This window comes from Zonotrichia leucophrys, chromosome 3, assembly GCF_028769735.1.
Source record: "Zonotrichia leucophrys gambelii isolate GWCS_2022_RI chromosome 3, RI_Zleu_2.0, whole genome shotgun sequence".
NCBI lineage: Eukaryota > Metazoa > Chordata > Aves > Passeriformes > Passerellidae > Zonotrichia > Zonotrichia leucophrys.
The window spans coordinates 32,684,921-32,757,009 of NC_088172.1; the positions used below are offsets into that span (position 1 = coordinate 32,684,921).

Here is a 72,089-nt window from a genome sequence, read left to right on the forward strand (position 1 = left end):
AAAACTGTGCTCACAATTTAACAGTATGCCCTGGCCGTGTTTCACTCACCAGTACCGACACTGCCACAGGGAACTCGTTTGAGGAGGAGTGTTGGAGAAAGGCTTGTGCAGAGAAGAGCAATGCTGTATGGGGAGCTTTGCCTGTGAGTTTTTGTTATTCAGCTGAAAGGCCAACTTCCAGGGCAAAGCTGAACACATTTCAATAGAAGATCAAGTCTCACAAAGGGTTGCCCAAGTTCTTACTGTCTAATAAAGAGTCAGCAAATTTATGTTGTAGTAAAAACAATTGGGAGTAAAATTCCTTTAAAAAAATACTCCATTCATCTGACTACAAAGTGAGTTGCAATAAATACAGTATTGAGAAACAGAGCAGCTTAGCAGGGTTTTAAGTAGTCTCTGCATTCTCGCTGCTGCTCCCACACATGCACACACACACAGGCTGCCACACTCTCCTCTCGTGCTGCTAAAAGCAAACAGTGGATATGACAGACAAACATTGCAAGCACAGATGTGTCCATTATAACCAGCGTGAGCCATGCTCAAGAGGAGTGCTGTCACTTCTGAAAATCCAAGTGTGTCCGGCTGCGAAAAAGCAGTGGGGTGTGAGAACAAAAGAAAGAGATGTTGTGATTAAGACAGGGCTAATGGTTCATTAACAATATCCAAGGCCTGGCTCTACAGCTTAGAAGTTAAGGATATATTTCAAAATTACCTTTTTCCTTTTTTTCCTTCTTGTTGTTGCTGTTCATTTCTTTTCTCTGCCTTTTGAAAAGGATTTGTAGCTTCCTTCCTTGCCCTTTTGTCTGACGGCTCCTAAAATATGAAGCAAATGAAAACATAGATGCAGTGAAAACAATATTTTTTTTCTTTCTGATCTCTTTTCAACTCTCTCTATGATGTGTGAATCTAAGGCCAGGATGAGGGGAGAGGCTGCATTCCCTGGTTCAGTGATGGTCCTACCCCAGCTGTTAGGGGTCCCACTTGGCAATCTGAGGGCTTGTGTCTATGCTGATAAATGAAGAAGGCCAATGAGTGTCTTTGGTGCAGTAGGGCTTCTGTCAGATGTTCAGGGACAGTTCACTAATTAACGTGTGCCAAAAACCTTAGGTCAGCTGGGTTTTGGAACAGGTTACCAAGACAAGTTGTGCAATATCCATGCTTGGAGGTTTCTGATCCTATCACGGAATCATAGGATGGTTTGTCTTGAAAGGGACCTTAGAGACCTTCTCATTCCAACTTCCTGACATAGGTAGGGAGACCTTTGACTGGACCAGGTTTCTCAGAACTTCATCCAACCTGGCCTTGAGCATTTCCACAGATGGGGCATTCACAATGCCTCTGGGTAACATGTCCACATGCCTCATTACCCTCACAGAAAAGAACTTTTCCTAAAATCTAAACTAAACCTGTCCTCTGTGAGGTGGAGATCTGAGGTGGCTTTCCTTTGAAACTTCTTGTTTCAATCCATAAATAGAAAAAGTAATTCAATTAACTACATATAAATCACTAAAGTTTGGTGAGGAGTATTCCACTCTTGTATTTTGTCCTTTCTTTTGCCTACTGAGATTCAAACTTTCCAGTAACCATGTCCTAGGATGCTCCTGGAGGCCAAGGGACATCCAGAGGTTACCTTGTGCAGAGAGCTGTTATAAGATACATGGATAATGCTTGTATAACCAAATAAAATGAGAAGAAGGTGCTAGCTAAAGCAGTGAACAGCAATTGCCTGTACTCTTCAGCTGTTAGCACCCTCTCTATCATGGCTGTAGCTCCTGCCAGATGCCACTCTCAGACACAAATCTTGGCAACATTTGGGGACTACCTTTTTTGGGCAAAGACAGAAAGCCAAACTGTGTGATTGCAAGCTGTGCTCTCCTGCAGATTGGAGACAATCTGTAACAGGCTGTCCTGCTGCCCTAACCATAGCCAGTGGACAGTCCTGAGCAAAACTGGTGGGAGTGTAATCCTTTCATGACCACCACACTTCAGTTTATAAAACCGGTTTTATTTTCCTAATAACTAAATGACCTTCCTTTGTTAGCTTCATGACTGGAGATTAATACACTCTGGGATCACTGCCCAGTCACTTCTGCCAACACAGGAGCCATTCCAGGAGACATGTTCCTCTGACTCCCTGGTTAGATTTCAGTATATTGCAATTTTCCATTTGTAGATTATAATTTTTTCCAGCCCATGGTGCTTTGCTAACATGCTAGATCTATTGGAAAGTAGAATCAGCAGCACTTTCCCATGCTAATTTATCTGCCACTGTGGCAGTATCTAAATGTCCATTTGAAATCTCCCTGACTAAATAAATCTTCCCCTATTGTGGTGAACTGTGCAGTAATTTGTTCTTTACATCATCCTGCTTTAGATGCTTAGCAGTAAGGTTGATAATTAGAGAAAAAAAATCTGTCATGAAATGTACAGAACATATTCAGCATCAAAAAACTGATTACAAATGTGAACAATGCATCATTATGAATCTGATCCTGTCAATCCTTCATATATTTTCAACTTCAAGTTCCTGTGGGAATGCCTACAAGTTTATTTTAAGACACAAATTAATAACAGATACAGGCAGCAAATATACAGGCACTTCCCAGGCATGACTGGAGGCCACCACCACCCTCTCAGCTGAGCAGATCCCTTTCAACTGTGTAGATGACACGGCTCAGTTTAAAGCAAGAAAACCATGGAGTGGAAGAATGGGTTAGAATCTCTCTAGGCTTGCTTGGATAAGAGGTAAAGGCTACTTTAGTATACATCCCTACCCCTCTTCTACTCCAGATGCCTTTTTACCAAATATATGGGCAACCATATTAGTAGATAGACAATTTTGGAATGATTATGGCACGGAAATCATTCCTTATTATCCTAATTAGTATCCTAATCAACAGTTCAGAAATCATTCACTGCAATCGCAGTAATGATGCTAATTTTAACTAAAGTATTCATACAAGAGGTCATGATGTGTGGACCTTTAATTTTTTTGCCAAGGTTAGCATGCAGTTCTCCTTTCTCTTATATAAGTGCCTCGCTGAGAAAGTATTACCCTGCCAGAGTAAAGAGCTGTGGCTGACATTGCCCTGGCTTAGAAATAAAGCTGGCTGTGACTCTCTGGGCTGCTGGCACAGATGCACCATTCTTGCCTGCAAGAACTGCTCTTTTCACAGCAGCACTGGCACAGGTGTGCAGCAGGACAAAGCAAAGTACATGGGACAGGGACAGCCTGCACACCAGGAGAATGTCAGGGTCCTGGGGTGGTTTTTTCAGGATGGCTGCTTAGAGTTAAATAAAGGAATATATGTGGGGTAGAGGCTTAAATGGGCTTGACAGAAAGATCAGCCAGATGAGGGACACAGGACTTGGATCCTTTGGGGAGCATAAAGAAGACATGGAGGTCAGAAGTCATGTGACCAGGAACTGCTTCTCAAGGAGGGCAGTCCTCAAACAAACTCTGTTTAAAAAATACCTGGTTTATTTCAGAAACTTCCTCCCACCACTGGTAAGCAAACCAGGGCACCAATCCTGGGGATGCTCAGCTACAAATCAAGGACAGACCTTGCTGCCAGAAAGGGGACTGCCATGAGGGGCACTAAACATGTGGATACAGTTTGGGTGCTACTGTGATATGCATAATAAATAATAACGTGCATAAAAAGAGACCTACCTTTTAGCAGCCATATCCCATCTATATTTGCAGATCCACGGCCATAAAACATTATCAATATAGCTGAAATCACCCAATGTATATTGAATGCCGATATTCCAGGATGCCATAAAACACACAGAAAAATGTGAATTGATTACATAAGCAGCTTTTTTAATGAATAAGGTCTATAGATTTTATAGTATTCCTCACTCAAATCTTGTAAAATACGTGGAAGTCTTAATTATAGCTGAAGATATCTGAACTATGTTGGCCTTTGATTTTATATTACAATATGCAATTCCTGCTCGCATAATAAACCAATAAATTCAGTATTTGTTATAAATGAGTTTAAATTTATAAGACTATCAAAATACCTCCTGGCTCCTGTTAATGTTTAGGAAACATTTCAGAAATGTTTCAGGCTCCTGGCTGGTAGAATTGCTTCCCTTTCTGCTGAGCTTCTATTGATCCAAAGTCTTGAAGTAGTCAAGAGTTATATGTACTACAGGAGTAACAGACATGCAAAAGTTGTGTGTGCAGATGAGAGAGGTATAGAAAGAATGGAAGGAAAGCAGAAGTAGCAGTTTCTGTGTAAGTACTTCCTCCAGTAAGAGGTTTGAATCCAAGAGGCCCAGCCTGAGCCAGCCATAAATCACACTTTGCTTCAGAAGGTACGAAGTAGATGGGCTGCATTTCAGTAGTACCCTCAGATGCCTGCAGGTCCTGGCCATGGACATTGAGTTTTCTGCTGTACAGCCAGCCGGTGAAATTCATGCAGAACTAGTCACGTGCTTGGCTCTGCAGCCTCATGTTGGGACTTCAGTTCTTGGGCTTTGGTCAAATTCAATCAGCACTCATGTGAAATGAGTTCCACTTCTCAACATGGAGATAATTAATGTCTGGCTCACATCAAAAGGAACCAGGAATCAAGTGCTGTAGCTGAATATGGTTTAAAAATGTTGCTTCTTGTTCTATGAGTTGGTGCCCCTTGACGTGGCTCCTGCAGCTGCAAAGAAGCAAACCCATAGTTGGAAGAAAAGAGAGGAAAAGGAGACGCGGCTTGTTTGCTGGCCCTACCAGGTGAAATACATAAAAGGAAGAGACAACTGATTCTGCTATTAAAATTAAAATTTAGAGCATATACTAACATAGTTGGGTAATGTTTTGTGACAGAAAATTAGTAAAATTTTCATGTCAAAATACTAATTACCCCATAAAGGAGTTACAGATGCTGTATTTAGGTAGATTAGCTAAATCATAGCATAAATTGTAATTTCTTGAAATTCTATCCCCAAGGCAAAACAAAAATGCTCAGTGGTTGGGGTTTTTTGTTGTTGTCATTTTCCTCAGAAACTTTAAAATATCTTGCTTATAAAGTTTCTACCTTCTAAATTATGCTGACTTTTGGCTAGGTATGTGCTTTCTGCTGAAGTTCACACCATAACCTGGGACACCTTAGTTTAGGGTAAGTGTCTACTCAGTCAGCTGTTGAGAAGAACAATATAGAAATATCCATTCAAGGCCTTTCATTCCCTGGAAGCCTGAGGAACACTTTGGATATTGCCTTTCAGCACTAAAGCTGGTCAGCTTATGGTAGCATTTTCTCATTTCAGTTTTTTCAGGTCCAAACCACAACGATCCACAAGGGGATTAAAGCATATATTAATGAGCTTTTTAGCCCCTGTAGATTTTTCCTTCAAATTTGCCAGAATTTTATGTACCCCTTTCCTGACCCTAGAAGTGATATTTTCCTCCATCTGGAATGATTGTTTCATGTTAATATGTTGGTTTGAATATAAAATGTAAGAATGTTGGTTAGCACAAAAACTAATGAAGGCTCTGGGGTTTTTAGCTTTTTGGCTTTATTTATTTTTTCCTTAAAGAAACATTACTCATTTGTTCAGGGCAAGAATGTAAGGTTTCAGATGTTATTCATGCAAATCTAATGTAAAACATAAACATAAGGCAATAAATCCATATTTAGGCACCTAAATAAGCAGCCTGATTTGACACATTAGCGTTCTGGTAAAAGCCTATGTTTTATTTCCTGACCCCTGTCATCTGAATTCAGTCAGACTTATTAAGAATTCAAACTCCATCTCATAGGAGGGACTGTGTAGTAACTGTTATAGCCACCATTATTACAATTAGACTGGAAGAAGATTCCTGAGAAGATTAGAATTTGACAAACAGACAACATTTTATTTAAGTCTCTCATCTTGTAAATGACCATTGTAAAATGGAACCACACCTTCCACTGGATGAAAATTCAGCTTGTACAGTTACCCATGCAATTTATCCCAAAGAGGGTCTGGTAGCCGAGTATATTTTTGAGGTCAGAATTTCCTTCTGATGTTCTCTTGCTGAGAATTTCAATTTGTTCCAAATATTTTTAGTATGTTGATTTTTTTATGGGGTTTTATGTTTTGTTTTCTTCCTTGTGTTCTACTTATTACAAACTAAAAGAGTGAGTCTTGAGTTAATGTAAATCAGTAATTGTTGGGCCCTCTGAATTTTTAACTAAGCAGTTCTGCAAGAACAAGAAGTAGAATAATACACAAATGGCAAACACAAAAGTGCTGAAGGGGATACCCATATATGGTAAAACATATGAGTTAAATATCAAAATATTTGGCAGAAACACATGACAAGAATCCCTGTCCAGAGCCAAAGCCTCATAGACAAAGGGCAGAATTTACCACAAGCTCCCCTATCTCAGCTGCACACAAAGCACGTTTCTTTTTTGGATGCATCTGGACCATCATCCATTATGCATTCCATATGACACACATCTCAATGGGGTTTACTTCACCTGCTTTCATGAAATGAACCTTATTCTTCTTGCTCTCATATAATAAGAACATTTGCTACTGAATATTAAAATGTGTGCAACATGTGGCAGACATCTGTGGTGTGCTGCCATTGCACTTGACTTGCACAACAAAGTGAGCCATCTCACCTTCCAAAATCAACCCTGCCCCCTTCAAAATACATCTTATTTCACAAACACAGGTGCAAGGCAACGCACCTCAGCAAACACTGAACAGTTAAGAGCTTCAAAGGTTTTTTTTTTCTGCCGAGTTTTGCTTAGATGTGTCATGAAACAGCACAGGAATCAGTTTTCACTTGGTCTATTCCAGGAGCTTTCAGTAACTTGGGCTTTGGTTTTTCTTTTGTTCTGCTTTCACTCATTCTTTTTTCACCAAAATTTAAAATGACCCCTAAATATGCAGGTGACTGTTAGTGGAAGGCAGTTTCATGGATCCACACCAGTGTGGTCCATTGGCCAAATCATGGCCATGAATGGATTTTTTCAACTCCAGTGGTGAGAGTGATGTGAAACACATGATCTTCTCTTACAGTAAAAGGGATTTGAATGAATACATCTTAATTCAGAGTTCCAATGTCTTAAGTGCATGCACAGGCCAATACTTTGTAGCATGTGTTCTTTTAGGAACCAAAGTAAGATAAATAGAATTGAGATCCTTTCCTATTCTATGGGTTCCTGAAATCTTTTCGTTATCATTACCTAATCCACTTTACCATCTGATTCTCACTGCTTCTCCTGAGCATCATTGTCTCATCAAGTTCTGGCTTGCAGATTTGGAAAGTGGAAAATCTGCCTCTGCTCTTAGGCTGCACCCACAGAAGATGTATATGCAAATGTCAAGCCTCTCGTGCCCAAATATCAGCATGTGCTGCCTCTGTTCACATAACTTGTAGTAATCACTTGCACCTGTGCCATATGAGTTCAAAACTCAAGGGTTTCACTCTTATTTATTATCTGGCAATGCATGGACTTGAAATTTTATTTTTTTAACATCATTCTAATCAACTTGAAATTTAATTTTTTTAACATCATTCTAATTGACAATAAGAGCATATTAAAATAAGTTCTCTCTCATCACCTCCTTCAGTGGTATATATATACACTTGCTTTGCACTTGCCTGGTCACCAGCTTGAGGCACAAGCCTGAAAAACTCAACCCATTTTGTGCAGAAGCTGAACTTTTGTCTTGTATCAGAAATTTTTCCCCTGATCAGATATTAGTATGTAAATGCAAAGGTATTCAAAATTTGTTCATCTTGCATTAGAATGAGAAAGATCATGAAATAAATTCAAAACAGACAGGATTTTTGGAATAAGTTCAAGTAATTCAAAAGGAAACGAATTTCCAACACATAAGGAACTTCTACAAGCAGGTTATGGGTCATTCCAATCTGGTGTCTGCAGTTCCAGGATAGACAGTTCCAAACTGTTCCAGAATAGCTGCATCTACCACCTGATTGTTACCCTCTGCAATCTCTGTTAGTGCAAGAGGAGGTGATGGGCTGGCTGTTCACAGACAGGATGTGGGTACCATGTGCCATGAGATCTGTGTCAGTGCCAAAGCCCAATGCCCACAGACACATATGCAGTAAAACACTTATCCTTTGGAAAACAACTGGAGCAATGTCTGACATACATCACTATACGGGCTCTACAAGGTTTAGCACAGTGAGCTCTGTCATGAGTGTCGCAGGCATGGAACTCTTGTAATGGATCATAATTACCATTATTAAATTAATGATTACAGAAATTGAAAGCAATTTTGACTGAAAAGACCTTATTTTAATTCACAATTGGAGCACTTCCACCACCCTTGCAGCACAAAAATACCTTAAAATGGATATAAGTGATCCAGTAATCCTAATCAATCCCTCTCCAAGGGACATTTATGCTGCTTTAGTGGAAAAATGAAAGTTTAGGCTGAGAACGATTCTGTGTGTAAGGCATTGGCTTTTTGGACCCATTGCTGTTGTTTCTTTGATGGCAGCACTTCAGGGCAAAGAACTTTTACGATTCTTCACAGCTTCACCATATCAAATTAAATATACAAATATGCATATATTTCCCAGAGGGATGATAATGCTCCATGGCTGTCAATGTTTAAGAGACCTTTGGAAAATGCCCTTAACACTAACTTTTGGTCATCTCTGTAGTTCTCAGGCAGTCGGAACATTGTAGGTGTCCTCCAACTGAAATATTCTATTCTACAGCATATAGGAAAATAATAAATCAATGGAAGCTATATACAGCCAGATCCAAACTCATGCTACAGTAAAATTTAAGATTGCCCTAAAAGCATGGTAGAAATCTGAACATACAGTGAAAAAATTACGCAGAAAAATTAGTCTGGTCTAAACAAACACCGTGTATTTACTTTAAGATACTCTGAGGCTTTTAATGATGTCTGATACCACAGTATTGTCATGAGAGAACCGTTTTCTAAAATCCCTTGCTTGCAATTTCAGGCATCTCCTCGCTGTGTTTTCAGGTGAATCCCAAGTTATTTGTTCCCTAAGGTGCTGTAAACATTTCCACACCTTATGCTTGTCACAGCATAAGCCTGAAAGAACAGTGCTTGACTCTTTTTCCCCTGTCACCCTGCGCTGCCTTTTGCAGTGGCCAGGCCAACTGTGTACTCACAGCCATAGGTTGTGTTGCCAAGAACTTGTTTTGGTGGCTGTGAGTGGTCACACTTAACCATAGAGCCACAGACCAGCCCCCACATCACTGTTAGATGTCTGTAGTTTGATGGACACAGGTGGGTACAGAAAAATGAATGTGTCCTGGCTTCCCTTGGTGTACTTGTGGAGGCTGACCTAGAAGAGAAACTAGACAGAGTTAAAGAACAAAGTAGGTATTTATGAGGAGGCCTCAGCAGATCCACCTTGGGCAGCACAAGAGCTCAGCCAGGGTTACACCCAAGATGAATCCAAAATGGTCACCAAAAGGGACAACTGGTCATGGGGTCTCACACTTTTATAAGTTCTGTCCATTTGGATATTGTCCAATTATAGTTAATATAATTAGTATAGTTAATTGTCCAATTATATATTTAGCTTATGAAGTCCCATCCTTCTTGTTTTACTCTCTTTAGTCCACCATTGTTTATGCTCTTGGATCTGAAACTTGAATCATTTGTCTTTGGTCCTCAGGTAGAGAAGGAATTGTTTTGTCTACCTACTCTGTGAAGAGAGCTAACTATCCCCAAATATGAAGCTCAGAACTACACACTAAAGCAGTACAGAATCTGAAATATTTAAAAGCTAAAACCTGAGGCATCAAGAGCACCTCTAAGCAGCAGCATCCCGTGATGCCTGGAATAAAACACAGTCTTTCGAAAACTGCTAAAACTCTTTAGGCATCACCAGAGGCATGGGGGAGCCGGTTCAGTGCAAATTGAAACCCCAGCACGCCAGACACCAATCTGCTGCTTTGCTAGGCAAACCCCTATTCCTCCTGCTCTATTAGAATGGTGAACTATTCAAGGCAAAGTCTTTTACTGGATGTCAATTTGCCACCTAAGTTCATTGAGCAGAATTACAGAATCATAGGATGGCTTGAGTTGGAAGAGACCATAAAGATCATCCCATTCCAGCTTCCCTGACATGGACAGGGACAGGGACACCTATTAGAATAGCTTGCTCAGAGCCTCATCCTGGTCTTGAACATGGGCCATTCACAGCTTCTCTTGGCAGCCTGTTCCAGTGCCTAACCAACATGAAATAAATTTTTCCTATTTAGAAATTTATTGATTTTTGTTAAATCCAATAAAGAAGTCTATATAAATGCAGATATGGTATCTAACAGGAGGCATCATGTAGACAGGGAATTTGTCTAAGTCCTTGTATCACCACACAGCAGAGCTGAGCAAGTCAGGGCAAGGCTTTGCAGGAAAAATTATGTGAATGTTGGAAGTAGCAGAGCCAAGTTAGCACATTGCTGCACCTGAACTAATAGTGCTGGCACCTGAACTAACAGTGCCATGCTGAGGTGATCACATCCTGATGTGGGCAAAGTTGGATCAGTAGTTCTGCATTATACTTTGTAATGTATCTGTGCCACAGGCTGTCCTTCCTCAGAAAAGTCATCATAACATGGCTGGCTCCAGGCTTTAAAGAGGGGCACTTTGTCTGCTCTTTGACTAAGCAAGGAAGATGCCATCAGTCTGTGCTGCAGGTACAGCTGTAGGTGGTGTTGTTCATGCCACACTAGGGAGGAATGGCTTCCCTGAGGACATCAGAGCCGGAGAAATAGGGAAAGTGAGATGTGAATTCAGTTGCATTCATTTTTCCCTGTCCCAGCTGATGTGTGCAGAGAGTGAATGATCCTTGGCAGCAGACCAGGATGAAGGATATTGAGATCAAAGGAGTAACCAGCACACTATTCTGTACTTCACAGGATAGTGTGTATTTGGCACAGAAACACCTCTGATAAGCATTAAAAATATCTTTTTAATGGATATTATATTCTCTTGACAGAGACTATTTAGGTTTGAAAGTGACACAAAAGTAATTTATCCTCACATGTAAAAATGCACTCTGGAGATAGAGATATCACATTAATTTTACTTATTCATGTAACACTCTGAAAACTAATCTTGGGTTCCTCCCTCAACACTGTAAAAAGAAAAAATTAATTAACTTGAGTACAAGACAAGGAATTAATCTCCACCTGCTTTACTTTGAGATTCTGCTTTCAAAGTAAAAAACCTAGGTCATCTGCAAACAATCATTTTTTTTCTACTACGAATAATGCTTCATAATATATTTAATATTTCATTTACTTATTAGCACATTTGTTCATTAATTTCTATTTCACAGCATGCTCCACAGTCCATCATGTTTTTAATATCTTCAGTCATCTGACATACTGTGCATAATGCAGCCATGGTTGCACTTTATATTTATGTACTACCTTTCAACGAGAAGAATCCCAAAGCAGGTTGATAAACTAGCTTCTATAAACCCAATGATTTAGGACAAATGTAATTGTGAATCCATTATACCTTCATATAAATTTTTCCTGTCCTTTTCTAACTGGACATGCATTGCAGATCTGTCATAATATTGGCCCTTTAGTACTTATTTTTCATGCTAATCAGGAAGCTTCTTCTCCTCTTCTTCATTCCAAACTTTCTCTTGGTTACTCCTGGTGTTCTTATCAAAATTATGAAGCATGGAAAAATTTAGCAAGATATTGCAAAGTTAGAAAAACTGACAGTGAAGGCTACAAGAGAGAACATTTTGTGCTTTCTTTGCAAGACTTCATTGCAACAAAACCAAAACAGAGGCCTGTGTTTGACAACAGAAGTCCAGAAGTCTTCTTTAAGGAAGCAAATTACACTTCAGAGGTAACAAAGGTAGGAAATTATTGAAGTTGCATATCTCCCACGAGGCAAATTTCAAGAGCTATTTACACAGCACTGTGAATTATTGAAGTCTGATGGAGCAGAATGAGAAAACTGCAGTGTAATGTGTTTCCTTGCTTCAAGACAAACAGACTCAAAGCACAAACCAGTACTTTTTGAAAGCTCCAGAAAGAACAGTTCTGTTATGTGGAGAACAGACAATTTTGCTTTGAAATGAGATTAACAAGTTGAAGTCAGTGTTACATTCATCTATATATAAAGTAACTGAAATAAGTATACCCCCCCCATATTTTTTGTACAGGTGTGTTTAAATATGGGACTGCATCGTTGGACAGTAGATCATACAAGATATGTTCCCTGAAATGAACATGAATATATTTTGGAGAGCATATTTCTCTTGGAGAATATTAAGGGCAACAAAACTTTTTCATCTATTTTTTCAAGGAAATCAAGCAGAATCATAGAACCATAGAATATACTGGGTTGAAAGGGACCCACAAAAATCATCAAGGTTCAACTCCTGGCCCTGCACAGGACATCCCAAGAATCACAAAATGTTTCTGAGTGAGTTGAACAAATGCTTCTTTAACTCCAGAAACAAAACAAAATTTTAGAAAACACAGCCTCTGAAATGTTTTGGGGAGCTTGAAAATGAGCAGTTCTGATGCAAACTGCCTTCCAGCTCTTTTTTAGGGAAAGCAAACACTTTCTCTTTCATGGCTACATTTAGAGCCTAAAGGCTTGAAAATTTTAGTCTGGGAGATTTTTGATGAGCCATGCAGGCTGGTGGAATTCAGAACTAACCAAAGTTTTCTCTACTTGATTTCTGGACCTTTTCTCTGAACCAATAAGAAGTCATCCAGCAGCTGGTGACACACCCTTCCTTTCCTTTATTAGTATCACCACCAGTAGATATGCTGGATAAAGCTCCTGACCATGAATTTTGACTGTATTCCTAATGAAACAGGACAAGGCACAGGATCAGCCAGGTACATTCCTGTGATTTTCCCTGACAGTGAATTCCTAAGGTGCTTCAAGGTACAGCCCTGCATACAATGACTCACAGTGCCTCAGCACAGCTTGGAAATAGCACAAACCAAGCAACTTCCCACCCTGGACAGAGCCACCCTTTTCAAGGGGTGTTGTGGACAGGAACCACCCTCTGTTACTTAGTCTCAGGACCAAACAGCAGCTCTGCCTTATTTAATTTTAGAGTATAGGTGTGATAGTGGTGGGATGAGTGATCCTACAGAATTATCCTCCCATACTGCTGTTCAGGTTCTGGGAGCACTCTTCAGCAAGCACAGTTGGAAGGTAGGATGAATTGACAGCCAAATGACTGATGGTATTTTATGGTTTCCCAAAAATGTTTCATGTTGCAGCTCATATCAATTACCCAGTGAGTCTGATAGATCTTTAGGTGGCAGGTTTTCTTCCTCCAAGTTGAGTTACATGTATCCATCAGACATATTTTATTGGTGAATTTGATTCTGTTATTAGAGTCTTCACTTCATATTTTTAGCTCTGATGGCCCTCAGTTTAATCCACAGAGCATTACAATGTCACTTTAGTATATTAATCTTCAACTGTTGATCTTACACCACTGTTGATTTCTGAGACAGAGTGTCCTGGATCTCTAATCTTACAAGGATCTGATTTATCAATAAGCAGATTATGAGAATTTCACATGAATGTTCTAAATAAAAGTATCACAAAACATTCTCTAATGACACTGTTACTTACATGAAGTTATTTGGCTATTTTAGTCACTCTTAAATTACTTCATTGTGTATGAAAATGTCCTTTCTACACCAAAAAGCCCTGAAATGCAGGAATGGCATATGTGCAGAGTAGGGTTAGATGAGATTCATCATTCATGCATTGAATTTCATAACATATATACAAGACTCACTGTCTTCTGTGGTATTTCAATAAGACTTGAACCGTTGCTTCTAGTCAAACTTGTTCTGTGTTGTTTTTCTGAGCAAAATGGGTTTACATACATCCCCCATTGGTCTGCTGAACCAGCAATTCTAAGAGCAATTAGTGTCAGCACAAAGACCCCCACCAAGACATGACACCGAAATTCAGCAAAGGCTGGATAAAATTGCAGCTTGCATTCTTTAAATATTTATACAGTACATCAAAACAAATGAAACTGGAGATTCCATTTCCAGCATGAGCTGCAACATTGCTTGAATGGGGTCTCCAGTGTCATGCCACTTATTTTCATTTCTTTGATGATTTTTTTTATGACACTTCTACTGAATTACTAATCAGGGACAAGGGACAGAGTCATACTGTTTAAAAAGTTCAGTATTCCTAAGAATAAACAGATATCCAGTGAAGCAAGTTAGTGCAAGCTTTAACTCTGAATTATTTTGAGAGCATGAAAATCACTTGCACAGATCAAATTTATCACAGCATGAAGAGATGTGTTTTTATTAAAATTTGTATACTCAAAAAAAACCCACCTAAGAAAAATATACCTTTTTAAAATAAATTCCTCATTTAATTGATCAGGCCTGAGATACATAGTTTCTCATGGAGGTTAATACCATCTCTGCAGGAAAAAAAATTGAAATAGATTTTAATAGCAAGAATAATTTATCCCCTACTTTATTTCTCTGTTTTGATGCAATGTGAATGCAGTAGCAGATCAGCTGTAATAGGATTGACTTCCATGTGAGTATGACATTTCCAAATATTTAATAAAGTATTTAAATAAAAATTAGAATAGTAAAGTGTACTCTGCCTTGTAAGAAGGACACAGCATCTTCTTACAAACTCTTGAACTTCGTGGTTACACAGAATTGTGGAATCCAATCCAAAGCAATAGTCTGTAAGGATAAAGTGCTGCACACACACAAGTTTCTGCTGTTATTACTTTAAATACAGATTTTTTTCATCGCTTGACATAAATTTCTTTTACTAAAGAGAGAATGGAGTACCCAGAGTAAGGTCATATCCGAAATGTGAACTCAGAGTACAAAATAAAACTCCAAAAGAAAGGCATAATAACATATAATAGACTGCATCCAGGAACATGGGAATAATACACTTTCTACTGAGGCTGAACAGACCAATAATAGTAGTTTGATAAAACTGAAATATGGAAGAGCCATTTTGGACCTTAGGCAATCACATTCAAACAGAAGTAAAATTTCTAGAGAAGTTGTAAACCCTTCATTATTGAGGGTCTCTAAAATAGGTTAGAAGGACTTCTGTCAGAAATTACAGAAGTACAACCCTTTAAGGCAGGAGAAATGCTGGCAGTTTCTTGAGGCCATTCCCAGCTCTGTGATTCTGTAAGCAGTTCTTCTGATGGTGCTTGGAGGAGGAGATGGGATGCTCGGAGTTTTCATCAGAATGGTGTCTGTAAAGTTCAGCCAGTTAAATATTGGAGGAAACGCCATTATCATTTTTCTCATTAAAAGAAAGCAACAATCCAAGATCTCTTGGGTTTTTTCTTCAGTTTCTTCATTCAGAAATGTAGTAGCAGAACACTGCCATCCAGCTTTTTCCAGTGATGATTTCTACAGGAGAGAAAACCACAGGACTAAGTCAATAAAACCTTCAACTGGTCCAGCCCATGGACTCCAGTAGTGACCAGTGGAAAGATGCCCACACAGGAGCAGAGAGCACATCTGAACCATCATTCCTTGTTTTCTTTTACCTTGTTTTACAAGATTCTACAGACTTTTCCAGTCCATTTAGTTTCTTTCACTGTAATGCACCATACTGCCCCATTTTGGAGAAGAAGGACAAGGCAGAAATGATAGCTTGATTCTTTTATTCTTTCTCTGGTAGGAATTCAGCATTTTCAATTACAATAATACCATTAATTGTAGTGAGTTAACATACTTTATTAAATGTCTGAAACCTTTGACCCTGATACTCTGCAGCCATGGATGTTATTATTTCCCTGCATGGGGAGAAGAGACTTAGATTCTGTCCAAATTCCACAGTTTATCTTCTAAATAGGAGTTTAGAATTCATTATATGCCAGGAGGATGACTACCTACCTTATAAATCTTACCTACCTTACAAATCCCATAGATGAAATGCCATGTTTTAAAGCCTGTATTAAAAATATTAAAATTTTATTCTCTTATGTCAGTGAAATCAACTTTTTTTTCTAGCAACTTTGTTGATAAAGTTACAGTCCACTCAAAACTATCCAGAACTGTTTTGAGCTAGAAATAAAATTTCAAAATAATCTTCCAAATTAAGTGTATTTTCCCAACAAGGGTGTCTCATGTAAACATGATATCAGAGCACCAAAACTAAAAGCTGTGAATCCCCTGGCTGAACTCAATTATAGAGTAATTCTCATCAATATGAATCTGTACTATCCCAGGGACTTATGATCTTGTGCAGAATTTCTTCAAGCCCAGGTTCATTCAGCCATTTAAGCCTGAGTTTCAGAGTTCCTACTTTCAGAAACCTCCCTCTGCAAATTCAGAGCAAAACCAAATCCACCAGCTGAATCTCATCTGTTTATGTATTTATGTATATGTATAATTTATTTATTTATTGGTCCTAGAATAGAAAGGGTATGAAATCCCCTGCCTGCTACTAGATTTTGTTAAACACCATCTGCTTGAGCCAGGTTTACTAAAGAATTGCTAAGATTTGTGTTCTATCCTTCCTCAGTTCATTACAGTAGTGGCCAAAGGCCAGTTCTTTCCTTTTTTTTCTCCATTTTCTCTCCCCAGCCTCATTGCAGAATACTACAGTGAATTTGCAGTGTTTCCCTCTGCCCATGATCTGAGCATGCTCATGAAGTTTTCAGCTGTCATGTTCCTGAAGAAAATTCTGATTTGGCGCAGCTTCAATTTCTACTTTTAAACACAAACACTATCTTCCTTGCCTTGGCACTCTCCTTGTTTTTTCTGTCAGCCTTTTCCCCTCCCTTCCTCCTTGCTATGTCTGCCTTCCCCCTATCTCTCACTCAGCTCCTCAGTGAATAAAGCTAACACTCTTAGAAAGATCCATGTTTATACAGTGATTGTCTTAGCTTAGAGCAGTGCTACTGGGCAACATCATAAATAAAACACTGTTACAGGGCACTGTTAGACAATCCATATCTTGCTCTTTCCTAAACTTGTATGTGTTTCTCTCATTTGGAAAGTTGTTCTACTCCTTGTCAATGTTTCCAACTGTTCTAATTTTGTAGGTTTGGGATGATGCTGCTTAAGGCTTGGCCTCACTATTGCACTGATTTTAGGGAAGCTTTAGAATTCGAGACTGAGCACTGCAATTTCCAGCAATGATAAAGTACTTCTGTGTGACCTAAAGTTTTCTGTGGTAACTAGGTGCTCAGAAGGAACATCTGTACCAACACCAGGAGCATCAGTGCAGACAGACCAGGAGCTGCTGAATGATCCTTGAGACAGCTCCACTCCGAACACAGAGCATTGTGCACTACGTGCCCAAGCTCCCAAGGAGCTCTGGATGCAGTCTTGCATCTGGGTACTAATGAAGAGGAGAAAATGATGTAACTGAATTTTGCCAACCTGTTACACAAAAGTCCTGATGGAAGGAGGCTGTTTTATACCTTCTCAGCCTTTCTTAAGTGTACATGAGCATGCATGGTTAGCTCTCACCTAGTGAAAGAGGAATACTGCTGTCCTTGTGGAAGGAATCCTGGTAAATGCCTACTAAAATTAAGGCTGGGAGAAACTGCTGCTGTGATGGTTTCTGTGGTAATTTTGCAATTGATCTCAACTGCATGGGGATTTTCTTCTTTGGTTAAGATAAATGAGGTCTGTGGAAAGTTCTCTGAAGGTGACAGACATTTTATGGACAAAACAGAACTTGCAGACCATATTTGGGCTTTTCAAACATTTTTCTGACATGAGTACTAATTTACTAGGTTAAACTGCATTAAAAATATATCTGCTTATATACAACTAATGTAACTTTTTTAATAGAATATTACCACGTATTAAATTACAAAGATAGCCTTTGGACTTTTTTTCCCTTAGGGACTACATCTACTATTTATGATGGTTTCTTTCATTTACATTTGTGTTTTGTGACTTTCACAGGATCAACTAGTTGCTGCATTCATTGTGATTTATGTGCAAAGGGAAGCATATTCATATTAAGCATATAATAAGAGCCCTGGAACATTAGTTTACATTTTGCTGGCAATCACAGTGGCTTTGGCAACAGATTTTAGATGACCTTGACATTCACATCTAAAACACATGCAATAGCCAGCCTCAGCTTTCACCCAGCCGTTGCTCTTCTAAAACAGTGAACATAAGATAAAGATCTGTTGTGGTTCTCTTCTCAGCTCTCCATAACATTTCATAAATAGGTCAGTTTTAGCATGTTTATATAAATTGACTCCCCTTCTGGGAATGCTCAGCTGTGATAAACAGTTTTTTCCAATTAGTTTGCTTTGGGTTTGGTGGTTTTTTTTTTTTTTTTAATAGTTAGGGATTACTATTACAGTGAAAAAATATTTTAAATGTAACTATCTGCTAAGTCAAGAAATTTATTTTCTGTCTTTAAGTGACAGATGAACTGCAAATGCCTGCTCCTGTTCAGTTTAAAATCAATATATCAGTCTTTATGCATGTGGACATCACTTTTTTTGACAACACAGAGCAAGATGAAGATCTAGTGGGCAGCACAGTGGCCACTACCATGAGCCATTTTAGCCATAAAGAATGAATGATTGAGGCCAATGAGGCTTCTTTGGTTTCTAACCCCTGAGTTTAACAGACACAGTTGGTCTTGTCATACTTGCTTTAGAAGTCATTCTGTTGGCTTACAGACTTGTGCATTCCTTCAGACGCCAGCCATCCTTTTAATTCTCATTAATAGCCTATTTTATTTGATTTTGTTAAGTCCATTTCTAGAAACAATTTGCATGGAAAGTCATGCAATTGGTGAATCAGTCATCCAATAACTTTCATCAGCAATGAAGATGTAAGAAATGGTAAGAAAGCATCACACAGCACACAGTGGATTTCTAAGTTTTCAGCCATTATTACTTATTTTGATGATCACATCTTTCTTCAGAATACTTAACAGAAAGATGGTGACAAATCTTGTGCCTTGACTCCTATTTTATCATATCATTGAACCTTGAGGGGAGAGACAGAGGCTCTGAGTCTAGCTCTGCTGCTCAGTTTGTGGTAGGTTAGATCTGACAGCAGATGGAATCCCTGAGACATGTCAATTTAATTTTAGGTTGTGTGTCAAATGCACATGTTGCCAATTACAACAGTGTATGATGTCTTTCTAGGGAGGAGGTCTTTCTCTCTCCCACTGGGTGAACATTCTAAGGATAAATTTTGCAGAAGTTTTTTTAAAACTGGGCTCAGTCATGTTTTAACAGCCCACATGAATAGAGGAATATCATTCAAAGATTATTTCTGACTCTCCAGAAAGAAGAGATGCCTCTCCCTCTACTCTCTTATCCAGTCTCTTAGCACCAAAACTCCCAGAAACAGAGCAAACCCTCCAGGTTTCAGATGGACTTCAGAGTTCATGTGGTTGCACAGTTTTGATCAAGACAGGAACTTCAAAATTCATTTGCCAGAGTCCCATGACCACACATAGGAGGAAGAAAAAATCCCTAAATGGGCTCTCAAATGAGTGTTCAGACCCAGATCGGTGCTCCCTATCTTCTTGGTGGAGAAAAATACAGAAGAGACAGGAAAATAATATTAGTGTCCAAGTCAATTTACTGTTAAATGCAGGAGAGCTTCTGACAGCACTTTTCCCTGGGAAGGAGGAGGAGGTGACATTTCCCTTATCCAAGTCTTCTAGCCCTTGAGAGCAGTGAAAGGAACGCTGCCTAGCAGAGTGAGGCAAATCCTTTGCCAGAGAAACTGTGGTGATTATTGAACTGCTGGGTAATTTTTTCTTTGAGAAAATATTGTACCTAATGCTGGTTCTCTCTTCTAAAAAGACCTTGCCTGTTTTCCTCTCTATCCCATCACTTCTGGAAGCCTCCATTCCCTCTCACTGCATTGGCCTGGCTCCACAGCCACACCAAACCATCACAGGACAGGACTCCAAATGAAGCTTTCAGCAGACTTCCTTTTATCAGGAGGTTTTAAAAAGCATTGCTCTTTTTCCTAACGAATACATTCATGATACAACAGCTATAATTCCCAATTTTAAACACTGTCCTCCAGACATCACAAAAGGTTGAAATTATGGCACCCCTAAGATTGGTAGTTTTTTAACAGCGTGTGAGATAAGATGTTTTTTAAGATGTTTTTGTTGTATAAACAAAGACTTTAAGTGTTCATTTTAACTGTGTATTCATGTCTCAGAGTCAAGAGACCCACTTCACAGGCTGGCACTTTTGTAGCTTCAGAAGCATGTTATCTAAAGAGCCAACACAGCCATGTGCAGTTTGGATGTTACCCTAAAGGCAATACAGGACACTGAAGCTGGGCTTTCTAGAGCTCAAACTCACCATTCAACCTTTGCAATAGCAAGAAATAATAAACTTATATGTGCGACATATAACTCATGCCAGCCTACTCAGACATCATGTCTACAGAACACCCGTAAAAAATTAAGTAGAACAATTTCTATTTGCATATAATGAAGATGAAAATGTCAAAATATTTAAGTAAAAGTATTTTATCCTCCTCTTCAAACTGATTTTTGCAACAAAAGCTCAAGTGTGGACATTGACTCAAAAATAGACTCTGAGACATTCCAACTTGACTGTAAACCCTTCAGCGTGATCATGAGTTTTGCTTCTGGAGACATGGATATTTGTTTGACCCTGGCAAGACACTACTCTGTGAATTAAAGAAAAAGAAAATAAGACATCTGGCTTCTGATTCACCGGCATGAGAAGAGTGACCAAGCGCCATTCAGCCACCACTGAGCACAGTGAGTTGTGGCTGACCATCCAGCCACCATTGAGTACAGTGAGTTGTGGCTGACCATCCAGCCACCACTGAGCACAGTGAATGTGCTGACCATCGCACCACTGAGCACAGTGATTGTGGTGACCATCCAGCCACCATGTGAGTGCAGTGAGTTGTGGCTGACCATTCAGCCACCACTGAGCACAGTGAGTTGTGGCTGACCATCCAGCCACCATTGAGTACAGTGAGTTGTGGCTGACCATCCAGCCACCACTGAGCACAGTGAATTGTGGCTGACCATTCAGCCACCACTGAGCACAGTGAGTTGTGGCTGACCATCCAGCCACCATGTGAGTGCAGTGAGTTATGGCTGACCATCCAGCCACCACTGAGCACAGTGAGTTGTGGCTGACCATCCAGCCACCATTTGAGCACAGTGAGTTGTGGCTGACCATCCAGCCACCATGTGAGTGCAGTGAGTTATGGCTGACCATCCAGCCACCACTGAGCACAGTGAGTTGTGGCTGACCATCCAGCCACCATGTGAGCGCAGTGAGTTGTGGCTGACCATCCAGCCACCATGTGAGTACAGTGAGCTTCACCTCTGCTGCAAAGTCTAACTCTAAACACTACTCCTTCTCCTGCCAGACGATGACCTCTTTCTGCAAGCTCCCAAGTTTCACAAGACAAAGGGCAAGATGCAAACTGTGTTCCAGTCCAAATTGAATCTGACCCAGTTGGAATAAGAGAAGAGAATAAGCTGCCACCCACACACAGTTTGCAAGCAGGAAATAAAATTCAATTGTTTTATTTATGTATATTTATTTCTTTATAAGTATCTGCATTGTGTATTACCAGAGGATGAGTGTTTGGGTGTTAGGCTCGGGAAAACACTACAATTCATTTTGTATAGAAATATCCTTTTGCTGGTTTTGTTAATTAATATCATCAAGCCACAACTTCCTTGAATTTTGCTGGCATAATGAATTCAGACCCCAGATTTAAAGGAGTCATATATGAGTATTCATGAAACCTAGAACTGCAAAAATATTAATTGGAAATATTACTCACACATCTAATCAGGAAAAAGGAATATTGCCAGGCAACCAGTCCGGCCAGTGACAGTTTGAAAAGCAAATATTGGCTGTCCACACACAATTTATGTAGCAAAGATTATTTGGACAACATAAACACTGAAATACTCTCATGTAGTAAATATTTGTTCATTAATTTGACTAATTTTCTATTATGCTTTAAACAAACATTCTGAATATATTTTTGTTTTCTCCAATTTTGCCAAATTTCTGTTACAGATTGCTGTATCTAAGTTACGGACTTAAACACAAAGCCACGTACTCTGTGGATTCATATGCTGCACACATACAAGCATTAGTGCTAAGTAAGAAGAGTGGCTGCTTTGATTAAAGTGTTTTGATTCATTTTCTATTTCATCCTAGATCACAAATGCTGTTGAATTTTGTCTCTTCAAGACATGCTATCTAAAACATTGGCATCACATGGTGAATATGGGATGGTTGAGTTGTCACTGTGAAATGTTTCCACAACAAAGAGATTAAAAGAATACAGGAAAAAGTTCTCAAATTGAAATATTACGAGGTGGTCTATACCATAAAGTGATCAGACAAACCTTTGGTACAACTAACTCACAACTTTAAAGCCAATGCCCATTTTGTAGCAAATTTCCTTTTGGCAGATCAATCCTCACTTCACATCAGCAGAAAAGGTGGAAGAGTTAAACTTAAGATTACCTTCCTCAATTAGCTTGTCAGCATTTTGAAGGACTAATCATTCCCAAGATACAAAAAGTCTTGAAACTTTTCCTGAAATAGCTGAGAAAAACTATAAGCTCTACCATCTACACAAGAAGTTCCCCACAGGTCAAAAAATGGTACATAAAAGCCAAGGAGCCATGCATATGCCTATTCATACATGCATGTTCAGATAGGAATTACTGCCCTCAGCAATGCCAAACTCAAGAGTAGTTCATATTCTCAACAGGATTTGGTAGCTCTTGCTTCTGAGAGCAACAACATAAAAAAACCCCAAAGATGAATAAATACTATTTTGGAAATAGAGAGCCAGACTCAGTATGTCTTAACCACCTTTCAGTGTCCAAATTATTATTTTTTCAATCAAAAGTACAAGTTATAAATTCAAGATGTGCTGTATTAAAAGTCCTTTTTATGCCTATAAAACTAGGCAGAAGAAGCACTACAGTATTCTAGATAGTGTTGAAATATCACCATAAAGTGAATCATTTCATCCTAAATATATTTAAGCTCTATTTCTACATGTTTTTACATTTCTGCAATGCATTTTTTGTTTATATAAATATGCCAATTTTTCTTGCAAAGAACATTTGAACTTTTTGTAAACTGTTCAATTTCAATATGTTATGTAAAACTTCTTACCTGTGTTCCAAAAAGTTATTCTGCAATAAATTTTTGAATCCAGATCAGGAAAACAGCTTTTTAAGGACTGAACTGTTTTATAGCTTTATTAATTCAAATGTGTTTATTTGCATTTTTTGTTTTATATCTTGACAGCAAAAAAAAAAAAAAAAAAAAAAAAAAAAAAAAGTAAGGGGGGACATGGAATTCCCCATGGAGATCTCCACCTACCACATGAGAAATAAAATACTATTACATTATCAGTTTTTGGTCCACCGAGATTTTTGATAACCAGTTTAACAGTTAATAAACTTTCCTTCCACAAAGAGACAGCACATGGAAAAAACAGCATCTCAGAACTTTCTTTAGATTTTACAATGTTTCACTATTGAAGTTTACTGAAGACTACAAGCAAATACATAAGTATTGTAATGAGAGCCTGATGCAAACTTTTCCACATCTCAGGCTGACCTCCCAGTCTTTTATCAGCACAAAACTCAAATGTTGGAACTTAAAATTCAGTTTACATGACTTCTCTTACCCTGGCTAGAAAAGGGCTAATTGATGTTCTGTGGTACTGCAGCTTGCTTTCTCCATAGCTGGGTTGCTACATTGACTCATAGGGCTCAGTATCTGAATTAGGGTTGGAGCCAAAGACAGAGCTGCTGTGCCACAGCTCCCTCTGCAAAGCAGCAAATGATGCTGAATGCTTGGACATTTTAGCATTAGTGAATCTATGGCATTCATTTATTAGCATAACAAGACTGTGCTGCTGACCTACTTTGCTCGTTAAATTAATGGAAGTTGGAGAAACTAAAAAAGAAAATCCTAGAGGGGTTTCATTTCTGTGCCTACTTGGTTGGATCAGTAATTCCTTTTATTTTCATTTCTTTTCTCCTGGCTGTATAACCAGATGAATTTGTTTTAGATTATTTTCCTATTAACAAAAATTTCCCAGAGGTTCCTGGTATTTGCGTTCAGCTATTTCAGTAGCAGATATAACATTGCACTGGATACACCATCTACTGAAACAATGAAATTGTAAGGAAATCAGACACATGTTCCCTACAGATGTTTGACCTAAAGCATATTGGAATTGCCAAATCCACCTTTGAGTCACACTCTTCTCCATCTGGACATCTACAAACACTGGTCCAAATGCAAGGAGTGATTTATAAACTGGGTACTCTACTGAAACCAACAATCATGAATTTAAGTTCCAAAATCAACTCTGTGAATGTTAAACACTTGCAGCCAACAAAGACTTTAGTTGGGACTTTCTGGCACTTTGTATCTCTGAAAACTGGGACACCATGAGTTGTGTCCCAATTTTGTTTGTTGTGTTTGGTGCTTGTATGTTAATTTTAGAAGTTTGGCTTTGGAATTCTGACTTCAAATCCCTGTTCACACCTCCAGGTTTAGTCAAGCCTCTCTTGATCTTTTTCTTCCATATTGTCCACAGTGGCAGGACATTTCTGCTTCTTTGTTGGGCCATGGAATTGCCCAGAAGAGGGACTTGTTCTCTCATTCACCATTCAGTCCCTTCTGATGCATCTCATTGCTCTCACAGGAATGCCAGTGGTAATAAGAGTTTTGTCCTTATGATCAGCTTTATCTGTGGTCATTCTACTTTTGCAAGATTGCTGTTGAAGGGAATTTGGTGAGTCTCCTACACCCCAGGAGAACAGGACAGTATGTTCCATCCACCCAGGGATAAAATGCCTGTCTTGCTAAAATCATGATAACTGTGTAATAGATATTTCTCACAAACTCAGAAGAAAAAAAATCCCCACCTGGTAAGGAATACAAGATATCAGTCAACAAGACAAAAAGTCTGAAGCTGTATTTAAGACTTAAACTCTGTGCCAGAGGAAAAGAGAAGGAGACTTTGTGGATGACAGTTTCTGAGTAAAAGGCACAAATCACTGAGTCCTTCTTGCTGGCTTTTTCACTGAGTGAAATCTTTGCAGGAACTTAGTGTGGTTTCCATAATGTGATAATCGAGCTGTTACCAGTCCAGTGGAAAGGTTGTGTTCCAGAATATTAACAACTCTATCTGGTTTCCCCTTCTGTTCTCTCCAGTGGAGGGAATTACTTTTGTTACCCTTCATACGGTTTATATGCTTGATTAAGTACATTGGAAAGCTAAGGAAAGTGGACCATTCATTTAAACATTGAGGTGCAGAAAAAAAGGGAGTTTGGTGAAAACACTGTGTCTCTGTGAATTTTCTTCCTTCTCCATTTTGAAAATCTAGTTTTCATTTTTGCAGCACTTTGACATAGACTTATTAATCCATTGAGGGAAATAAACAGCTGGAAATAAACATTTCCCAACTGCTGGAGAGACACTAACTGTTTCCTAAGCCATATCCAAGTGGTCACCAAATAAAAGCATAAGGGAAAACCAATTCTTGGCCTGGATCTAAGTCTGTGCTAATGAAGAAATCAACAGTAGAGGGCTGGGTGAGTCATCCTCCTTTAAGTATCATCAAATATCTGGATTCTTAATTATTTATTGGTTGCTATGACCAGCAGCCAACACTGTGCTCAGAGTTGTTCAGGGCAGCCTTCACCACACAGTCTAAATCTGGCATAACAGAAGTATCCAGCAATTCACTGGATGTTCAGTAGACATCCAGCAATGCACTTGAGGGGTGGTGAAAGCCAGAGATGTTTGTAAAGTGTTAGAGAAGTCATTTTCCAAGCAAAGTGCATTTTAAGGAGGAGCACAAAAATAAGTACACAATAGGCACCAAATGAATTAACTGGCAGTTCAAAGGGAAGCCATGGAAAGTGGCACATTCTTGATGGTCTGTGATTTCTCCTTCTGCCACAGATGATGTTATTTCTTGTGTCCCTTTCAAGAACACTTACATAAACCCAGTTTCTTGCGTGCAAAAAGATAGGGAAAAGAACCTATCTTACCTAGGGAGAAGCCAGCCTGTAGCCAATATAGTTTCACTCATAGTACAAAATTTCCCATCTGAAGTGAAAAAAAATCATCTTGGGAAAAAATAAAGAATTTTGTTAAAGTTCAGATCAAACCATTCCAAAACAAAAATAAAAGTGTGTAATTAGCTGTCCTATCACCATTCTCAGTTACAACAAAATGCAACTCACAAGAAAAAATTCATCCTCAAGCCCTCATGACAGTGTGGCCAGCTACAGCAAGCCCTGAGCAGGTCCCAGTGGGACCAGCTGAACGTCAGACTGGAAGAGGCACCAGCATGAGGCTGCAGGTGCTCTCTGTATGCAGCAGAGACATCCAGGAAGGAGGAAAATGTGCAGAACAGAGGAGGCTGTGCCTGGAACACCAAGGTGGCCTCAGGAGTCTGTGGAAGTTTGGGAAGAAACATGGGGAATTGTTATTCTTGAGGTTTGAGAGCTCGACTACTATGAGATGGAAGAGCCTGAAAAGAGACTTTTCCTGGGTAGAGGAAGTCCCAGAGCCCTGTGCAGCTGTGTATTGCTGGCATCCTGCTTTGCTCTCTGCCATGCAGTGCAGTCCTCCCTCTGCACATGTGTCTGTCCGGCCTCGAGGGCTATGGCAGATGAGGGAGGACATAGGGTCAGGAACGCAGTCATCAAGATGGAGCTATTCCCAAAATAGCATACAGACCTCTCCTACCTCATATAACTTTAGATGAGATCTGCTTTTACCTATTTTTATATTTTCTAACTGGGAAGTTTTCTCCTCCCTTCTCTGAAAATGTACCTGAGACTTCTTTTTTTAGCCTAGTACTGAACTCCTGGAGAATGAATAGATAAAAAGCAAGTCTCTAAAGAAATTCCAAGACATATATAAACTGAAATATCTTTACATACATTTGGAAGAAAGCCATGTTGTGTCTGGACAATCCTTGAAAGGATAAAAAATTGTTAAATAGATTCATCATTCACTCATAAAATGTGATTTGAGCAGCTCCAGTTTGAAACCAAAAGGCCAGAAAGAGAAAAGGTGTCGTGATGAGAGAAGGCTGGAAATTATGAAGTTGTTTGAAACAAGTGAAGAAAGCAAGACCATGAAGAGAATAATTCAGAGACTTAGAAAAAGAAAGATTTGTAGTGAATTTTGTTCTGGAAGACTTACTTGAGCTTGATGAAGAAGATCAGAGGTAGCAAAAAATAAAGGTCAGATTGAAATACAGTCATCAGATCCAGTGATGTGGGAAATAAAAATAAAGTTTCAGCAGCATGTAGGCAAACTAAAATGGACCTGAATAAAAGGCAGAAACACAGATTAAAATGGGCAGGACATGAATTCTATCAAGACTGAGGAAGAAAAAAAGGTGAGAGAAAGAACTATTAGAAATGTGAATTTTATAAAAATAAATATTACCTGAGAAATAAAGACTGAAGAAGGAAAAAGAACCAAAAACTGTAAGTCTCTAGTACAAGTTGATATGTCCTGTTGAAAATCTAGTAACACTTCCTTTTTTTCCTCTCTCCTAAATGACATAGACTAATAGGAACAGAAGACAAAGTGGTAAAATAAAACTTAGGAAAATTAAAAGTAGACAAAAAAGTGATAGCTGGTCTCAATAGTATGGGTTTTGTGGCTGCAGCAAAACAATTACTAATTCACAACTTCAGCTGTAAAACTAGAATAGCTCTGTTTGATTCAGTCAAGTTGATGTAAAAGAGATGAACAAGCCCATAATCTCAGATTTCTTTATTACACACAAATAATGTAAATAATATTGAAAATTAAATGTGACTTCCATCACTCAAAGATCTAGCAAAGACAGAAGGCGCATTAGAAATCAGGAAAAGAAGCATGACATTCATCCCTTGGGAAAGAGCTGAGGTCCCTCATACGACCAGAACACATCTTCTTCTACTCAGCAATACAGTTCTCTAGTTGTTCAAATTGACTTGTTCCTTAGAAGATGCAATAAGAAAACAAAATGAACTGACCTTGCAAATAATTCAAGTGATTAGTGGTGACAAACTCTGTAGACAAACTTTTGGTAATCACTGATCAGATTGTTGGTTTATTTTTCAATAGCCACTGAGTCAGGAACTATAATGCTGCTATAAACTGGTTTGGTGCAATGTCAGACTCCAGTAAAGCATAGGAGTAAGGTGTAGGGGGAGTCAGCACCAGCAGCCAAGTCACAGGTGGAGGACAGAATGCCCCTTTTTAGTGATTTACCACATTTTTATCAGGTGTAACTGATAGTGGAATTACAGCCCCAGAGAGCAGCATAGAGGGAGATGTGAACTGGGAGGGGCAGAGACATTTGGGCACGACGGGGACCCTGGAAAAGCCAGGTCTGATAAGGGGCAGAGGGAACAGCCCGACACAGCCCCGTGTTGAAGCCCCTGCCTTGCTCACAGGCCTGCTGCTGGTGCTCCTGCAGGACACTGCCCTCTGCATGCACACGGGTCTGCTGGGGACCAGTGGGACCTGCACCGAGCCTGTGGACAAATGCAGAGCTCCATCCAAAGCCGGGAACATTTCAAGCAGCTAGGCTGCTGTTTCTTTGAAGTTCTGCTGGATGCTGAGCACACTTCAGCCACTCCTTGAGTTTAAAAAAGGTAAACTTGACTGTGCAAAACAAGTCAATGGCTTTGCTTGTGTCTCCCAGACTGAGAAGTGATTCTTCCTGAGGGAAGGGAAGCTTCATTCACTGCTGTAGCTCTCTGAGCAGTTAAATATGCATGTGGCCAAACTTGGTCCTTGTAAAACCCAATTGACTTCATTCAAAAAAACTCCTATAAAGATGACTGATGTCATTGGAGTCCCACCAGGGATGAATCTGGCCCATGCCACTCCTCCTGTGTAGTCACTGGATAGGAATGTAGAGAAGAAAAGCATACTGGGCTCTAGGACTCCATCTCTCAACAAAACTGCCAGGGCTGGAAAAGAATTACACGGGAATATAAATTTGTCGTCCACAGTCCATTAGATCACCCAGATCAGGCCCTGCTTTAAGTTGCCCTCAGACAAACTGGAGTTTCTTCTTTCACTACTGAGGGTTGAGCAGGAGTTTTTACATGAGTGTGCCAAGTCTCCTGGGACCAAAATCAGCAGCATTACCCCAATTTATAGATGAAGAAACCAAAAGAGGGAGCCTAAATTACTTCAGCTTACATGTGGTGACAGAGGTAGAAAAGGTATGGAAACTACTTATGGCTCCTCGCCACTTAGGCCATGTATTCCTGTGACATATCTTTTATTTTCCCTCTCCTTTCCCCATCTCTCTTCTCCCCTGCTCCCAACCCCATCCACATTGTCTCTAGCCACACAACTGGGAAGCTGGGATTAATCCATCCCTAGGGAAACTGGGATTAATATACAACTCATGCGGAACCTTTAAAAACCCAATGATTTGTGGTCCCTTTTTCAGAGGCACATGCAATCCACAGCTGAAAAGTAACTATTTGCTGTTCCAGTGCACATTCTGAGAGAGGCTTTTGCTCTGTTTCATGAATGTGCACTGAAGACCCCATCTGACAGGATTTCTTCCTGCATCTAAAAAAAAGACAGGCTTAGCAGGCTGTGCAGAATCAGGCTCTTGTGGAGTACTAACAGTTTATGGGCAGAAAAAGAATGCCTGGAATGCAAAGAGGGGGAAAGAGAGCAAGAGATGTGCCAACACATCTTTATGTTTTCCTTCTGTAACTGGAAATGGTTAAAAAAAAATTATTACAATTTAAAAATCTGTGCTTCCTTTATAAATCTTGCAGGAAGGGGCAACTAGAGTCAGGTGCCCGGTTTTTTACTCTTGCAAACTCCCATTCAGGGATGTTTATATGATGAAAATGCAAAATTTAAAGCAACTGTGAAAACAGAATCAGCTCTCCATTGGCAGACAGAGGCCTAAGTAAGTTTTATTCACTGCATGAATGTTAAATTAAAACACTTGCAAAGATAGAAAATAAAAAGAAAGAGAGGGAAGGCAATTAATCATTTAAATTGTGATCCTGATTCAAAAGGCACATTTCCCATCTAATTCCTTTCATTTATTTTGGGGTTTAGTACAACTTATCTCTTCTGACTCATGATTTCATCTTTGCTTTCCTTGGAATCGCTGAACTGATACTGCCTAGCAAATTTCAAAATGCTGGAGGGAAAAGGCGAACTGTTCCCCCATGCAGCTGGGAGCATGACCAGATAGATAGCCTTTGTTAGCACCAGGGCAAAAGTGGCCTTCTGGGAGGAGAAAATACATATTTAAGTGTAGTACAAGTGGCACTGAAAGGTTGTATGTGCATCCTGTGCTCGGCATGCCCACGTAGTTTTAATACATCTGCATTTCCAATTATGTCAGTTCTAGAGGTTTTCTTTTTCTTTTTAATTGCACATAAAATTGCAGGTCCCAAGAAATTCTTGGCAGTCAGATCCCCAAGCTTCAGCTTTTCAAATGAAACGCTTCTCATGCCCAGCTGGGAGGAGTGGTTTCTCCACCTTTGCGACCCCGCAGCTCTAATGGTTCCCAGGAACCAGTCACTGACACGGTTTCTTACCTCGCCACGGGTGTTTCGGTTTCCCGGTGTTAAGGAGGCGGTGGAGCGACCGTGGGAAAGCCTCGGCAAAGTGACCTGAGTCCCTTCCTCCCTCCCTGTGCACCCGACTCGGGTTTCTGCCTCGTAGTTACGACCCCTGAAAACCTGGTTCCGAGCGACAGTGCCCTTTACTTTCTCGCTCGGCGACAGGATCCAGGGCGCATCCTTGTTCGCTTACTTGGTGCCAGGAGCGACACAAGAAGGACGGGGAAGTCCATCGGGGGTTTTCTCTCTGATTCTCCGTCTGGAAGGGCACGGAGGAGGATGAACCACATAGCCTTCAGGCTGCGTGTCAGCCCTCGGGGCTGCCGGTCCGGCCTCGGCGCGGCGCGGGATGCGGTGCCCCTGGCGGGGCAGCGGGGCTGGCGTGTCGCACGGAGCGCTCCGGGGCAGCGACCCACGCCGCGGAAAGGCGGCCGCTCCTGCGGGGTTTGCGCAAGGCAATCCCTCTAAACCCCCACGGAGGATCGGGGAGAGGCGCGGAAGGCGACACCTTCAAATTGCCTCCGAGAAGAGCTGCCGAGCAGACATGCCGACCCAGCGCCGCGGCGGATGCTCCTCGCTGCGGCCGGGCTCCGCGCAGGAGATGCCGGCGGAGCGCAGCGGAGCGGCGCGCAGGGCTCCGCGCCCGTCCCGCCCTCCTCCCGCGCAGGGCCGGCCCTGCCGGCTGCCTGCAGGTCACTGCGGACCTCACCCCGCACCCCGCCCTTGCTGCTTTTCAGCTGCCAAAGCCAAAAACCCTCTCGCAGCGTGAGAAGCCAGTGCGGGTGGGAAGCAAAGCCGAAGCAAGCCGGCTTCAAACTCTGCCCACGCTCCCAGCCCCCGGAGCTGGATGCAGGCACAGGCAGCACTTCTCATCCCGAGCTCCCCGAGGGCTTTCCCACGTTGGAGGTGGGTAGGCAGCCCGTCCTGCAAGTGCCTTTTCATTAGTTACGGTGCGCTGGAATGGTTGTCCAATAAATAAGAGGGGGAGAGAGGTTTCTTCTCCCTCCCCTTACACTAAATGAGTTAGAAACGCTCCTTTTTCCCTGTCCCTGATAGGATTCTTTGACCAAATTAAGGAAAAATTACTAAAAGCGGCAGGGGGGAAGGCGAAAGGATCGCACCGGACCGAGCGGCTGGCTCGGCCAGCATCCGCTCCTCGCCGGCGCAGGAGCCGCTGGGCAGCTCCGAGGTCACCTCTGCCCCTTCGCTAATTTGCAAAAAAAAGAGGCTTCTCTTATCGCGGGGGCACTGACTTGTGACGGGAGGAGGAAGGTGTAGGGTTTGCCGAGAGGACGAGAAAGGACGGCGGCAAGAGGCGCTTCAAAGGCTCGGGCGGATGCCCCAGCGCTGCGCTCTCTCCCCCGTCTCGATCCAAAGAGGTTTCGCAGTGGAATAAACATCTCTGATCTAAGACAGCTGCCGGGAATCAAAGGCCGCCCCAATCAGCGCAGAGCGGGCCGAAGATGTGACTGAAAAATGCCCTCTCTGGACAAAGGCGGGAATGGGGGTGCGAAGGAGTCTCTGCCCGCAGCGCCTCCAGGCACCGAGAGCAGCCGCAGCTCACCCATTACTCATCTGATTTGTTTTATAACACTTCTGACACCTAATCTTATCAGCTAATACCCACGATTTAGTTACCCAAGACGATTTTTTTCCTCACTAGTGGCAAAATTATTGGACTCTCTGTAGATGTTTACTTCTGTCAGGACTTAAAAAAAAAAAACCAACCAAACAAACAAACAAACAAAAAAAAAAAAGAAAAAAAGAAAAAAAGAAAAAAAAAAAAAAAGAAAATTCAAATTAAAAAAAAGAAAAATAGAAGAAAAGGAAAGGAAAATTAGAAGGGGGAAAACTAATGCATAGAAAAAAGATCCAGACTTTCTAGGTAGAACGGTAGAAACAACCACTGAGAAAATAACAACTTAACTAAGAAAAAACTATCAAAAAATAAATACGTTCTGAATATTGACACAGAGGTTTACCAGCGGAGAGATCAGAGATCAGAAACAAAACGAACACATATGTATTCCATGCAGACTTGCCTGTAAAATAACAATTTATTTTAATACTTAAAAACCACACACAATCCAGTGATAAATGTCAATTACCAATAATCAGCATAAAGTGCCAAACAGCCATACAACTTTTTTTTTTTTTAATAAACAGAACTTATTGGAATGTCTCTTAATTTGAATACACTGTTCAGAAAGCCAGCATTTAAAAAAATACGCTCTCAAGTTGAGATTTGTTCTCTCACACCAGGACACACGAAGACTTTAAGTACCACTAAAACCACGTTGTGCATACCGTCAGTTTGACGTACTGCCATCTTTCTTTCCTCTGGGTTTTTTAAATAAGTCCAGAAGTTACAAACTTCCTCACAGCACACTAGACCACAAGGTAATAAAAAAGTTCTCCATGTCCCATGAACACTGATTTGTCCCAACACCAGGAACGCGCAGGTCTGAGATCTGGATGCATTTTCTAACGCATGATAGAACTCCCACTTGAGAGACTTAGGTCATTTCCAAACATTAATTTTCTTCTTTTCTGAAAACAAACTAGCAAATAAGATTTGCAAGTTGCCCCTCTCCTTGTCTTAATGGTGCTGTGATGAGAAACCACGGTTTCAGTTCTTAATTGTCTTCTGGAATTCTTTGTATTTCCTGAAGTGTAAAAATAAGAAGCTTTATACAGTCAAAAAAAAAAAAAGTATAAAATAAGAGTTTGGATTTTCTTAAGTAATACTTTTGGAAGCTACGATTTTGGTTGTTTTATGGGGGTTTTTTTGGGTGGGGGCAGGGTTGGTCGGGGGTGTTGTGGGGTTTTGTTTGGTTTTAAAGAGATTCCTGTCCAACACGTGAGCACCACCTTTTGGCATAAAGTTTATCAAAGCCACACAAGTCAGCTAGCGCTCTCTGTATCATTCACGTATATTTTAAACTCAAAATAATCTTTTCACCCACGACTTAGGAAGTTAACTGCTTGGACAGGGAATTGAAGGGGTGCAGATTTTGCCCTTTTGAAAGTAGAAACAAAAGCAAAGCACAAAGTCCAGTGCTCCCATCCTGAAAGTTTTGTTTCTGCTCTAGTTTTGGTGTAAAGTCTGAAGGGGAGGAAATGTTCATAGAAGATGGAGATTCAACACTTAAGTTTGGCAGGTTTCAGTTCCTTTACTTGCGTATGCAGTGTCTTGTGGACCGCTAGTGTTCTGGACTGGCAAAATCCTTTCCCGCATTCTTGACATTTAAAAGGCTTTTCTTTAGAATGGATATATCTGGAGAGAGAAAAACAATTGATATGTCAGAAATAACTGGCCTAAACTCAGCAGTGAGGCACCTGGGGGAGAATGGGCTGGACATTTCTTACACCTACTGCTGAGATTGAGAGTGCTAGAGCGTGGTTCTTGGGCGAGTGTTGGTATGTATGCGTGCAAGAGAGGGGCCCATCAGAGGGCGCATCATTATAGGGTGCCCTTCTTAGGGATAAAGAACTTCTCTTTTACTTTGGGGTCACCAGACTGTGTGTCTTCATGACACTTCTGAGTGATCATAGAGGCAGAGGACACATGATGCAAATGGAGGGTGAAAACATCTCTAGAAGTAAAAAGGAGGTTGTGAAAGTTGTCTTTATGGAGTGAGTGAGGTATGTCTTCCACTGTGAGTTACCTGGGCTCTTCCACCAACAGTGGGCAGAGGAAAAACTAGAGGGAACACTCTTGGTAGGATGGGTACTTTACCTCTCTTATAAAAATCTTGAGTGTGGATTGGTAACTGGGAGAGTACAAATACACAAGGGAAAAAGAACAGGGAAAGAAAAATAGTTACCTGTGATCCCTCAGGTGATCCTGTCTTCTGAAAGCCTTGTGACAAATATCACATGTGTAGGGCCGTTCGTCAGTGTGGGTTCTTTCGTGGATCAAAAGGTTGTAGGACTTGGTGAAGTGCCTGCCACAGAATTTACACACAAACTCCTTCTTGGTTTTGGACGGTAACCTTCCCCGCGTGGGTTTCTTTTCTGGAGAGAGTTTAGTCACCTCAAGCAAAGACCCCAGCCCTGCTGGTGAGCCCTGACTGTCTGCCTGTCCCAGTTTAGAGTGGTCCTCTTGCGTGGCAGCCACTGCTAAGTTGGCAAAGTCAAAGCGGGGTTTGGCTTTGAGAGTCATGTTGGCAGCCTCTTGCTTGGGCTGGATGACATGTGGGAAGAGCGGGAAGGTGGGCAGCTGGAACCGTGCGTCCACCAGGCTGGAGACGCCGGGCACTTTGGAGAAGGAGGAGCGGGGCAGATGCATGGCCGGGTAGCCCAGAGTCCACTGGTGCAGGTGCACGGCGTGCAGGGCACTGAAGCCATAGAGGTTGGAGAGGTGGTCAGAGGGCACGGCGGGCAGCCCGTTGAATGCTTGCAGGAAGGAGTAGTTGGTGAGCTGCAGGGAAGGATGGATGGGCACTGGCGCCGGCAGGGTTTTACTTCCCATGGTGGCCGCTCAGGAGGAGGATCTTCGGAACAGGGGAGGAAAATATCTGGAAAATAAAGATGGGAGGGGAAGAGGAAGAAGTAGATTTATTTTAAATTAAAGCACCTTACCTCACCCCTAATCAATATCCCTCTCCAAAGCCGCAGGAAGAGGTTGCCTTGGAATTAGAGGCCTCGCCAGGTCTTTGCTGGGAGTGCATCCCCAGATTCTCCCTCTCCCCATCTCTCTCTTGCACACAAAAGTTGCACTGCATCCACAATCATTCACTTCCCAGCAGCATCCCCTGCTGCACAGACTTCCAATGATCTTGTACACGGGGACAGCCGAGATGCCATTTTTGGCCCAAAAATCTCAGTCATATCCCAGTAATTTATAATCCCTTCCTAGGTGACCTCAGCTTTTAGAAAGTAGTGAGATACTGCCCACTACATCTGTCCAGAGAAGCTGCATTTAGCCCTGGCCCTTGAGGTGACACAGGGAAGGGTGAGGAGCTTCCTGCTCCTGGATCACTCAGCTCCCTCTGGTCTAGCCTCAGCCAAGACTCTGAGGTGATGAAGAACTGCATGCTGTCCCTCTTTCAGAAAAATAAAATAATTTTGGTGAAAACACATTATGGGGAAGATCCCTGCCAAAGTCCTCCCTCTTGTGTAATGCAAAAAGAAAGAGGAAAATGCTGAATTTGGTTGACAAACCTGAAATGCCATTTGCTCTTCCCAGGGAGAAATGCCTGGCTTCAAACTCACTTCCTAATCTAAGCAATTGCTTAATTAGAGCTCTTCAAAAGGCTAAAAGACGAGGACTGGCGAGACCCTTCCCATGGGGCACCCAGACCAGCAGCTGCAGGGCCTCAGCCCTTCCCTGGGCTGGGTGCCACCACTTTGGTCTGGGTTTCAGGGTCCTGCCAAGCCCCTAGCCTCTCTTCTGGGCCAGATCCCTACATGTCCCACCCCACAAGATGGAGGGGAAAATGCTACAAGGCAGCAGCATTCAGGCACATCTGGCCCAGTCTGAAAATTCAGCCCTGGCTGCTGTCAACCATTTGGCAGTGGATGCCTCCCGAGGGTTGTTGGTGGGGACACAGCTTCCTCCCTTTGTGGGTGTGAGAGCACCCATGGCTTTTGGAAGAATCATATCCCTTCAGCCCAGAGAGCCTCCTCCTTACTCCACAGCCCTTAACTTATATTCATTTTCCCCTCAGTGAGATCTGGGATTTGCCTTCAGTGGGGCTATTTGCTGCCAGAATCCCCACAGGTTTGCTGCAGTGTTCCCACAGGATCCACACAACAGGATCTTTGTAAGATCCTGACTGGGTTCCTGCTGAGCTTAGGCAGGTTCCCCCATGAGATCCCCACAGGGTCCTCACAGTATTCAGATTAGAATTCATCCCCATGTGAAGAGTGAAGGCCCTTTGGAGAAACAGGCAGCAAAGTGTAGCAGAGCAGTAATTGTCCCTCCGAGCTGGAAGTCTGGGGGTGTGGAAACTGCTGGTGGAAGAGGTCTAAAGACCAGGGAAACAAATCTGATTTATATGTGTGCTGTTGCCTGGAAAGAGGAGCTGCGGCTGGGAGGGTGTGAGAGGGAGAAGCTTACTCTGAGCAGCTCTGTACTCCAGGCCCACCTTTCACTCTGCTTTACATAAATCAGCAGCAGGAAGAGAGACTCAAACCTTAGAGGAATTCCACCGCAATGACCCAGAATAAGAGATTGTGACATTTTTTGGTTTTCAATTGGATACATTTCTGATAGTGACTGATTGAAAAATGCACACATTATATTATCTATTCTCCTCCCTTTGGTCTTTTTCCCCTATTTCTATTTTTTGGGGATTGGGGGTTTTTGTTTTGTTTTGGTGGGAGTTTTTGTGCTTGGGGATTTTTTTTTGGTTGTTTTTTTTTTTTTTTTTTCCTGAACTATTTAGGGCTGTTGAACCAACCAGACTGTTTTGTTGCTCTACTGGGAATATACTTTTATTTAGTTAGTGCTGCCTATACACTAAGCATGTCCACATCACAGCACAAATGCCTCAGCTGGTGACCCCAAGAACAAAGTGCACAGAAAACACTCTTGTCCTCTCATCTGGGTACCTGAAAATGTCTGTTTCTGTCCTTCACAATGGCTCCATGTCCATTTCTCTGTCTAGGTAACTCTAGATCTCTCAAATATGAAACCGGCTACTGCAAATGGTGTTTATCCCTCTTTCTTTCTTTGTATTCTTAGCAAACACTTAATATGGAATATTTAAGCAGAAATCTACTACGTCAATATGGGTAAATTCTTGCTTGAAAATATTTTAAAAATTCTCTTTACATTTTCCCAATAAAGAACAAGGCACAAACCAAGGAGAAATGCAGTCAGGTCATAATAACATCCCTTACACCCGCAGTTTTTTGGTTCTTGCTAGAGAAGTTCTGTTAAATTAAAAAAAAAGAAAAAATCCTAAAAAGGATAAAAAAGCAAAAGACGACAAGGGAGAAAAAGAAAAAGAGAGAGGAGGAGAAAATAAGAAGGAAAGAGGAGGCAGGAGCAGACTGTTCATGTTACTACAAGTTTTTTGGCACTTTTCCAGAAATGTAAGCTACACTTTTGCTCTGTACGACCGGGATAGTCGAAAATATGGATGAAGAGCAGGCTATTTCATAAAGTCCCCTCACTTAGGGACATCAAAGCGAATGTGTTTCACAGTGTAGTAGCTCTCTGGTCTCCCACTTGCCCGCAGAGAGATCAACGTTTCTTTGATTTCGGTGTCACCTCCACCTTTAATTCTGCTTCATGTAAACAGATCGTTATCTGGTCTTCTTTTTTTTCCTCTTTTTTTACAGAAGAAGACCCCGCGAGTTCTCTGCTTGAATTCCCCCATTGCAATAAAACTGTACGGGGTTTTCTTTTTTAACACAAAGTAGCTCGGTGAGTAATTAAGAACAAAACACTTGTGTTCTGACTGAAACAAAACCCACTCATGCCAAGATAAATTTACCCTGCAAAATAGGATCATAAACTTGAAAGTCTACATCTGTCTCCAGCTTTCTTACCCTTTGCCCTGAGTGAAGATACGGTAATGCTATTGTCCAGTTGCCACTGTTTTAAAACCATTTCAATCTTAACCTTCCAGATTAAATTCTACCTACTCTATACGCCGGGAAAAAAAAAAAATATATAGACACGTTTTTCTGTTGGTAGCACAGCAAGAGGAAAAATTAAATGGGTTTTTCAGTAATCTTGTGACTAGTCGGTACTTTTCCTTTCTACATTGAATTATCAATTTCCGATGTATCCTTTGAAAGGGATATTTGTTACATTAAATACCTGACTCATAAATAATGAGGTTTGCTAATTAGTTCCACATGGAAGAATGGAGGAGGTAAATTACCCTGAGAACGTTGCTTATTTTTACAAACATGACAAAGTAGCGGACATAAAATGATGCATTCTTGCGACAAACTACAGCAATCAGGTTCTTCCGTAAAAAAAAAATGTTCCCCAGTTTTGCTGAATTTTTTCAAGCCTGGTAGCCCTGTCCTTTCGGCTGCACGCACCGGTGTGCAGCATTTTGCCACCAGGTCGCTTATTTATTTTGTCTCCTTTGAGGGGAAGAAAGTTTCCCTTCCTAAAGTTAAAGCCGAGAAATGGAGCTTGTAAGTTATTTGTGTTTGGGAAACTAAGTGGAAAGGAAATAAAACTGCCCTTTCCCTCCGCATTTTTCGAGCGTGGTGCTCTTGAGGAATAAAATGCATTGTTCAACACAGATTTATTCAAAGTATTAATGAAGTGTGCAGAATCTATTAAAGCAGGTTTATTTGGGGCTAATTGAGCGTGAAAGAGTTAATTACTAACATTAATGAGGACTGGAAGGCTCAGTCAGCGTGTGCCTTGGATATCTCCGCTCAATCCTTATAAAATCATCATTCACATTTTATCACGAAATCGGTGTTGACAAGTCTCCCCAGACCACCACTGCGAGCGCGGGTGAACGAGATGGGCTTTAGTTTCTCAAATAAAAATAATAATAATAATAATAACAGTAAAGAATAGCCGGGGGGTGAGTGCACCATCGCTGGCCGCGCTGCCCGGGCAGCTCTCCTTCTATGCAGAGCAGCGGAGATGCCGAGCTGGGCCCCGGGGGAGCAGCGGCTGCGGGGCCGCGGCGGGAGCGCTGCGGGCGTGGGTGGCGCGGCCGCAGGGGCAGCTCCTCACCTTCTCCCCGCACGGGTTCCTAGGCAGGTCTGGGGGTACTGTGCGTGTGCCTTTGCAATCCCCTCGGGTGTTGAAGGGCCACCAGCACAACATTCGCCCTCGCTTTCTCCCTAGAGAAATACCCGCTGCCTCCCCTGCACGGGAATACATCGTCCTTCCTCTCTCCCGGCCGCAGGGAGGATTCCTTGTCTCTGCCCTCCCCGCTTCCCACGGCCACAGCGCGCACAGGGGAGCGGGCATGGCCGAGGCTTTGCGGTGCCAGCGCGGGGGCACGGCCGAGCATCCCTGGGCCCGCTCCCGCTCCCGCATCGGGGCTCTGCCCTGAGCCGCAGCCCCGGCCCACGCTGCCGTGGGATCAAACCTCTCTCCCAGCTCTCTCCGGACTTACTGAACTGGACCCACGGCGCACCTGTCCGGGACCCTCCTGCCTGGCTCGCGATTTATCGAACAATTCCTGCGGCGCTACAATAATCTCCAAAATGCTCTATTTTTATAGTTTCCCTGCCAAAAGCCAACTACAACAACCGTACTCTAATCCTCGGCTTTGCACTGACACTTTATAGGCTCGGCCTCGAGAGAAGCTTAGTCTCTCTTGCGCTGAACTTGTTTCGATCAGACAAATATAAACACCAGGCTCATTCCTGTTATGGCCTTGGGAAGAAAGAGAGAAGGCTTTTCAGATCCTAAAACACTGGAGTTGCAAGAAAAGGAGAAAAGGAAATGAAGAAACCTCTCAGAAATAAAGAAAGAAGAGAAAGAAGTGGAAAGACATGCCAATAATAGAAAGGAGAAAAGCTAGAAGTTCAAGGCCGTAAAGGACATGCAGGCTTCTGTTTTGCTCGTATGTGTCATTTTTAGCTCGGGTTTGAAACACTGCTTCTCCGCAAGGGGGGAGACACAACTTTGAAAGGGGAGGACAAATCTTAAAACAGCATCAAAATATCCGAGACCCATGTGAAGGCTTACCCCAGCCCTCCGCCCGCCCCAAAGAGAGCAGTCCTCCTCACGTGAACCACAATATCCACGCTTCTGCACCATCCAGCGGGTTGTGGGAGGGGATGGGGGCAAAGCAAGAAAGGAGGTAAAGGAAGTGTTTGAGTCGATATCCCCAACCCCCGAGGCTTGGCAAAACAAAACCAAACAGAATGAGTTGTTCTTTTTATTTACCTAATCCCGATCTGTGCTCCACCGCTGGCAGCAGTTAAAAGATCCTGGGCTAAATTGGAGCTGGTAAAATAAAATAATGGAAAAAAATAGGGGAAAAAAAAAAGAGAAAAAGAAAAAAAAAGAAAAACGGAGGTTGGGCTAGGTCAGTGTCTGTGCTGGCCCTGGGGGGGGCACAGCTCACCCCACCCACCCCACTGCTCCTCCAGCGGGTACAGGCAGATCCGAGCGGGGCCAGGTGTCCAGGTCCTCCGGCCGGCGCGGCCGGAGGTGCTCTCCCTGCTCCTGCTCCCGGCGCCGGCTGCGTGCGCTGGAGTGCGAACGCGCCCGGGAGCGGCCGCGCTCAGACTGAACCGATCCCTTCGCTCCTGCCTCCTCCTTATTTCAACCCCCCCGCCCCGCTCCCCCCTCAGCCTCCCACCGCACTCCGGGCATGCGCACTCCGCCGCAAAGTTCCTGGCTGGGAAGAACCAACTTTTCAGCCCGCTTCTCCGGGAGGCGCAGCAGCCCGGGCTCGCAGCCCGCGAACCTCTCCTCGCTCCCCCCTCCCCGCTCCCGCAGCCTCTCCCGGAGCATCTCCCCGGCCCCCCCCCCACCAGCCGGAGCGTCCTCCCGGGGGATCCCCGCGGGCTCCCCGCGCAGCTCCGCGGGTTCGGGACGCTCCCCCGGCGCCGCTGAGCGGCAGCGCTGCCTGCGCCGATCCGGCCCCGCCGCTCCGCTCTGCACCTCACGGCTGCGAGCCGCGCCGAACCGCGCCGAACCGCGCCGCGCCTCCTCCCCGCCGGGCAGAGCCGCGGGACAGCACTCACCGGAACCTGCCCAGAGGGCGGGAGGGGGACAAAGGCAGAAAGGATGAAAAAGTGGGGAAGGAGGATGGAGGGAGGGATCTGCTCCCGCTGGATGGATTTAGGAAACGCAAGTTGCTCTGCCTCTCTGAGAAGATCCTCAGAGAGGATCCCGTGAGCCGCTTACCTGTGGGGGGTCCACCCCCGGGAGGACGCTTCCTCCGTCCGTCCCAGCATCCCTCCTGATCCCCACTTTCCGCCCCAGCGCCCCTGACCTGGGTGCCTTCCTCCTGCCCTTCCTCCCACGGGCCGGGAGGGTCTCTCCCAGCTCCCCGGAGGGATTCCACGGCGTGCGAAACTCCGCGGGGTCCCCGTGGATGGGGAGCCGCAAAGCTTTGCTTGCGTCCGGGGGCGACTGCCCCGGCGACACAGGAAAAGCAAAATAACCCTCGAAAGAAAAAGGTTAAACGTGCTTTATAATTAATCTGAGGCCGTAATCTCCTCGGTTATTTGTTTTTCTATTCATCCATCCATTCACACTCCTTTAGATCCGGCAAGGGGAGAAAATTGCTTGGGTATATTACATTGTCCCGAGAAGCCAGGGTAATATAACACGCGAGCGAAGACAGATCCGTCAGGATAACACGGTACCGTGCTCGGGGACACGCATGTGTCTTTTTATTGTTCAGGACACTCATGTTATTGCACCTTTTCCTTTTTTTCACCATCTCCGAAGGAAAAACAAGCAAACAAATAAAGCCAAAATCAATAAAACAGCAACAAGAAAACACTGCATTATCATCCTGCAGAATAAGTGCTCATGAGCATGACAGTAGCGTGGCGGAGCAAGCCTAGCCCTGCTGTTTCAACCCCAAATCCTCTCAATTTTTATGAACAATTTGTGGTCCAACATAGCACTCTGCTCCAGGCAGGCGAAGAGATTTTCCTTCCCTTTTTTTGTAAACGAGTGGCATTTTTATGAGGCAGAGGGGAAGCAAAGACGTTCCCAGTTCTTCCTCAGTTCTCTCGCTTTTCGTGTTGTTATTTTCTCTCTTTCTTTATCATAACCCTCACACACTCAAACCCCCTCCAAAAAAAAAAAAAAAAAAAAAAAAAAAGAAAAACCTACTTAAAAAAAATACCCAAAACAACCAAATACACAAAACATCCCCCTGACAAGCAAAAATAAAAAAAAAAAAAATAAAAAAAAAAGCCAAAAAAAAAGAGGGGACAGAAAGGGAAAACCCTCAAAACCCAAACCCCTAATCCCTAAACTCGTATTTTCATTCCTGTCGAGAAATGTGATCCTGTGCCCGGTACTGTAAACTGACTTCTTTGCATTTTCAAATATAGTTTAAGTCCAGTTTTCTGAACACAAATGTAAGATTCCCAAGTGTTTCCAGACCAAGACACAGACCAGAGCAGGTAAGCTCTTCTAACTGGAGATGAATCTTTTCACATAGGAAAAATCTTATTATAGCTGAGGGTGGGTGCATGCGCTAATAAAACAAAAGTCGCAATTCTCTTTAGAGAAATAGCGGGTTAGCTGAGACGGTAAACACAAACCCAGCTACCTGCACGTGCTGCATTTGAGGGAAAAAAAATAAAAACCATACTCTTCCAGGTACAAACCCCACCATTCTGAAATAAATACTTAAACATCGAAATGCGTGGCAGTAAATGATCTCATTGCCTACGGGGGAGGGAGACACAAAAAAAAATTATTCCCACGCGAAAGTAGTTTATAATCAAAGCAGATCGTTGACAAATCATTCTGTTCTAGAATATTCCTGGAAGCTGGAGCTGAAAGCTGCCTGGATAATGTGTCGTCTAATATTTACGTATTTGCTAAAAAATAAAAATATTTGGACTTGTCAACCCACTGGCGATAGAACTGAAGTTTCAGGTTAACTGTCTTGTTAAGTGTATTTGTTTTAAATATATGGCGTTTAAGTTATGAAGCGTATGTTGTTCCAAAACCTTTATTCTCGAATGGATTTTTATGATGTCCCTTGCTAATTTGCATTATGTCAACTTACAGCGGTGGGGAACCTAATACGGGGAACGGGGAACAAAACCACTCTGACACTCAGGGAATATGCTGCGCTTTTCCGCAGCTAAGATCTGCTGTCGATTAGGAATGTTACGACTTCAACAGAATTGTGAAAAGTGAAGGCATCTGCTCTCAAAGCTAGCCACGTTTGTAGGATTTAGACGCGACAGCGAAACCCAATTCGTTGCAAGAGTAACCTGTGGGATGACTGGGGAGACCGGAGCCCCCATTACTGTTTCCCACCTGTATCCCCTTCCCAAAATCATCCCCGTCCCAATCCTGTCCCACGCATCTGCAGGTCAAAGGCCCCCAGTTCCATGCAGCCCGTTTTCGGGGAGCAGCATCCCGGACGCGGCACACCGGGACCACTGCTCCGCTGCGCTCCCGCAGCGCCGGAGCCGCCGTCGGGCGCTGCCGCCTCGCCCCGGTGCCGTCGGTGCCGCTGCAGGCGCCCGAACCGGGGCGAGCGGCTCAGCGGCACTTGCGGAGCAGACTCGGGGGGCACGGGGAGAACATCTGAGGGCATTTCCCCACCGCTCCCGTGGGGAGCCTGTTGCGTTTGTCGCCTCCTCTCTAAGAAGTTCTGGGTTCAAGGGCTCTGGGGATCGCGCCTCCTCTGGTTCACGCTCCTCTGGATGCTGGTCATCCCTGGACGCACCTACACACGCCCTGGGAGAGGGTTACACAGCCTGACTGATGTTCCTCTTCCCTGCTGCTGCTGGAATACCCAACTTCACCCACTTAACCTTTGCAAGAAAAACGATTCCCTGCCCCATCCCATAACCATGGGCAGGATAAAACTCCCTTTTGCTTCCGTGGGACTTTCTGCCCACCGGGGAACTGCGCTAGTCCCTTAAAATTCTGTTACTGAGCAGAAACAACTGTGCTACTCGCGAAGCATCATCCGCCGCTGGGGCTGGGGGAGCAGCGCTGCGGCGGAGCAGGGGGAGGTTCGTGCGCTCGGAGAGCCCAGGGCTCCATCGCTCCCGGAGCCTGGCGAGCGTGGAGGCGGAGGGTGGGGGATGGCTGGGCAAAGCCGCCTCCGCTCGGCAGCCCTGCAGCTCCCGGCGCTCCCGGGGAAAGGAAGCGGGAGCAGGACCGAGCAGCCCGCAGCGCTCGGCGGAGGTTGCGGAGCTTCACCGGGAGGATGGAGCAGCCCCGGCGGCAGACACGCAGGGGAGAGCAGGCACAAGTGCACTCAGCATTGCCCTCCTTGTGCTCACGCCTCCCCGGGCCAGGTGTAACGCCCCGTTATCTGTGGCACCCGGGATACAAATACATGTGTATGTGTATATATGTATTCTGCTTTTCTTCGCTTTGCGTGGTTTCTCCTCTTCCTTCGATTTTGTTGATGGTCGCGGTGAAGGATTAGAGCGTGTGGACTCTGCCCTCCCTGGGACGGCCGGGACTGAGCTGAAAAGGGAGCGTCAGGAAGGGGCAGGGAAGGCCACGGGCTCCGGGGGCCGAGCGCGGAGCGGGGCCGGGAGCTGCGGGCGGCGGAGGGCGCCGGGCAGGGCCCGCAGGCAGCGCGGGTGCTCCCGCACCCCCTTTCCCAAACTGACCCCCCTCTCCCTCCCGACCACAGCTCTCTCCTCGGGTTCCTTGTTGCCTTAGTATTTTAATAGCTGCTAATGACAAGAAAGGGAAGGATAGCGGCAAACAACGCGGGTGGAAACTGCTCCCGCGGTGCGAGTAAACGCTCTTCAAATAGCAGCTGCCGCCTCCATCCCTCAGAAAGAAAATCGGTGCAGAGATGGATATAGCGCTGTTCTGCTAGCTTTGGATTTTTTTTTTCCCCCAAACTTCTAGGGCTCCCTGAAAATAAAAGCCAAACTTTGGAACAGCTCCATTTTGTTAACAAGGGAGAAATCGTTCTTGCTTGATGGCGATGCTGAGATGTGGCCCGGCGCTCTAATGTGTTACCGCCCTTCTCTGGGGAGTTGCTGCGGCGGGGGAGAGATCCACGGGCGCGCAGGTCCCGGCTGCCCCCCCGCGCCCCGCGCAGCCCGCGGGGACAGCCCTCCGCCAGCAACTGCTGCGGAGCAGGAAAGGAAACCCAGAGCACGGAACAGAGCGATAGGGGATTTGTCTTCTTCAAGAATCACAATGGATTTTGCAAGCAACTAATTAAGCTCAAGATTCCCCCCCACCACAAGTTTCCCGCCCCACACACCCCTTGTTTGCAAAGCGGTGTGAAGTGGGCTGTGTAAATGATTCCACTTCAACTTCCAGCCCCTTTAGATCACCAATAATGCCGTGGTGGTGCTGCTCACACTGGTGCAGTGAGAGTCAGCATTTCCATTATAATTTCCTATTTTCAGGAGTTTTTACAGTGGTCATAAAAATTCAATCCAGGCTCAAACTTGGCATCCTAGGGCTCCTCCCAGGAGTCATTTCTTTTTGTTGTATTTGAAAGAGGAAACCATTTATCTGTTTTTACATTGCGAGAGAGCAACAAAAGGAAGCAAAAGCAGGGTTTGCAGAACATTTTTGTATTTTATATCACTTGCTTTTCCTCAGCTTTACAGTATCTGCCATAGTTGTGAAAGGAGTACAGTACACAGTAATTAATAACACATGAAAAACCATCAGTTTATAGAGAAACCAGGGTCTGCAATCAGAACTGGTCATATAAAATACTCTTTATCATCCTGAATTCCTTTGCTTTTCTAAACCAATAATTTATTAGCAATACATCCAAAATGTAATTTGATGCTGGGGGTCACTGATTCAAAATGAACTGATCATTTTGAAATCTGAGAAAGACTTTTGTATATGCTCATTTTTAAGGAAAATTTTGTAAAAGTACAGATGTTTTCATTGCAGATTTGAGGGGTCTATCCTTCAGCCTCCTCTAAGCAAGTATATGTACAGCAGACAAATAATCTTTGGATTTAGGTGTCCCTAAGTATTCATTTATATGATTGATTGTAATGGCTATATGGTTCCCTTGAAACCATTATGTTCTATCAGGTCAAAACCAGCTTCTTAAAAAAGTTCATTTAATACAAGGGTGGCTGGAATGATTTGTGTACATTGCATTTGCTCACATACAATTCCCATATCTGCTGGAAATTGAGTAAGGATTTAATGATCCCAGAGGAACTGGAGGCTTTGGTGACATGAGTTCCAAAGGGGCCTGTGAGACAAAGACCAGTGTGAATTGGGACACTGAAGTGGAATGCCAGTGAAGCCTGGACATCACATCATTTTGCTGTGGATTATGCCTATGCCACATGTTTTAAAGGGAAATCCTTTCTCCAGTGCTATAAAATATGCATTTCTGCTAGCCTGGAAACCCAGTAGGGGTATCCTCTAACCCATCCAGCTCTGGTTTGTCTAGGGAAAAGGATCACCAAGAGCAATCTCTCGGGCTTCAAAGAGTTACTTCTAGGTAGTATCAAAAGATACATATGAAATAAGAGTTACATGTGCATGCATATAAATACACATACGCTGGAAAAGGGAAGAACCTTTGTATGTATTTGTAGGTACAGAGAGATACTAACACAGACAGGAGTACAGGATGAACAATGGAAGCAGGAGGACACCTATATTGAATCAAGAAATATCAATGACCTTTATACTTTTAATTTTTTTTTAATCTATGGAACTTGATAAGGCTTATATACTATTGTTAACACTTAAAAGAGGACTCCATAACTTCCAGTGAATAAAGATAAGATTTACATGCCATGGTCTGTCAATCACAGGACTGGAATCACAGGACTGGATTCCACAAGATTTATCTTCCATGGAGTGATTTCATCACAGTGTCACTGAGCTAGTGACCTCCAGTGGATCCAGCACTTCCTGGAAGCAGGGAACTTCCTGTTGAGATCATTTTATAGAAACCTTTCCTTTTTTTTTCATTGACCGTATGCTGGTGCATACACAGATCCAATGGTTCTTGTTTTAGGTATCTTAATTCATAGCCTGAAAGTTAGGGGATGAGTATAATGATTTCTATTTCTACATTTTTATCAGGCTTTATCTTCAGAACTTAATGAAGTACAGATCTGCAGTAGTTTATAGATCATACACCCATGTGACAATAAGCTTGTTACAAATGAAAAAAATTAAACATTTTCTGCACCAGAAGTGGTTAGAAAAGCTTCTCCTAGTTTAATTATAGCAACATATCATGGCAGCAGTTCAGCATCTCCTTTGGGATTAGCAGGACTAGAGATAGCAATATAAATTGACAGGGCTCCACAATTTACATCCTAATTATTTGGGATCTTGTTTTGGCTTTGTCCACTGCACAGGTATGTAATGAAACAAGGCTCTGAGTTCAGTCAATTGCCAATACTCCTATCTCCTCATGCCAACAGACTGGATACTGGAGCCCAAAGGAACTTTCAATCCATGTCAGAGGCGTGAGGGGTGAATGCACCATCACTTCTGCCACAGAGCTCTAGCAATCTGTCAAGAGCTGTGAGCTTTCCATGCCTGTGACACAGCAGCTGCCATGCCTGTCTGGCACTGAAACAGGGAGAATGGGTGCTGAAGAATGGGAATATCTTGTGCAAACCCACTCCACAGTCTTGGACATGCTCCAGGGGCAGATCTGCTGGGTCAGGTCTGTAGAATCACAGCCTACAGCTCAGAAATGTGGGTGGTGTTTTAAATATCCTGAACCTGAACCTTGGAAAGAGATCCAGGGAGGACAGAACCTGGCTCGGTACCCAATGGGAGTCAACTTTAAAAACACGTTTGGGTCCTTCACTCTTTCAGCAAATACTTGAAACTGCCAGTACTTCATGTCCTGTAAAATGATGGAAATTCACTACAGGACTGAGAGGTTCATGCACTGGAGTCACCTTCCCTGCTCCAAACAAATGTTAGTCCATGGCTGCTGGTCCCAGCTCTGCTGCCCTTCCCTTGGCTGTAAGCTTATTGACCAGTGCTGCTGGCAGGCACAATGGCCAGCTCTCTGCAGGGGACAAGGGCATTTTAAATTAAATTACATCAGTCCTTGATCCTCTAAACCACATCTGTGGGCCCTCTCTTCTGTGAAATGATGATTGCCAGAGGCCAGTTGGTCCTTAGCCATATGTACACTGCTGACATGACTGCATGACACTGAAGCAGCCACGGAGTTCAAGTATTCTTTCTCCCACAGAAAGCCATATGATTTTTTATGATTGACTTCAGTGACATTAATATCTAACAACTGTAGTATTGTGTCACTGCAGATCTAATTTCTTGGCTTTTACTCAGTGGAAAGGTGTTATTTTAAGAAAAAATGTTGGTTTTAATAATACAGGACTTGTGTCTGGCTAAAGTATGTAGAAATATTGATCTGGTGAGAATTTCATTATTTAGAACAACCCAAAAATGATGTTTATTTAGGATAATGTATATGAAATCAGAATTTTAGTTGTATAATCACTCACAATGGTTTTCCTGTTTTTAGCAGTTTCTAAATATATAGCAGTACTATAGGAAAAAAGAAAAAAAGGGGGTTTTCTTAGGTTTTTTTTTGTTTTTTTAGTGTTAACTTTCAAAACCAATATAACTTCCCTTTGAAACTACATGGAAATAAACATGAGGGGCCAACTAAAAGTCACAAAAGCAAAGGAAGTAAAGAGTCAAGTTGGAAAGACAATTTTCTGTCATACACAGTCATGTTGAAGTGTTAGAGATAAAGGTCACTTAACAGGGGGGGCTTTGTGCCATCAGGTGATCCTAAATACCAAATAAGCTGCAATACACTGGCCCAAGGGGAAGATTAACTAGTGACAGAGTTTCAACCCTAACTGAGAACTTCCTGCTATTCGTGGTTTGAGGTCAGACCTTTAAGGTTATTTTGAGATGGGCTTTTGCGTTTAAAGCTGCAGGAATAATACAGTCAGGGCATCACTGAACGAGAGACAGGACCATAAAAATCTCCTCCTGGAAGTGCAATCCTGAAGAAAACTCGCCACCTGCTGGCCGAACGCCTCCCCGTGCTGCCCCCTCCGAGAGCTCTTGCTGAGCTCGCTATTTTCCAGTTCGCAGCAGCTGAAATAATCCACAGTTCATGCTCTCGCCAGTTAAAGCCTTCGTTTTGGGACCTTCTGTCTTAAAGCAAAAAAATAATTTTCATCTGAAATCTCTGTGTGACTCTGTGTTGCAGTGATGTTTGAAAATACTACGAATCAAATATTTCAGCATGAATAATAGTCTCTCGAGGCTTAAATATTTTTGTAAAAGTGAGTTACGTTAAATGCATTTTAAAACTTATACATCCTCTTTCTTTCCCTTATGATTACATCAGGAATCTTTGTGGTTTCTTTTGTGATATTTGTGTTGCCACAGGGTCTTTTATTTGCTGTTACTGCTTTTATTTACTGTTACTAAACAGTAACTGGAGATTTTTGACATCTCATTAGAAATAGTTCTCATTCCTGTAATGGGAAAGGGAACACCTCTCAATGCTAAGGCTTACCATCTAACTTTTTGTTATGTTGACATTTTAGTAAGCAACTCTAGATTATTTAGTGATAACAGGATGTTTTGTCAATTGAATAAGTCAGGTATATAATGTTGCCTTTTTTCATTACTGTCTGCTCTACAGTCAGCTAAATTAGATGACAGATCTCATTGATTCCAAGATAATTTGGGTAGACCATTACACAATAAACCAAAATACAATGTGAACACACTTCAGAACTAATACTGAGTTTACAATCTCTTGATGAGGATTGGGAATGCACAAGCCACAGGAAAAAAGCCCCACAGCCAGCAGGTTCTGGACACAGCAAGGGAGAGGCACTGGGTTCACCTCGACTCAGTGACCAAATGTCCCATGGAAGGGGCAGTGGGCAGTGTGATTCTGGCGTGCAGCAAGGCGTAGAAATTCATTTATCAATACAGCCAACAGTGGAGAAGGAAAAAAAAATACATGGGTATCTTTCCAAAATGGAAGAGAGCAATAGAGAAACAGGTGAGATTTAAACCCTGTTAATTACAATTTAAATTACATTTGAATTTCAATTCAATACTCTACATAATGAAAATTACAAAAGTACTGAAGTTAAAAAAAAGTAGAAAGCAGGAAGAGTGAAAATATTAAAAAAACAGGTATATAACATAAATGCAAGTATAATACTGAGAACCTAAGATAGAAATATTGGTTAGAAGATCCAAAAGCATTAAAAATGAGCAATTGTTTTGAGTCATTAACCATTAACAAATCAGTCTCTCACAACTCCAAAATAATTCTGGCTTAGTGTGTGGTAATAAGGATGAACAGTAGCAAAATAAACAAATTCAAGTGAAGCAGCTAAGGAGAGGATGTCTCTGGTGTAATGGTGAATGTGAATGCTAAAACCCACACTTTTCTACCCTAGAAAGGGGCAAAATAGACAAAAGCGGCTATGAATGAAGAGGTGTGGAATTAGATCAATTGCTTCTATCAAATTCATCTATAGCTTTGTTCAAAGTACTTGATCAATTCTCTGCTCTGGAATATACATCTGTAAAAGGTGGGTAAAAATGTTCACCTAACTGCCAGGGATTATGTAAAGAAACACATTACATATCATATTTCAGAGAGGGGAAAATAGCTGCATTTTCTTCAGTTTGGCCTTGTCTCAGCTACTGTTGTATTCTGTCTTAGTTTAGTCACAATGCAGTTTTTGAGCAATTTGGGGAGCCTTTGCTTGGAAATGTCAGCTTGCCAAAATTACTTCCTAAATTGTGAATGTTCTCTCAAAAACTTGCTCACATAAAGCAGTAGTAAGTTTCTAAACTGCTAGCTTCTCTTTGGGGGCAGATTTTGGGCAGGACTAGAGTCATGGACTTCGACTTATAACTTGCTCTACTCTTCCTGACTCTGATGGAAAACAGCCTGGACATTCTGTCTGTCTTAGAGTGTCCTGGAGGGGACTGGAGCCTCAAAACTGAACCTTTCCTCTCCACAGCAGTCATTCTCTGGTCAGACATCATGACTTCTGACCAGTGCTCACCACCACTCCCTCCCAAAGAAGAAGGGCAAGGCTGAAACCAGAAAACGCTGCTTTTCTCATCTGTGGATAGTTATCCAAGAGAGAGGTCTACACTTTCATTTCTTGATCTCCTTTGGAAACTGCAGAGACTGCCTTTTGAATTGTGACTCAGCATAATCCTCATGGAAGGAAAATAACTTAAAGGTACAACTCAGACCTTTAATTACAGGAGAAATTTATGGCTAGAGACTGAACTTGAATGGTTTTCCTGAGTCAGGGTAGTTTGGTATCTGCTCTCTGGGCGTCCATGTTTGTATTTTTGTCATGATTTAGCCCCAGTCAGCAATTCAGATCCCCATAGCAGCTCACTCACTTCCTATCAGTGGAATGGGGGGAAAAAGTGGAAGGGTAAAAGTGGGAAAACTCTTGGGTTGAGATAAAGGCAGCTTAATAGGTAAACTAAAAGCCTCACAGACAAAAATTGTACCTGAAAAGTAAAACAAGGATTTGGAAAACCATTTCCCCAGGTCTCAAGAGGAAGCAGGTGGTTACCACTTCCCAGGAAAGCTGGGCTCCGTCACACAAAATGGTGATTAGGAAGACAAAATGCCATCACTCTGAATGTTCCCCCTCTTATTTTTCCGCCTCTGTCTGTTGAGCATGATTCCATAAGATATGGGACATTCTTTGGGTCAGTTGGAGTCTACCGTCACAGCTGTGTCCACTTCCAGCTCCTTGTGCCCACCCAGCCTCCTCTCTGGTGGGGTGGAGGGAAGACCTTGGCTCTGTTTGAGAGCTGCCCTGCAATAATGAAAACATCTCTGCACTATCTACAGCATTTCAAGCACAAATATAAAACACAGACCCATATTAGCTGCTGTAAAGAAAATTAACATGGATTTCTTAAACATAATTGTAAAATTGCTGAGAATTATTTTTGGTGCTTTTTTCATGTTTTTATCTCTATTAGAAAGTCATATCAGGTTCTAACATCCCACATCCTACATCTCATGGGCAGTTTATTGTACCCACATGTTTTGGGCTAATTTAAACTGTTTATCTTCATTAATGTTCCTTTTCCTCAGTTTTCATATCCTAATGTAAACAAATCCTGTTCAGAAGGATGGATGCTTCATGTCCAATTTCCTTTTGATGAACTTTCTCTGCATCTCCTTCATTATGAATTAGTGGTCGTAATGGTGGTTTCTACAGCAATTTAAGTGCCAAAGCTATTTTGTACCCAAGGTACATGGTTATGCCATGTTTGCATCTATAGTCTTATTCATTCATACAAATAAACTTGATTAACATTGTCTGAAATACAGCCTCCTTTGAAGTAAGACCATGCTATTCACAAAGTGGGCAGTGGTACAATTCAGCTCTTTTTCCAACTCAGTAGACCTGAGCAATATTGGTTACAAATCTCCCCTCTGAACAGACACATCCTGCCTGCACACACCTCAGTTCTTGCAGTCTGGCTGTGTGCAGGCCAGCTGAGTGTCTTTCCCCTTTCTTTTCCATCTGCTTGAGGCTCTCTCATCTCTCTCTTGGCTCAAGGGAGAGTGTTTACTGAGGGAAGAGGGCATGGAAAAGGTTATGACTTTCAAAGATAAGATCCTTATTGTGGTTTACTCTACCCAAGCACCATTTCTTCCACTGAAATCCAGACAGTCCTGTCCACCTCATTGGGACTGGTCATGTTTCCATCTGGGGGCTGTTATCCTCTTCCAGGAATGTCTGCCATCAGCAGTGTAAGGCTAATTCAAACCAAGAGGACAACTGCACCTGCTTCCTCTCATCCAACAGGGCAGCTGAGCATCCAGATGTTTATAGTTGTGGTTGGTTTTAGATATTTTTCATCTTCTTCTCACAGGAACTAACAGTATTGATTTCCAGCGACCATACAATCCTGACTTCCTGTCTTAGAGGACTACAGTATCCTTTCCACCTTTTCTATCTTTGTCAGAGATCTTCTCTTTATATACATTTTTTAACATAAAACTTGTATCTGTGCTTTTTTGGTTCTTACTTTTAAAATTTAAAGACAGTGTTTAAGTCAACTATTGCTAGATTTAGCACAGCTACTGTATTGCTAAAGGAGATGCTTGCTAAAGGAGATAATTGAGCTTAACTTTTCAGATCAGATGAAACTTTTATATTTCACACTCCATGACACTTTACTTATGAATTCTGAATGGAAGCTCTTCTTAATCTGGCTTTATTTTATACTATTTGATGGATAGCATATTAAGTTTTTCATTTGGCAATGAATTGCTTGCAAGCTGTTTGCAATGGAGACTTATTTGTGTTTTCACATGTTCACTAATTTTCTGATCATATATTACTGTTCTACTTTGACTCAACCCATTGTGTTAGAGCTCTCAACATGCACATGTAAGCTGTAAACATTTTCACAGAACCACTACTTTCCCCAGATTTCCATGAAAACAGAATTTCACTCTCTAAGACATTCTTACCAAAAATCATGACCAAAACCACGAGTTGGAATTTTTAGCTGAATGCTGCTTCTCAGATAATACTTTTGCATATTATATACATATACTGATTTTGACTGTCAGGCTGAGGGTTCACTTCAAAGCCATCTTCTGCAATTCAGTTTTCCTTCAGTCTCTATGAATTTATAAGAAAAGTCATAACTGAGTTATGTTGAGAGTTTTCTACCCTGATATATGTATAGGATTTATTATGGGCTAAAAAGGTGGGTGATACAGAGAAATTAGCAAAAAGATTTTTTTTTCAGTTTATATTTACTTGGTTGTTTTCTTGCTTAACTTCAGTGACCAAAAGAGTGATTGCTGGCACTCACTACTAATCATAACTGAAATAATTCTCTTTTCTGGGCAGAAAGTGTGAAAAGCAATAGAGAATGGCCCTTCTAAAAATCTGCAGTGTAAAATTTGCCTCTGGAGTAAGCTGCCTTGACATCAGTGGGAAGAAGCAGGCAGTCACAGGGTGCTATTCATATAACCTGTTTTAAAGCCTATTCTTTCAGCACCTGCTGCACACAAACACACTCCTGCTATATTTGGCAGAGAATCACTCTCTCATATTGCTCATGGTCTTTGGCCCTTCAGGATTCAAGGGAGTGAAAAGGATGGCCCTCCTCATTTGATCTGTATCTCCTGTGCCAATGCTTCCAGCAAGCTTTGCCACGTTACCCCAGTGGTGGGGCACAGCCTTTGCAATGCACAATCCTTTCTGCTAGGACCTGGCCTGGGCTCATCAAATTTGTTGATTCATATTTAATTAAGTGAAGGTGACGTTATGACTTGATGATTTCTGTTAACCATATTTTTCCAAATAACACATGAATATGGCTGAGCCTTTAAAATTTTATTAAAGATTAATGATTTGAAGGGGTTTTCTTTCTGGCGAGGATGACCACACCATTTATTTGTCATGAAAACTGAACCAATCAGTATAAGGGCAGAACACTTAGAACTCATTCTTGAAAGGGGTGTGTGTTAGGGGTGGGAGGACACATGGCTCTTGTTAACCTTCTTTGCCAGTTCTCATAACAAGGAAGGAAAGATGTCCAAGTTTAATTTTCCTCCTCTGCCATCTGTTCATTGATTATGTCCTTGCCTTTTAGGCAGGTAGACATTTCCTGGTGGGATGGAGTTAGAGGCTGTTTCAATAAGGGGGACATTAATCCCTGTGTCCTATTCCCTGCTGTAGAATATAGGTGTTTCTCTCATTACAAAGGCAATGGGGACATGAGTTTTGTCACCACCATATCACAGGAAAGGAAACAAGTTATCAGCGGGAGGGGGAATCTCTGCCTGTGTCCATGGCAGGTGAGAACAGCCCACATGGATAGACTGTTTGTAGCCTGGGCTGAGGTTTGGAGCTGAGCCTTCGGTTACACTACTTTCACTAGCCCTGCATTCAGTGTAAATATCTTCCATCCTGGTGTTATGCCATTGACTTATGGGCTGTGTTTAGTCCTATTTAAGATCAAAGGATAACATTTATTACAAATGTTAGGAAAAAGGACAAAAAGGACAGATTTCCACAGTTCTCAGAGAGTAGTTCCAATACCTGGTTTCATGATTAAGCACCATCGGTGGGTGCACAGAGGCACACTTGGGTGTTGGCATGTCTGTGTGTGTGCACACAGAAGAGTAACACACTTTGCCTTCTTTCATTGGCAGTCTTTGGGTACTTTCACTCAGGGTGGGAGCAAAAGGTCCAAACATCTTCAGGCTGGGCTGGGTCTGAACCAGCATCCCAGGAACAAGCAACATAATAAAATATGTTTGTCTAGTTCCCATCTATTTTTTAAGAAAAGGGACTGTGCATTGAGCACAAGTATGCTCAGATTGTCTTCCCTTTCAGGTTCTGGGCATTACAGGCCACCAGTGCTTAGGCTGGACTCAGTACTCAGCTGTCCTATCTGGGACACTGTGTATCTGTCTTGGTTATCTACAGAAGCACTCCAAAGTCAAAACTCTTTAAACATACTTTTAGGAATTAATAAAACTGGAATCATCAAACTATAAACCCCAAAATCTTTAGACAGGACTTAGGCAGACACAGCCACCTGACTCCCAGTCTTTGCATGTTGCAGGAACAAGGAGGAAAAAACATTTCCCTCCTCAATTCTAGGGCTGCTCAGACTGCTGTTAGTTATGTTCTTTCTTCCCACCCTTTTTCTTTTTGCAGTGACACGCTTCCCACCTCACAACAGCTATTTTGTTTCTCAGCCCTTACCTTCAGCAGATTGTATGCGGCAGAAAGTTTCTGCTGAGCCAATGAAAACGTGGACACACTGAGGAGGTCTGTCTGTGGTGGGAGCAGAGTCAATGGTGATTAACAGGAGTTTGTGCTTCAAAAGCCAAGTTTTGATAGTAAAAGTGTTTACAAGCTGAATTCTCTCCGTCAGGCAGGGGAGTAGCTCCCACAAAACCATGCATGTGGTAGAGAGAAGGAGAGGGATTTTTTGGGCATTTAGACTGTTTGGACAAAAGTTAGCATACCCACCAGGGCTGAGGGGTGTGGGGACAAATTGTGATGCTTTTGCAACCTGGTTGGGCAGGATCTGGAATAGAGAGTGGCCCATATTGTATCATGGCTAGAGTGTATAAACACAGCATAGCCAAAACCCATGATCTAAGAAGACAGGTTCAGTGAAAAGCTCTTCACCTGCCAGCACGAAATTTTATAGGTTTCCATTTCTTGGGTCAGTGGCTTTATTAAGACCTGAAATACTGCAGGGTGAGTATTCTTTAACTTACTTCCAGCTGCTGGGGATATGCTTATTTGTAACATATTGGTTTTCCAGTAAGAGGGGAAGTTCAAAGAGAAATTGTGAGGAAAAAAGTGATGAATAATCCAGAAAACAGTTAGATTATACACTTAAATCCAGCTGTAACTCCAAGGTGTCTTTTTGGATGAATCCTGGAGATATCCAGGGTTTATCCACCGTGTCAATGCTTCCATACGTACAATGTGAGTAAAATGTGTCTTCTGCACAAATACACAACTCCCAGCCATCCTTTATAGCTATTTTTGAAGAGTCTAGAGCCCAGGATTTTCAAGTTAATACACAGGCTACATCCCAAGCCAGAACTTTTTACCAAGCAAGCTAGGGAGAGCATCAGCCTACATTCACATACAAAGTAAAGGTGCTTCCTTCCTGAAGTCAAATACTGTGATTCAGATTCCTTTTATGAATGAGGAAGAGGAGAATACATGGGGCTCTCACACACCAAATAACTTGTTTAATCTCTTCCCTTCAGATCAAAAAAGTATTGGGTCATTCATTGTGAGAAAGACATAATCTAGGGCAAGCACACAGCTTCAGGAGAGCACTGAGTTTAAAGCCAGAGGTTGACTTAAGCTACAGATGGAGTAGGGCAGCAGCCAAAAGCTGGAAACCCATAAAACCTCAGTGTTCATTCTACCTACTTTTTCTATGGCAGGCCCCAGCCACCAGGCTCTTATTTTCCCTTGTTTTATGTCCAATTCCCTGAGCAGAGCAGCCCATTCTTGTCTTTGAAATGACACCTCTCATTTGAAATTAGCTTCTGATAAGTCTCAGATTGGTGCTGTGATATGGAGGGAGGCTGTCATTCCCTGAAAGGACAGAAGGAGTCTTCCAATGGAAGATTCCTTGGAGTGATCCAATGTCTTCTTTGGGTGTGCTGGGTTTTTTTTTTTAACTAGTCCAGGCAGTTATAAACAAAAGACAGCATTTTCTTAGTCACTTATGTATAGAGTCACTTGACATTTTTTCAGGGGTTAAGGGTTCCACAGAAACACAAATTCCTTATGGTTAAGGTGGCACAGTGATAGAAATGCTGCCCAGGATTTATAAAAACCTGAGTAACAACATATTTCATTAGTATGGGACACAGGACTCATCGAAGATCAATTAATGCCCTTTTATGATATATTCTTTATAATCTTAACTCAGCAGCTGAGGAAAATGCTTAGAAGTTCTAGGGCTTGAGGAATCTAAAACATCAAACTTCTATGTGCAAGGCATTAAATAAATTGCAAATAAGCGTATGAATTGTACTTGAATTTGGGATGAAGGAAGTGCAGATCACATTCAGGTCCTTTGAAAGCCAGACTGATTTTTGAAAAGTTTTTTTCCAGGGGCCTGCCTATTTTCTCAGGTGTTCATTAAGCAGTATTTTATATTGTTGTTTTGAAGGTCATATCTAATATATTAATTCATCTCAGAGTAAGATCACATTGAATTAAGGCTGTTTGGACTCAATGGAAAAATTGGACAAAAATGTAACTATGTATATCATACATAAACAACATTCTTGTTGCTAGATCATGGTACTGGTGCTAATTCTTTGCCCTATCTTTCTTCTCCAGAGACTGAAATAGTCCTGGTGCTTGATTTATCCTATTCTGCTAACCAAATAAGGTCCTCAGCCTTCTTGCTGTAGGTTCCTCATCTTTCCTGAAACGGGAGTTTTGCTCAAAGTGCTCCAACAAGAAGCCACATTCTCTGTTGACTTCTTCAGTAACATTTTTGACTTTAGCCTTTCTGTCTCTTAGGTTCCTGTGCTGTAAAGAAAAGGTAATAAAGTTTAGGGGTTTTTTTCTCCCTAAGACTATTTTGAGGTCTACAGTAATTTACAGAACAATTCTACTTCCCCCAGGCTACAAATATTTTGGCTAAAAAGGATGTGTGATTTTCAGAGGTGTTTGCCCAACAATTTCTCCATCTTGGACTCCTGTGAGGTGTGTCATGCTGAGCACCGCAACATGGACACACGTTCACATGCAAAACTTGTAAAAAATGCTGCTTTTGTTCTTCCTGCTTGGTGTTTGAAAAGCTATATCCAAATCAGTAAAAAGTAGCAATCTTCTTCTATATAAAAGAGAAATATATATTTCCATACAAATGGTAATCTTCTATTTTTTGGATATGGAACACCTATTTTTAAATTCACAAATACTTTGCAAAATAAAATTTATCCTCACACACATTAAGCATTACATGGTTCCCTTCATAATGCATAAATTACATATGCTGCCAATAATATTCCAGCAAAGCTGTCATTGGTAAGATATTGTTTTAACCAAATACACCCTGGGAGGGAGAAACCTCCATTAATAAACAACAAGTAAGAATCACCCATACAGGAAACGGTTAAAAGAGGCAGAAGTGCTGCAAGACAGAATCAGAGAACACACATAATCCCAGCTTGATGCAATTACTCTAACATGAATTTAAAATAAAATTAAAGTTAACAGTTTAAACTGATGTTTGAGGGGTTTTAAAAAGATTTAGTTTCCCTTGGAACCACTATGTTATTTGAGCCACTTATAATCTCAGAGCACAGTGCTCATAACTTCTCTCAAGCACTGTTACTACTAGATTATGCCCACAGGTTAAGTTACAAATGTCCAGAAACCTTAAAATTATTAAACCTAGATTAAAGTGTTTAGAGAATACAGTGTTATTTTAGTCTCCTGCCATATCCTACATTTACTATAAAACTGTTATATTGGCATTCTAATGAAATGTCATAAAGCAAGTATGTAAGGAGGTGTTTTGGGTTTGTTGCAGTCTGATGGAAGCCAAGTTAACATGGCAACCAAAATGTGTAACAGAAACACTTAAATGTTTTTCATAAACTGCAAACCTTGTAAGAGCCTAAGAAATGTTGACTACTGGGCAGTGCATGACTGAAGATTATTGCCATATATTCTTGATGTTTCATCTTAAACCACTTTTACACAACTCAGTTATCTCAAGTGAATAACCTACTTTCTTTCAGCCACACTCTTGCCCATCAGAGTCCTTTGACTGCAGCAGCCACATTTAAGAGGAAGAAATTATTTATTCCTTGAACGTTAGGCGCAAAATTATTACACTCTGTCTGACATTCAGAAAGATTAGAGCTGGAAGGTGCCTATGTGATCCTCTGGCCTGTCTTATTTTTCTTGACATTCCTCATACCTTGAAGAATACCTTATTCTGATGCCTTTGAAATGGATATGCAACAATAACAGAGTCCATAGCCTCTGTAATGCCTTCCTTTCTGAATATGCTCCTGTTATTTTTCCTCTCTGTAATGCACATGTTCTTTGTTCTGGTACACAGTTGTTTCAAAGTTCTTTATTTAACTTATTAAAGCAAAAGAAGAGTCTCATTATTAGACCTCAGTCGCTGTTCACAAAAATAAAAGGGTTTCAATGATGTCTGGACTACAGCTTAAAATTTTATCTCATGTCATGCTCATGAGAAGATAGAGACCATCACGCACAAATTAGTGCTCTATTCTCGTTATCAGGGAATAAAGTCTCTTCAGGTTCAGTTCTGAGAGAAAGAAAATAACTTGATAGTGTTCCTTTCATCTAATGAACTCCAGATGAATGCTTTAAAAATGCTCAGTTCATTCACTTGTGATAAGACTGTTTTATTCCTCAGTAGCAAATCCTCCACTGAGAGCATAGATAGCTAAATGAGTATATTCAGATACAGTAGAGCAATAGAGAGAGGAAGCCACACAGAGGTGTGAAGGAAGAGGCAGAGAGCTCCCTGAAAGACAAATGCCTGCACTGTAAGGGGATTTGCCTTATGTTTATTCTCCTCAGCCGACTGGAGAGGAAAATGCAAGAAGGTATTCTACTGCAAGAGTCAGTGTGACCATTTACAGACCAAAGAAAAGTTTGCATAATAACCACAACAACAACAACAACAACAACAACAAAAAATACATACAACTGACCAGAGAATCAGACAATACATTTTGCATTGGTCAGAAAGGTTTGGGCAGTCTGGGGGTTAAAGTGCTAAGAGCATGGCATGAAGGAAGCAGACACCTCAGAGATCCATAACAGAAAATCTTGAGGAATAGAAGGAGGTCTATTATAAAGTCACAGGAAAAGCTGATCCCATCAGGATCCAGGCCAACTCCTGTCTCTGCACAGGGCACCCCAAGTGTTACACCAGGTTCCTGAGAGCTTGAACTCTTCTTAAACTGTCTCAGGCTTGGTGCTGAGACCACTTCTCTGGGGAACCTGTTCCAGTGCCCAGCCACCCTCTGGATGAAGAACCTTCTTCTAATGTCCAATCTTAGCCACCTTTGACTCAGCTTCAGGCCCTTCCCTCAAGTCTCTGGTCACGAGAGTGAAGAGATCAGTGTCTGTCCCTCTCTCCCCCTCCCAAGGAAGCTGTAACTGTAGTGAGCTCTGCCCTCAGGCTCATCCAGGCTGGACAGAACAAGTGACCTCAGTCACTCCTCACAGGCTTCCCCTCAGGGCCCTTCACCATCCTTGTGACCTTCCTTAGATGCTCTCTAATGGCTTAACCTCTTTTTCATACTGTGGCACCCAGAGCTGCCCCCAGCACTGGAGGTGAGGCTGCCCCAGAGCAGAGCAGAGCAGGACAATCCCCTCCCTTGCCCAGCTGGCCATGCTGTCCCTGATGCCCCCAGGACAGGTCTGGCCCTCCTGGCTGCCAGGGCACTGCTGGCTCATGTTCAACTGGTCAGTGATCTGAACCCATGGGTCCCTTTCTGCAGCAGTGCTCTCCAACCTTTCATTCCAAATAGTAATGGTAATAATAATAACAACAATAATAATAAATTTAAGAGTGTTGTTAGTTAAAATTATTTTTTAAATGAAACTTAATATTAATCACAGTTTTATGTGAAGCCATTGTGAATTAATAAAATACTTCCTGCTGAACAAGCATATAGCAAAACACTACAAAATATTTAATTCTTGGTGTCTTTTCATCCCCTTCCAAACCCCTTCAAATCCCTACTAAATATTTTATTTTGAGACAATATTCAGAACTTGAGAAACTTTAAGTTTTGATCTAGGGAATAGATCTTTCAAAGATAAAATAAGGATTTTAATTTTTAATTTTCATTTCAATAATATAGTGAATTATGTATTACCCACTGTGTCTTAATAGCTTTCATTTTTGACAAAATAAAGAAACAAAACTTGAAAGCCAAAACACCTGAAAAGGAAGTGTTGACACAATCTCAGTTCCAACTGTGTCAGCAACAAAAATGAAAGTGAGGAGTGAATATAGGAAAATTACTTAAAACTGCCCACTGATCTCTACTTAATTTGAGACTTCTTGATAGGAGTGTACAGGTCCAACTCTCTTACTGTCTGTCTGTCTGATGGTAGCTGAACTTTGTCTCTGCTCAGGAACCCTGAGTGATGCCTAACAAGGAAGGTGCAGTTGTTGTGTAAATGAAAAGACGAGGCTGAAGCTAAGTACCATGCTCTCTCTGGTCAGAGTTTCTAAACTCTGAACTAATAAAATCCCAATTATTTGCAGCCCAAAGAAGAAAACAAAAGTGTTAAACCAGCATCTGCAAACCAATCACATCACCAAAATAGAAGTAGCTGTAGCAATACTGCAAGAGGAAACACATTATACAGGCAAGGCAGGGGCTGCTTCCTGTCAAATCTACTGTACTTGTTTCCAATCAAGCAGTGGTGAGGATCATTTAGAGCCCCATCTGTGCCTCACATTGTCTCATGGAAATGGAGTGTGGAGAGTGCCGTTAAAGCTTTTAAGTCTTTAATAGAGAACTCAAGTTTGCAGGCACTGGTGGGCCTGTACATCCCTTGGATCATTAATGGTTGAAGTGCATTGCGTTTGAATGTCTCGTTTGGCTGGCTCAGAGGCATCTCTCTTTCTGTTGGTACGGCTGGCAAAACTCATAACCTTGTTCATTGTCAAAATATCTCCATTTCATGAGCTACAAACTTCTCTGCTACAGCTGACAGAACTCACCATGAGATAAGTGACTGTGCTTGAAAAGTGTTTTAGCACAAGACTTCACCATTCCCAAGAGGGAAACAGCTGTGAGGCAAAGTAATTCCAACATTTTGCTGGTTCAAACAATAGATTGCATGGAGGACATAGTGGAGGAACTGTTGTGGCTCATGACATGTTCAACATTACAAATGGGAGCACTTACAAAATCTAGTTACAGAGGCAGGTTAGAAAAGGACCTTGAAGATTGCAAATAAAAGTGTTACTGTCAGAGTTAATAATCTTTGGTTTTAAAATTTCATTAACTGTTCATTAAAAGGAAAACAGCACATGAATCTTCTATAAACCTCACCAGAAATTGCTGATGGGGTCGGCATAGAACAGAATAGGGAATTGTTTTATCAAATGGGAAAATTTTTTAGCATATCAAAATTTGATTCTCCAATATGTAGACTGACTCTTCAATTTTATGTAATTAGGGTAATTTTTCTCCTGTTTCTAGTGGACTAAAATTTCCTATGTGAATCAAGTGGAACATGAATTTCCCCATAACCTTCAGGCATTTCATAAAAGAACTATTTACTTCAGATAAATAGTTATGTTCTAAGGATAAGAAATTCCTTCACTGGAAAAAATATTCAAAGACATTTTCTGGAAAATGGTTATGTTTATGGACACAAGTTTTCATTTTGATAAATCAACATTTTTCAGCAGAACAAAACTAGCAAAGGGGAAAATCTCCAGTCTCCTCTTATATGGGTGCTTTTGATATTTTGCATTGGTCCAGATTAAGAGATATTTTCATGCAGGTGGGGTCTTGACAACTGCAGGAGATTTCAGAAACATATCTCTACTTAATTTGAAGATTATGCAGAGAAGCCCATACACATTGGTAGTATCTATTATTCTTAATGAGACATATCAGGTATTGTTTTTGAAAATGTTTTATTGGGTCAAAGGGTTCTGACAGAGGTCATTAATTCCTCAGCCTTGTTAAATTTCCCAGAAAACTCTGTCTTACCCCCAAAATAACTCTGAAGTAACAGAAGTCTGCTTTAGCAAAACATGATTGTAAAATCATACAGCTCAAAAACAGTTTAGGCAGACAGCTAATATACACCTCTGCCCAAAGAGGAGCCATCCATATCTATGGTGTGCTCTAAGATCTCCAGCAATGGAAACTTCACAACCTTTTCTGGTTAAGAAACACCAAGACAGTTAATTTTTCTTCCATTAGCACAGGACAGCAAACATTATGATATTTGTTGTCTAATGCATAAAAAGAAAGATGCATCCTATACTTTTGTGAGATGTATTTTATTGGGAGGACCAATACAGATCATGTTCCAAGTCTTGATCTTTGGAGGCAAGATTTTATTTGCTGTCTCAGGCAACTCTTTTTCAATATGGCTTTGGGTAACTCTGTCTCAGCAGTATTTTTGACTCAGGAACATAATGGAAGCAGTACCATCCTCTTCCACCAGGAAGAGTAAGGAGAAAAATCTTCAAGGAGATTGACCCATTGGTGACAAATTTCTAGTAAAGTCACAAGTGTGTACTCTTCTGTAAATCAATCTTCCTGTCCTTGCTTATCAGGCCAAGACAGTGTCAGGATCCCAAAATCTCCTTTGAGATTCTTTGTTACTTGGTAACCTGGTTTTTGGTTGTAAAGAGGGCTGGTTTTGGCCAATGAGATCAGGATATTTCCCTACTAGTCAACCAAACTTGAGGAAGCATGAACAAAAACATTTTCTCACGACCATGCTCACAACTTAACTGTTGTCAGGATCCCTGTCCTGGTTTGGACCCACACTCATGAGCACTCTTCCTTACAGTGCCCAGGCACGTGGGAAGAGATCTCATGGGCCAGAAACTGCTCTTGACAGAAAGCGTGAGACCAATCAGTTTGGAAATTCAGACTCAAAATGTAAACTTTACCAAGGCACTTAAATGTCTGGAGAACAGGCATTGTGCCATTTTGTGTACTTGTGGGAGATGCAGTCACGGCTCTGAAGGCCAGGAATAGTCCAACTTGACTCTAACCCACCAGCAGGAAAAATGGCTGGGTTGCTGTAGCATGTAACTCTCTTCTGACAGTTCTTGAGGGGCTTTACTACCCTACATAGTCAATCAGGAGAGAGAGGTACCTCAGAGACAGATGATAAACAAACATTGTGAGCCTCAGCTGGGTTAGCAGCTGTTAACATCAGGTTTAAGTTAAGTTACCAAATCACATTTAATGTAAGTAGCAACTGTAGTTTAAAAAGGGGAAAATCAGAGCGTAGCAATGTGCTCCAGCATGAGAATTTCTAGCCCTGGTTCAGACCCAGACTGGAGTGTTAGTTTTCAATTCTTCCACAATCAGAGATGTTTCACAATAGATAAACCTATAATAATGTGGATGTACTGCAGAAGCCTTGCACACAGAAGTCCTGCCAGCAGCCTTGTTACACCTGAGTGATACCAACTCAAATTCCTCCCTTCATATCAACTTTAAAAGCACTGCTTCATGGGAAAGGAAAGCCAATCTCTCAGGTAACCAAATCCCAAAACACTTAGGTCTTTATAGGTTAAAACCAACACCTTGAACTCAGCCCAGAAATTTATTGGCAGCCATTGCAGATTTTGGAGACTAGGGGGTTTTATGTCCTCTCTGCATGATGCTCCACTTAATAAACAGGTGGTTGAATTGTGCACACTAGATTCAGTTGCCAAATGGCCTCAAGATGTAGCCTCACACGGAGTGCATTAGAGTAATCTAACCTTGTGGTAAGAAAAGTATGGATAACTTGAGCAGGGACCACATGTGACAGGAAAGGTTGTGCTCTTCTTGCCAAACACAGCAGGAAGGGAAAAAAACCCTCTTGGCTGGCTGCATCTGCTACCACAGAATCAACAAGCTGCCCAAGATCTGTGTGCTCCAGGACCCAAATGCTCAATGGGAAGCTGGACCTAAGTTCTGAAATAAGTTGCTTGGATTCTCCAGTACTCTGGAGCAGGAGTCTGGAAATTATGTGACACATTCACTTAAATTGAATAATGGAAGTTTTCATGACTAAATGTAAAACGAACGATGTAGCCTGTAATATAGTCCTTGTGTTATTTATTCTGATACTAAATGTAATTTTATGCTGTTCCTACAATTTCCGTGTGGAATGCGCTTACTATTTTGAATTCATAGGAGCACAAGTTCATCACTCAAGTGGGAATATGAGGTTTGGGAGAATGTGTGTGGGCCACTGAGGATCAGGAGAATGGTGGTGTGAAGTGTGGCACTAAAAGGCTGCTCCTGTTAAATCTGCCATCAATGAAACAGAAAAAAATGTAGTCATCTTAACCTTCACTGTGTTGTCCAGCAAAGTCTAAGTGAAGGGACTATGTTAGAAATCAACATTGCATTGGTGCATTTCTTCAACCTTTTCCCCACTGTCGGGAAGCTGAAATCAGTACCCTAACACCATAACAAAGGTTTAGGGTGATGGGAAAAAATCAAATTCTCCAGCAAACAATCTCAGCTAAAAGAAGCATGAGATGACTAAACCCTAGACTATCATAAAAATCATCCTGTTGATTTGCAGTACTGAAGAAGGGTAACAACATGAAATAAAGGGAGTCCTCACTTTCCCTTGCCCAACTCTTTGACAGTTTCTTACAAGTTCTACCTCATCTCATTCTCATGTATGTGTTAGCTTCTAATAGTAGCCTTCATTGGATTCTGTCCATCCTAGTTAAACAAGGATGCAAAAAGAAGTAGATTTCTACCAACTAAAAACTTAAACAGTTTTTTCAGGTTGCATCTGTTGTTTCCAGGGACACAAACAGTTGCTCAAAAACTTACTAAAAAACCCCAGGCTTTCTCATTCCCAAATCAGTGGGAATATTCACCAGAGTATCTACACAGTGTAGGAACATACATTTTGCCTGCTTATGCAGTGTAAGTACCCTGATGTCTGTGCCCTATTGCCTTTACTGCTGTTTTGTATTGTATACCGTAAAAAATAGACATACACAATGTAGCCCTTCCCCTGTTTTAATCAAAGTACAACGAAAAGAAAGGCTGTGGTAAAAGATTCACATGAAGCCCTAGTAAGTTACTGATACAGCTAAATAACTGATTTTAACCACAAGGAAATGAAGAGTGGCTAATGCCCAGGTCTCTTTTGTTCACAACACTATTTATACAGGGAACCTGTTATAGGTGCTGTTATCAGTCCACTCTACCTGAGAAACCTTTTCCTTTGAAACAAGTCTATTTGAGGACCACTGAAGGACTGTTCAACTTCTGTACCTGATCTGGGTGGGGATGAGGCTGACAGTGCAAGGGGGCTAACTGCACAGTACTTTGATAAACTCAGTTTATTCTTTTACTGGCTTAAGCATTGCAGTGAAAACAGGATTTGCATGTCATTTTTATTATAATTTGGTTTCCTGTTCAGGCTAAAATGGCTTTTGAAACTGCAGTTTATCCACCCATGAACTAGAACGAGGTCTTGTAAAACTGTGCGGGGTTTACGCTGCTTTCCCTTATTTGAAACATGTGGAGAAGCTTATGGTTGTGATCTAGGATTAATACTGTTATAGGCTGGGTTAAATCTAGTTGGAACTGCTGGGTGTGACCGTCACTCTTCATTTAAGATAGTAGAAACAGGCTTATTTATGATGTGATAGCAGTATTTGAGTTGAAACAAAGGCACACCCAAGACCACTAAGGAATTCAAATTATCTCAGAGGATGGCTTTGCTGGCTGTTTTTTAGAAGGGTATTTGTGTACACGTATTCATATATCAGAGAGAGAGAGAGAGAAAGAAACAATCAAAGTGCACAGACACTCACACTATGAAACCTCTCATGGCAAAGTCAGGGTGAAGGACCCCTTTCAATTCCTCTCTTTTCTGCATGTTTTCCTCTGATCTCCCCTTCTCCTCCTTTTCATCAGCTATTTCTGCTACTGAAACCAATTTATGTGGCTCTGTTCTCAGGCATGTCTCTAAACTAGTTTAATTTAAAGAAAAAAAAAAGCATTTATTTATCTGCCACTCTGCAACCAAATAAATTCCCTGGTTGAGAGCATTGCCACAGAAACAGTTCCATTGGCAAAAAGAGAATTTGTACCAGGGTCAGAGAGGAAGCAGACAACTGGACAAGCTGCTGCAGTCCAGAAGGCTTAGGTTGGAAGCCTTGACATAAAGGAATCCTAAATTATAGGAATTCAGATTTTCATAAAAATATTGAAAAATAACAAGTGGTAACATCACAGGCAATTCCAAACATTATTTTTGCTCTGATGTTGGTAAGCACTAGGAGGACCAAACCATGAGTTTCCATTATGGAATAGGAGGAAACTTGGTGACAGAAGAAGTTTTCTTTGCTTTAATCTGTATTGGTCACTCCAAGTTTACTACTGTACCTCTCACAAGAAACCTGTGTGCTCACTGAATCAGGAATCACAGAATGGCTGGGGTTGGAAGGGACCTCTGGAGACCCTGTAGTCCAACACCCCTGGTAAAGCAGGTTCACCCCGAGCAGGTTGCACAGGGTTGTGTCCAGGTGGGTTTTGAATATCTCCAAAGAAGATGTGGGCAGACTTTCATTACAGTGGAGATTTGTTTCAGATCATTGTCCATTTAGACATCTATCACTCTGGGTTTGCATTTTCTGCAAATATTCTGGAGCAAATTGTTTTACCAAATAAGTATGCATAGCTACAGCCAACCTCAAAACTGGGCATGTATCCATATCATGGGGTAAATGGTTGTGAATGTATCTCAGAAAAAAAACCCAGAACATTGGTTGAGTTGAACTATTAGTTTTGGACACTACAGTGTGAGATGATATGGTACAATTAGCTTCGTTGACTCAACAAATATACAATAAATCTTTCTCAAACTACTCTTATTTCAACTAGAAAAAACTTAGCAAAATTAAATGCTTACCAGGGATAGAGGAAACACAAGTCAAATTTTGTAAGTCTTCTCAGTGATCAAGAAACTCAAAAATGACTAAAATTTCTACTTTGTTTCAAGGTTGAATTTGATTGCATTTATTTTCAGTCATGACTTCTGATCAGATGAAGAGCCTTTGCTATTAAGTGTCAGTTCATCCAGTCATGTCAAACTTGATTCTTGTCAACAATGTCATTCACAGATAATACAGGTGGAAAGGGATTCCCAAGACTAAGCTGCAAAGGATCTTTCCTACAACTTTATGTCAAAGCTCTTTCTACCTCCATGATTTCCTACAGGAGTAAAGTTCAGCTCAAAGGGCAGCATCCTGGTAGTGGCTCCCATCACCACATCTAGAGCTAACACAACATCCTCCAGCTTCCTCCAGCTTCCTCTCCTCATGTATATAAGAGCTGTATTACCCTTTTTGCTTCAGTGCTGTACTGGGGATTTGAACTCATCTGCTTATCCTTTACACCTCACAAGCCATTTGCAGAGATACCTCCCTGCTCTGTAAATGGAATCTGCTTCTACAGAAAGCTATTTCACTTGCCTGCAGCTGAGCACAGAAAGCAAATTGTTCAAAGTAACTGATTGTCTTTGCTACTAAGCATTCTTTCCTAATGATATCATCTCTAAAGAAGATATATAACAATTCTCTGTTTCCCTCCAGTTCATCAATAAAAACATTAAATAGCAGTTGACCATGAATTAAAGCTTAAATTGAACTACTTCATCAGAGATGCCTCACAAGTGATTTCTTGTTCACAATTCCACAAGGAAACCAGTCCTTTGTTTAATGGATTAATACTCTGAATTTATCGCAGATATATTTCTTAGTCAAAGTGAAAGAAAATTCAAGTCATATATCCTACAAAAACCTATATCAATATTATCACTGAATGTTTAATTTTCTCAAAGATGTGAAAGTACAGACATGAAAAAAAAAGATTCACAAAAAAAGTGTGTTCTCATTATTTTTTCATTCTGATATTCATTATGTACTTTTTTAATTCTTAATTAAAGAAGTGACAAATGATGCATTACATTATTCTGCCAGGGATTAATGCCAATGCTGACATCCTTATAGTTAAACTTCCACAGTGTTACCTCAGTTACAGCCTTTTTTTATACTTCTACAGTTTCTTCAGTGTTTCAAACAGCTCATGTTTTCCCTCTCTTCCCACTTGCAGGTGTGGGAATCCTCACCTAGTGATTTATCAGACTCCTGCTTTGCTCTAGAACTAGAAACGTTTTCAGCACTGCCCTTTGATAAGAATGCCTCCTCCAGCTCCATTCTTGAATAAAAACCAGGAATGCCCATTGAACACCGCTTCCTCTGTATCATAAGTAGCAGTTGGAATAATATTTCCAACTACATAATGTCATGGACACTCTCTGGTTTTTCCTTGGTGCTATTACACTTCTCTGGTTGAGCAAAGTGTTCCTCCTTTCATTCTTTGTCTTCTTTCATAATTTTTGCTGCAGTTCCTTGTCTAATACTATTCTTTGCTGCTGTTTTTTGCTCTATTTCTCTTTCTACAAGATGAATTTTGATTTTCATGTCTCCCACCATTTCTCCTCTCTACTAGAATATTTTACTTTAGCACCTTTAAAATCTTCTAATTCTAGGGTTCTGGTTCTTGGACAAGAGAGAAAACTTTTTAAACACTTCCTCATTATCTCTTTTATTGAACACTGCTTACTACAGGTGATTTACACTCATCATTCTTTTCACTTTTGTGAAATTAGTTCTCTCGAAAAACAAGTCTGTAGCCACACACTAAATGAAGCAAAGGGTGGATATTTACTTCAAGGCAATTGTTAGATTTCCCCACTAAAATTGCTTACTTTGTTTATCAAGATTTGAACCACTTAATTCCCTTTGATTGGCTGCAAGGTTTATTATTTTTAGTTGTTACATATTACATTCAAAAATTCTGACTATTTAAACAGAATATGAGGATTCAAGTAAAAGTATTAGAATTCAAGTAAAATAATTAGAATAGGATAATGCAGCTTTTAAGGATTTTTCTGGCATGGAATAGATATAAGCAAACCAACCATTCAGTTTGCAATGCAGATTGTGTACTACAGACTATGATTTTCCTGTTAGGGCATGGATATAGTAGCATGTACTTTTGGTTTTGTGTTTGACATAGAAACACGTGGGTGAAGATCACCACCTCCTTGTCACTTTTGCTTACTAATCCATTTTGAGTACATTTTTACCCTTATGTCTATCATAAGATTGAGTTTCCTGGGCATTTCTTCCTTCTTCTTGCAGAAAGTTTTATCTGGGAATACTGGAAGGGGAAGCAGGCCTTATATATTTTCCTGGGATTTCCCTGTGGCTAATAGCTCTAAATAGCTGGAGATCTCCAATTCAGCAGAAGTTCATGGTGAGGGATAATTCTGTGCCTCAGCCTTTATTTATAGGAAGCTCTGCAGTCGCTCTATAACAGCTATTGTCAGTCCATCCATTCAGGGAAGTATCTGTCTTTCCCAAGTAGCCTGTGTGCACAAGGCTACACAAAAACTAAGGTGAGAGCATCAGAAAAAGCAGTATTAGATTGCATCAAAGTGTGTTCAGCCCAGCAGAGTGCTTCTGACACTAAAGGAAATCTGGGGAAAATAGAGCAAATAGGGCAACATAAAGTGCTGTTGGCCCAGGAAGCCTCCTCAGTTCCAGCCATGAGAGAATTAAGTACCTATAAAATTAGAGGCAGCACCTTTGTGTTTGATAACCCTTGCAGTAACTCTCTTCAGTGGATGAGCCTCATCAGTTTTTGAACCCCCCTTGTCTTTTGGCATGTCTAGTCACTAGACATGAATTCCACTATTGTATTTTGAATAGAATGAAAAATCTTGTTTTGAATCTGCCACCTGATAGTTTTGTCTGACACTTCTGTTTTTGAAATAAAAATGAAAATATTTCCTCTTCTAATGAACAAATTGTTTCATGCACCTAAATTTCACACAAAACATGATTTTATATCCTCTCCCAGATGAGATTTTTATATTTTCTGTGTTTCATTGTGTTATTACTGTTCCATATATCTGATCACTTCTGTTGCTTTCTTTGCATAGTTTTCCTATGGATTTTGGTGAATGCAGAACCAAACCTAAATTCAAGAGGGAAATGCACTGTGCATTTTTTCAGTGATATGAAAAAGATTAGTGTTTAATCTTGAGTGTCACAATTTCATTTTAAATAAATAACAGTCTGATCCCCTTCTCCCGTTAGCTCTTGACCTGGTATTCTCCTGACTCACCAGAAAAGCACATCTCTCTATTTAATCCTTTCCTTCCATGCACACAGATCCTCTTTGTCCTTTCCATAGCCAGCTTCACTTTTAGCTCTAACAAGGGCACTGAGACAGAGGCAAAAGCGGTGGCTGGACCTGATTGACTGAAGCCAGAGTCATTCACAGGGGTTGTCCTTTCCAGAAGCAGGATGCAGAGACGCTCGGGACGGATCTGGAGAGGAGCAGCACAAACCCAACAAAGTTTTCCTCTCCGGGCTTTGTGCCACAACTCTTTGTAATGGGATCCCCTTCACTCAGGAGAAACCACTACCAAGAATTCTGATTCAATAGAGCCTTTCTGATGTGGCTGTTGCAGAAGTATAGCAGTATGCTTTGCATTCAGGTTTTGAAATATTTCACATTAATCCTCACCCCGGTGATTT

At 41.7% G+C, this 72,089-nt stretch overlaps 2 protein-coding genes across 3 annotated transcripts; one reads left to right on the forward strand and one right to left on the reverse strand.

Moving 5' to 3' along the window:
* Positions 1-20,687: 20,687 nt before the first annotated feature.
* On the forward strand, positions 20,688-32,678 carry LOC135445134 (uncharacterized). The gene is made up of 5 exons (XM_064707170.1): positions 20,688-20,730; positions 28,289-28,522; positions 30,442-30,662; positions 30,883-31,522; positions 31,673-32,678. Exons 1-5 carry the CDS (start codon positions 20,688-20,690, stop codon positions 31,825-31,827), a joined length of 1,293 nt encoding a protein of 430 aa, XP_064563240.1. The 3' UTR covers positions 31,828-32,678.
* OSR1 (odd-skipped related transcription factor 1) lies at positions 32,640-41,273 on the reverse strand. 2 transcript variants are annotated; one of them, XM_064707762.1, is made up of 4 exons: positions 41,255-41,273; positions 40,449-40,508; positions 34,444-35,136; positions 32,640-33,893 (listed from the first exon to the last, which is right to left on the reverse strand). In XM_064707762.1, the coding sequence occupies exons 3-4, from the start codon at positions 35,088-35,090 to the stop codon at positions 33,758-33,760; spliced, it is 783 nt and encodes a 260-aa protein (XP_064563832.1). In that variant the 5' UTR covers positions 35,091-35,136; positions 40,449-40,508; positions 41,255-41,273; the 3' UTR covers positions 32,640-33,757. The 2 variants fall into 2 exon arrangements, with proteins under 2 accessions (XP_064563832.1, XP_064563831.1); XM_064707761.1 differs by lacking the exon at positions 41,255-41,273 and adding an exon at positions 40,639-40,778.
* Positions 41,274-72,089: the final 30,816 nt, after the last annotated feature.

What these genes read in the sequence shown, in the direction of transcription:
- LOC135445134 (XM_064707170.1), top strand. Translation starts at nt 20,688, where the DNA reads ATGAGAAGAGTGACCAAGCGCCATTCAGCCACCACTGAGCACA. An exon ending in CACGGGTCTGCTGGGGACCA is followed by an intron (nt 28,523 to 30,441) that starts GTGGGACCTGCA and finishes ATAAAATTGCAG; the next exon opens with GTCCCAAGAAATTCTTGGCA. An exon ending in CGTGGGAAAGCCTCGGCAAA is followed by an intron (nt 30,663 to 30,882) that starts GTGACCTGAGTC and finishes TCCGTCTGGAAG; the next exon opens with GGCACGGAGGAGGATGAACC.
- OSR1 (XM_064707762.1), bottom strand. Translation starts at nt 35,090, where the DNA reads ATGGGAAGTAAAACCCTGCCGGCGCCAGTGCCCATCCATCCTTCCCTG. An exon ending in GATCACCTGAGGGATCACAG is followed by an intron (nt 33,894 to 34,443) that starts GTAACTATTTTT and finishes TTCTCTCTCCAG; the next exon opens with ATATATCCATTCTAAAGAAA.